Source organism: Sorex fumeus, unplaced genomic scaffold (assembly GCF_029834395.1).
Source record: "Sorex fumeus unplaced genomic scaffold, SorFum_2.1 ptg000050l, whole genome shotgun sequence".
In the NCBI taxonomy this organism is placed as follows: domain Eukaryota; kingdom Metazoa; phylum Chordata; class Mammalia; order Eulipotyphla; family Soricidae; genus Sorex; species Sorex fumeus.
Genome location: NW_026606107.1, coordinates 15,401,345 through 15,473,433, shown reverse-complemented (window position 1 = coordinate 15,473,433; position 72,089 = coordinate 15,401,345). Strand labels below are relative to the sequence as shown.

Sequence of the window (72,089 nt, the reverse complement as noted above, 5' to 3'; positions counted from 1 at the left end):
TACTAGGAAAAATAAAGTCATGAAATTTGTTTATAAATGAATTAATTTTGAGAGTATTTCGCTGAATGAAATTAATCAGAAGTAGAGGAACAGACATGGAATGATTCCACTATTGTGGGATATAAGAATCATAGTATGAGCTTAATATCAAAGGTCAGTAGAAATGAGAAACAGGAGGACTGGTCTAAGGTTGGAAACTTGCCAGAATTGTGAGGAGGGAAGGTAGTTCAGATAGAAAAAGGACCAGTATGATAATGATAGCGGAAAATGATCACTCTGGATAAGAACTGAGTGCTGAAAGTACGTAAAGGGATATACATGATAACCTTTCGGTACTTGTGTTGCAAACCAAATGCTGAAAAGGAAAGACAGAGAGAGAGAAATAGAGAGAGAGAAGAAAAGTACTGACTATACAGGCAGGCTGGTGGTGTGTGGCAGGAAGGAAACTGGGGACACTGTGCATTGTACACTGTGGTGGGAAATGTACATGAGTGAAGGGATGGGTGTAGGAACATTGTATGACTGAAAATCAATTGTGAACTACTTTATAGCTGTTGTATTCCAAAGTGATTCAATTTTCAAAAGGCAACATTGTGGGAGAACTGATTTACACAATTAAATTTGGTGTGGGTGATGAGGGAAGGGTGTTTGGGTAATTGGGGAAAGAAGATGGGTACACTGTTGATGGGTGTTTTTTGTAATTGTGTCTATGAGTAACCATTAATATTAGTATTGTAAACAAAACTATAAATAAATAAATAACATGTGTAAGAAGACAAAAAGAAACGCCATTTACTTATGCTATTAAAAATAAATGGTGGGATGAGGGGGATGCGGGGTGGGAGAGATACTGGGATCCGTGGTGGTGGGAAATGGGTACTGGCTGAGGGATGGGTATTTGATCATTGTATAATTGAAACCCAAGCACAAAAATTTGTAAATCTACAACCTCATGGTGTCTCACTAATAAAAATTTTAAAAAATAAATAAATAAATAAATAAAATGTTAACAAAGCTTAAAGGAAAAATAAATAAATAAATGTAAATAAAGTATATTTGAAGTTAATTTTAAGAAGCTTATCATTATCCTTATTATCCATAGCATATATGTTAAGCACATTCCTACCATCATGCAATGTGTTTCTGTCTTTTGTATAAGAACATATATTATTATTTTTCAGAAAGTCTGTGTCCTGGGAATTTATGCTTTCACCTATAGATTATTCTGCGGGAAAAGTTCTTAGACTCTAAGTGACTCTATGTGATTCCTTTACCTGTTAATTTTCTGGGGGGAAATAAAGACCTTCAACTCTAAATGATAAATGGGAAGGATAAAGTATTTTTGGATGGAGGTTCATTTTATTTAACATTATGTATGTATCACACCATTCTACTCTGCCCTGTATTTTTTCACTTAATGAATTAACTGTGTATGATATATATTCCTTTATATCTGATTCTTTTTTATTCATTTGCTTATTTTGTGATTCTATCTTTCCGTTTGGCTCTTGTTATATTATTTATATTTTCTGGTATTTATCTGTTTGTGGTTATTTTATTTGACATGCTTAGATTCCTGGTTATGGGTACTATCACTGATTGGAGAATTTCTCTATCTCTGATTGGATAAATTCTTAATTTTTTAAACAAATACTCCTTCCTTTTTCTTCCATCCCCTTCTGGAACTTCAGTCATGCAAAAGTTTTTGTTCTTAGTGAAGTTCCATAAACATCTTATATAAGTTTATTTTCTTAAACTTTTGTCTACTTTCTCCTTAACCTAAGATATTTGACATTTGGTTTCTTCCATTTTGCTCTTGTTTTCCACTAATGCATTTTAAATTCAAATTGATATCTGCTTAATTATTTGTTTTCCATAGGTGTCAATATTCAAGTTTTTTCCATTTATTTCCTTTTTTAAGCAAGTTCATTTACTTTTGTGTCTTGGAAGTCTTCACAGCCAAGTGTGAAAAGTCCTAAGTGGTTTGGGTGCTTCTCAGACTTTTGTCTTTATACAATGTTGCAAGTGAATCCCTCCTCTTTATTGTGTGTATTACTGTGTGTGAATGATGATAAAGGTCTGAATTCTATTTCTCTTTGATGGTGAATGGAGGTTCAAAACCTTGGTGACTGTGGCTTTCGGGTTTTGCTTATCTGGGTGTCTGCTGAGATTTTTCAGTTTTAAATGCCCTGCAGCAATTAAAACACCATAGTCTACCTGACCAGGACTTTGACCCAGGATTCACAGTTACAAGATGCTGCCTGACAGTGGCTGTGGTATTAATGTCAGCAGGACTGAGCAGTATCTTTTGGTTAGCAGATATGGTGCCCAAGAGCGACTGTAGCCCTAGGTGACTTGCATTACTCCCAAAACATTTGCTTTTGCCAATATCGGACATAAACTGCTGTGCCAGAGCCAAGGTGACCTGACAATATCCTGTGGTGTATTTTTGCAGTTTTTAAGAAGACCTACAGTACCAAGTCTTAGTGAGGTCTAGACTGCACCAAATGTTCCAAATTACAGGTGTATCACGCTGCCTTTGCCTGGTAAATACCAAGCTTTTATCCAGTGTTTACACAGACTTAGAAGTGACTAAGCTCTAGGATGGTCAGGCCTAGAAATATGTTGTGGAATATTCTGGTAGGAACAGTTAGTAATGGGTGCCCCCATGATAACTGGCTGTTTTTTCAGATTTCTGCCTATAGAATTTCTTTGGAACTGCTTTCCAACATTTGGATGAAGGATGGGTGAAGCTGAATCAGTTGGCTGAACTTAAGAGCCACTGAGTTCCCTAGTGTTCAGTCCTTACTTTGGCATAGTTAAAACTCACCTCAAAAATTGTACCTCAGGGCCACGAGTTGCCCCTCACGAGCAGCTCTCCGGCACGGCCATTTCTCCAGAAGCACAAGGACTTAATGCAGAGCCCGGCAGCTTACGGCAGAAAAGTTAATGGACTATGCATTAATCCATGCCACCATGCCTACTCGGGAGGGAAAGGGTGTTGTTTCCTTCCACCTTTTCCCCCTGAACAGCAAGATAGCGGCCGCCTTGGAGCTTTTTGGAAAGCCAGGTATGAGCCAGTGGTGACAGGGCAACTGAAACCTCATGGGAAGGGGGGCGTTCCCGGCACGTCCTTCACGCCCTATCAAGGCCATGAGTTGCCCCCCATGAGCGGTCTCCAGCACGGCCATGGCTCCAGAGACACAGAAACCAATCTCATAATTATCTGGCTCTCAGTAGAAATACTTCCAGGCTTAATAAGTAAAATATCAGAAATCCAACATCACACAGCTGCTATTGCGGCCACACGACATCATTTATTTCTTGTAACCAGCTGTAGAAAACAAATTATTTCACAATGCCTTTTCAGCAGGTCTGATTTGAGGGTGCAAACTCTAAATAATAATGGTACATCTTTTGTCGAAACAATGAATCTAATCAAAGTAGATAGAGTGTTAATTAGAATTCATCTGCCTCACAGGCATTGGGAGGGGCGGGATGGGGGGTATATTGGAGGTTTTGGTGGTGAAAAATAAGTACTTGTTAAGGGAAATGTGTTTGATCATTGCATGACCAAGACTTAAACCTGAAAGCTTCATAACTTTTTCCACAGTGATTCAATAAATAAATAAATAAATAAATAATTGTACCCCAGGATTTTTTTCTGTTTATAAAATGGATCAAAGATGACATGTTCCAACAATGTTGCAAGAAGCCAGTGAGGAGAAGACTGAACTTGGGTATTAGCATTTTAACAGATATTTTACTTTAAATTAACATTTATGAAAATAAAATCTATTCAAAGTTGGAGGAGAAGTCACTGTGGTCATATGCATTATTCTTAGGGTTAAAGCTCTTTAGGGTTTTTTTACATGAATTTTACATGAATAAAACATATAGGATAAATTTCTGTTTATAATGTTCATATTGTTCTATTTTACACTCAATCAACACTTTTTATACATAAATACTTATATGTGCATCTGTATGCACACAGTCTAAATTTTAGTGAAAAACACTTTATTTTAATTTTTTCTCATATCAATTAAAGGTTTATTATGAAACTATATAGATTGAAACAATTCAAGCTTTTAATCATAGTGAAGAGAGCACTTATACATCATCAAATGTAATCACTGTCTTTACCACTTTAACTCCCCTGGTGTTCACAGACTCTTTATGATGTCATGACTCAACATTATCAGTTTAAACTTACAGTGTTAAAAACCTGGCAACATATAGGTAGGAGAAATGTCTCTTCCAAGAATGTAAGTCCTCTTTTTAATTAGATGTTGCTGTTTTAATGATTAGGATGTCCTGTTTATAAATGTATATATTAGTGTAAATAATATTTATCTTGTGATAACTAATTATAGGTTGAAACTGTATTTAGTTGTCATTTAATTCCCATTGATATTTTAGGTGTTTATCTTTGAGATTCAGCATGCTCAAACTTAGAAAAATACTAGTGTGTCCTGGATTGTTTTGTCTCTGTGATCCTTGGTTACTTACAACCACATCTTTTAGTAAGAAAGGAAATCATGTGTGATAAAGCACTTTATCCTGTGAAGCAAGATAAAATGTAACAACTCTTAATTATATGTTTGTGGAATGTCTAATTTTGTAGTAAGGAAAATTAGAGCAGACTATTGCTCTGATAATAATGAAGATTTAGCATTATTTCTGATGAATGAAATTGAAATGATTTTATCTTTATAGTGCAATAGAATGATAAAATATTATTCATGGAATAAATCAAAAGTTCTTTTTCTGCAGGCTTTCATAGCTGAATCTTTCAGTATAAATCAGTAGAAATTCAGTCTCCTTTGATAAATATTGCTGAAAGTGATAGAAAAAATTAAGATAATATCAACAATGTATTTTTTATTGTAAGCACTGTGGTTTATAATACTGTTAATGTAAGAGTCTCATGCATTATGCAATTCCTCACCACACTCATTCCAAATTCCCTCCGCCATTTGCCTAGTGTTCCTCCCATATGCACCTTAATCCCCCATCTTCCCTCCCTCATGGCTTCCTGCTGAAGAACAAGTTCTCACTTTCTACTGCTTTCGAGTATGTTATAGGACTACTGTTTCTTTGTATATTGCATATGAAAGAAGTCACTCTGTGTCTGTCTCTCTCCCTCTTACTGAATTCACTAGCATGATATCTTCCAGAACCATCCATGCAGCAGAAAATTTCATGACTTCTTTTCTTACTGCTGAGTAGTATTCTGTTGTGTATGTACCATAGTTTCTTTAAACTTAAACCATGTTCTCTTATAGGTAGCAGCTGATATCCATTTACAATAGGTTGGTACATATAGGATTGTTTTAATAAAACTGTTTTAACCAACAAATATGGAATTTTTTATGGTTCAAACTAGTACCAAAATCTTGTAAAATTAACTGGTTAATTTTATTTTATTAATTTGGTTCATTTTAATTAATTTTTATTAAATATTTTTCTTAATTTTAAATTAATTTTAAAATTAATTTTATTTTATTAATTGGGTTAATTTTAATTAACCCAAATATTACTCAGTATAAGCATATCTATATTGGTGTTATAAAAGCTCTTGATAAATCAGCACAATTAACTATCTGCATTGCCCATACCCTCCCCAATGTCCTTTAAACATTTACAACCCAAATCCCCTATTACTCTACACTGGCACTTTGCAAATGGTACATAGTTGAAAAATATAATCACAGTAATTGGATTTTATCAAATTAATTTTATCAATCTGAAGCAACTTTTAATGATATCTGACAATGATATTAAACTTCCCTCCTCTGTTCAAGGTTTTGCTCCTATTGAAGATGATAATTTAACAGTTTCCTTCATTCTTAAATGTACAATGCCTTCACCCCAGTAGGGAAACTGAACAAACTAGTCTGACATCTTTCAGCACTACTATTTTCCACTTCTATTATTACAGACCATATCTTCCCCATGTACAAATGAGTCTAATTCCCCTTTACTGGGTGTCTTAACTCCACATAATTGCCATAACAAGCACAAAGTTTCTCTAAGAAGTAGAAGCTTTTCTCATAAGTCTAAAGTGGGCAATTCAAAACCCAGAAATCAGGCAGAGAGATAGTACAGCGGGTAGGGCACTTGCCTTGCGCACTGGCGATCAGGGTTTGATCCCTGGTATCCCATATGGTTCTCCAAGTACCACCAGGAGTAATTCCTGAGTGCAGAACAAGGAGTAACCCCTGAGCATCGCTGGTTTAGACCCAAAAAGAAACAACAACAACAACAACAACAATAATAATAATCACTTGATCACTTGATCCCCCGTTATTCTTCAATTTACTCGAGCGGGTGCCAGTAAACGTCTCCATTCATCCCTGTTGCATGCTAGCATAGCCCAACGGCATCTGTTCTAGGAATATGCAGAGCCTCAAACCAATCATTCAGGGTCTTGACAAAGAAGTCTGACCATCTTGTAGGTGGGCATCCACGCGATCTTTTGACATCCCGTGGAATCCAGTCAGTAATGGCTCTAGTCCAGCAGTTGTCTGTAAACCTCATTACGTGTCCAGACCATCTGATTTTTGATGCCTTGGCAAATGAGACAGCGTCCCTGATTCTTGAGCATTGTCGAAGATCAGAACTCTGGATTCTATCTCTCATTTGAGTGAATCGTGATATTCCAAGCATAGTTCTTTCGATTCCTCTTTGAGAGACCCGAATAGCGTTCTCATCCTGTTCTCGTAGGGCCCAGGTCTCTGAGGCATATGTTAATACAGGAAGAACAGTGGAATCGAAGAGATGTGCTCGTAGCTGGAGGTTCTTTGTCCTCTTAGTTATTTCTTCAACGCTCTTGAAGGCATTCCAAGCTGCTCTCTTTCTCCTGCGCAACTCAGGTGCCAGGTCATTCATCATGTTGATTTCTCGACCTAGGTATATATAACTGTTGCATTTGGAGATGGTGGTTCCGTTGAGAGCGAATGGAGCGTCAGGAACAAGGCTGTTTCTCATAAACATTGTCTTCGTAAGATTCAGCTGTAGTCCGACCTTTCCACCTTCAGGTGTTCACCGACAATGCAATAATAATAATAAATAAAAATAAAACCCACAGAAATCAGCAGAAAGGGTGATTTTGGAGTTTCTAAAAGAAAATTTATATGACTTGTGTAACTTCTGGAAGTTTATGACAAACGATGGCATTACTTGACTGCAAAAATCTCTAATTTATTTTTCTTTATTAAGTGTTACCACTTTGCAGTAACAGTGATCAAGCATTTATGTGATTTTCTTTTTTCTTTTTAAATTTATATTATACTTTATTTTATTTTTAATTTTTTTAGTTGAATCAGAGTGAGACTCACAGATGCAAAGCTTTCATGATCAGGTTTCAGTTATATTGATTAGGAGTACAGGTAGTAGTCTTCTTCAAAGATTTGGTGGAACTCACCAGTGAACCCATCTTTACAAGGAATTTTTTTGCTCTTGGGAATGTTTTAGGGCTTTGGTTTTTTGTTTTTGTTTTGTTTTGTTTTATACTTGGGGCCACATCTGATGGTGCTCAAGGATAACTCCTGGCAGACTCAGGGGACTATATGAGTTGCTGGGTATTGAACCTGAATCAGCCACTTGTAAGAATAGCAACTACCTGCTGTACTATCTCTTCAGCTCAGTGATATTTTTCTTTATTAAAATACTGTGGTTTACAAAGTTGTTCATAATACAGTCGTTCTGGGAGTTGAATGTTCCAACATCAATCCCACCACCATTTCCCTCATTTTCCCAAACACTCCCCAAACCTGCTCCTTTAGCAGGCACACATTTATTTTATACTGCTTGTTACAACTAAATGGCTAATGGAATTATCAAAACACTTCTGTAAAAGAAAGCCTGTGAAAATCGTTATATCACACTACTTGGTAGTTAAGTCCTTATGTGAGGGTTTACTAAGTTGTTAGTTGCTAATTCAGCTTTCTTTGTTATTGTGCTTGTTTGTTGAGTTTAGTTGGCTTCTATGTTACTTTCCCATTGAATTCTGTGTTCTCCTAACTGGTATGAAAGTATTTTGGAAATTGGAGGTATTGTGTGGCTGTGTGTGCAGCCATATACACTCCAGAAACTCTTGGATTTCTAGAACTGAGCCGATAAGTTTACATGACAGCAGGCATGGGATGTGGGTTTGGTTGCTGATTCTTCTGGACTCTTGGAAGATGGTGGTAATTTGTTCAATTCTATTCTAAGAATACCAAAAATTCTCAGCCTGAAAACTGGTGATTTTTACTGTTTGTTATCTCTGCAAAGTTTAATATTGAGGCAATGGGGTTGGGCCGTTGACAGCGGACACTGTGGGATGTGGGTGCAGTTGCCAGAACTTCAGCAGGGTGGGTACTTGGCCTGTCCTACTCCATAGAGTGCCCTTGAATTTCCAGTAAGGAGACTTGTGTATCATAAACTTTATTGGCTTGGCCTGCATCTCCTTGTAAATTTACTCATACACCTTTTGAGCAGAGTCAATGCATTAGTGAATTTGGCTGCAGAAGCGGGATGTGTACAGCTGCTGGGGCTTACAGAATAAAGGAAGTTGAGGGTACTCTTCCTGCCCCGTTCCAAGAAGATCCCAGAGCTCTCAGCCTGAAAACTGGTGTACCTGGAATTTTTGTGGTGTGGTGTCTCTGTTGAATTTAATTGGAAGTCAGTGGGGCTGGAGCATTGTCGTGGCAGCCGAGACCTGTGATTTTCAATTACTCTTTCAATTTTAAGGTTCTGTTCAAATTTTTTCTGTTTAATCTTCCTCCTTATTTAATATTGTAAGATTGTATGAGTTTAAGAATTAATCAACTTCTTAAAGTTCTCCAGCTTAGTTTGCATATAGTTATTTATGAAAACTTCTTCAGATATTTTGTGTTTATTAGGTACTGTTGTAACTTTCATCTCTACTGAAGTAATCTTGAGCATTTCCTATTTTGTTACCTTTTTAGTCTAGATTGGGGTCTGCCCATCATAGTTAACCTTTTGGAAAACCAGTTTTAGTATCAGTGACCTTTTGCATTTTTTTACTGCTGTATAAATGATTTTTGCTTTTATTTTTGTTTACTTTATTCTACATCTTGCATGTTGTTTGCTGCTCATATTCTTGTTACTTGAGTTTTGTTGTTGGATTATTTATGAGATTTAATTGTTTCCTGATGTAAGTTTATGTTACTATGAACTTCCTTCTTATTCTGATTTGACTGTCTTATGTGGGTTTGGAGAGTTTCTTGTTTGGATAAAGGAATCTATTTATTCTTTTTTTTTACTTTGACCGAATAGTTATTTAACATTATGTTGTTAAGTTTCCAAACATTTTATAATTTCCACCATTCTTTGTATGGTTAATTTCTACCTTCTTGGCATTGTGGTTTAGAAGACACTATGATTCTTATCAATTTCATAATTCAGTGGATACTCAAAGAGTCTACAGCACATGACCTTTACTAGAGAATATTATACATGAACTGTAGAAGAATATATATTTAACATGATGGGAGTTGATGACATATACATATCTATTATTCTCAGTTCTTTCATTTTCTCCTTTAGATTTCCTGTTTCCTTATAGATGTTCTGTCTGGGTCAACTTTTCCTGAAAAGAGTGAGATATTAAAGTCTGCCACCACTTTTGTGCAACCACAGATGCAGCTCCTCAGTTCTAATGGCATTTGGTTTGTAAAATTTGAACTGAGCTTTTGCTAAATTTGCTGGCCTTCATTTGATTCATATACTGATAACAGTAAAGTCGCCTTGGTCTGTTGATCCCCTAACAAGTATGCAATATCAATCTCTGTTATGTTCTTTAACTGGAATGTTATTTAGTCTCATAAAAGCATGACTATACTTATTTAATTGAATCTACCATTAATATCTATAACTGTTTTCCAATCTCTAATTTTGAGCCTGTTTTTAACATGAGAACTCCATTGTAAGCAGGAGAACTTTAGTTTTGTGTTATTATCCTTCCCGTCATACATTGTCATTTGTTAGGAGAGTTTAAAAAGTTAAAAAATGATATTTAGAAAATTTATTAATATCAAGGTGTTTTTTGTCACTTTATGTAAGTATTTTGGTTTTTCTTGTGCTTAGTTTAAACAGAAATTTATTCAGTAGTCCTTGCATTTCTGGTTTTGATGCAACAAAAGCTTTTTTGTTGGTGCACCAAAGCTTAATTTTGAGAACTTTTTATCACTTCCTCAAACTGAGTGATATTCTTATAGGGAGTAGAAAATTATTATCAGGATGTTGCTATTTTAAAGTATTTTGATATGATCATTTCATTCAATGCATAGTATTCCATTGTGTATATGTATTATACCTTCTTATCCCAATTGTTTGTTCTTGGGTACTCCTGTTGTTTTTCCAGATTTTGACTAATGTGAATATTTCTGCAATGAACACTGGGGTACATATGTCTTTTCTGAATTGAGTTTTGGACCTTTAGGTTATATTCCCAGGAGTGCATCTGGTGGGTCATGTGGAAGCTCAATTCCTTGTTTTTCAAGGAACGTCCATATTGTTTTCTAAAACGTCTAGACCCGGGTGGGATGGGAGGGATGGGTGTGGGAGGGATACTGGGATCCATGGTGGTGCAAAATGGGCACTGGTGGAGGGATGGGTATTTGATCATTGTATAATCGAAACCCAAGCCCAAAAATTTGTAAATCTACAACTGTACCTCATGGGGTTTCACTAATAAAAATTTTTTTAAAAATTTTTTAAAAAGTCTAGACCCGATGACATGCTGAGTGAAATGAGTCAGAGAGACAAACATATTTGTAGGATATTAAGGAACATTCTCTTAGAATAATAATGCCCAACTACAATAGAAACGAAAGAACAGGAGAACTAATCTTTTGTAGGAAGCTTGTCACAGTGGAGGGAGGAGGGTTATGACAAGGAAGGGACCAGTAGGACAATGATAAAGGAAAGTTGTCAATTTGGATGAGAACTGGGTGCTGAAATGAGGTAAAGTGATACGCATGATATGCTTTCAGTAACAGTATTGCAAAACCACAGTGTTTTAACAGAAAAAAAGGGAAAGTGATTGACATAGAGTCAGGAAGAGATGGGAGGTGGGAAGGAAACTAGGGACCTTGGTGGACAGAAGGGCACACTGGTGAAAGGATTCGTGTTGGAATACTGTATGCCTGAAACTCAATCATGAATGACTTTGTTAGTTCATGACACTTTGAGTGTAGTATTCTATTATTGCTTCTAATGCTAAGTTTGATAAATAATATGTGAATCTTAAATTGTTTCCCTTCTATGTTTTCCTATTCTCTCTTGCTACTTTACAGGGTCCATATATCACTAGGTATTTGCCATTTTGATTACTATGTTTACTGCTCTGGTTATATTTGTTTCATTTTTTTTGCTCATTGTTTTCTACTGGATCAGTCGATCTCCTTCCTCAGACTTGAAACTTCTTTTCTTTTGTCTCTTCTTTGTCTTTCTTTTGTTATCTCTATTTTCTCTACTACTTCAATTACTCTATTTCACACCTGGTCCATTTTATCAGTTATTTGAAACTTAATTTTTTATTACTAAAAAATGTAGTGCTCCATCTTTTTTATTAATGATGCTGTGTGCATTGTTAAAGATCACTGATTAAGTTTTAATATAATCAGTATAGTTATGGAGTCTTGATATTATATTCTTTAGTTCCTTTATTTTTTATAATAACTATTTCTATTTTTTTTATTTTATTTTATTGATTGTATCTACCAATGATTTGTTCAATTTAGCCAAAATTGAGAGTATTGTTCTACTGAAATCTTCAGGAAGTGTTGAAAATTATGAAGCAGTTGAAGATTTACTGGGCTTCTGTCAATATCCATTGATACATTGAAACAGCTTAATTTGTTCAATTTTTATTATTCTTGGTGTTTCATAGGTGCTAACAGTGGATCTACATGTTTCAGGACAATTGAGTAGTGATCCTGTGTTCACTCACTTTACCTGGATAGTTTTTATGACTAGTTTTCTGGCAGCCATAGTTGCTATGTGATGATTTATCAGTAGAACCAATAGGACAAAGTGCAGGATTTCTATCCAGGCAAGATCTGGGACCAGAATCCCTTCAGTGAATCGCTATAGGATCTACTGGTGGAATTGGAGTCCTACTTTTAAGACTATTGCTATGATAAGCAATGGGGCAGGATCATGGGCGTTTAGTTGCATCGGTCGTGATAGGGAATAGTAAAGCTAAATCACCAAACCACAGAGTCAATAATATTGAAATCACAAGACCCAAATTTTAATGAACAAACATAAAAGGTGCCTTCAAGATGGCAGACTGCGGCTGGAGCAGGGCCCGGGCGGGGTTGAGTAAGAGTGGAAACCTGGGAACACTGCTGGAGGAAATTTGACATTGGTGGAAGGATCAGTGATAGAACATTGTCAAAAACCAACTATGAATAATTTTGTTACTGACAGTTCTTTAACAAAATAAAATTTGGGGAAATGATTGTTGATATTATCAGTTATTGGGGGTGTTGGGGCTGAAAGTGAAAGACTAGGGACAGGCCAGAGATATTCATAGGATGCGCGCCTCATTTGCTGATGTTAAGGGGTAGTGGATGGGCACATATGTTCCAGGGAATTCAAATTCTTCCATAAATACCATGTGCTCAAAATTGTAAAATCTTATAAAATGAACTACTTATATCACTTAAAAATCTATTTGCTTAATTATAAAATTTAACTGTCTGATGACAGATTTATCTTTTTCTTTATGAATAGCACATATTTGTAACTTCTCTGTTACATTATTTTATGCCCATAAAATTTTGGATGTTTAATTACCCTCTATTTTTTTCTTTCAAGCAGGATGTTTATTGCTTGCATAACATTTTCAAATCATACATCATATAGACTTCTAATGTATATGACATTGATTTACTCCTCTAACAGATTATGGCATCTCTTCTATATAAGTTCTTTAATATTCCTGAATTCTGTTGAGACAGACGAGTAGAACTCTGATATATACCTAACCTCTTCTTCAGTAAGAAAACTTTTTCCAGTCATATTCTTGTTCATTTCCTTCCAATCATACTATAACTAGTGAGCCTCCATTTTTTTTACCTTTTAATATCTGGACAAAGTGATAATAATATGAATTATAAATTCTGACTTATCATTTAATATTTTCACTTTTGTCATATTATTGTCCCACAAACAAATAATGGTCAACTTTTAGTGCAATGCTCAAAAGCATACAAACTACGTATTAAGTTTTCACTGAAAAGTTGTACCTTCACATAATATACACTTCACATAATAGTACTATGGCTCCAGCCTCATGATTCCTATTTTTATGTTATTTTGTTCAATTTCAAATGCCAAATCAATATTAAACAATCTCACTAATCATTCTATAATAGTATTATTAAATCTATATTGAATTTGATAAAAAATCAACTAAGAATTTTGGTTTCTATTTTCTTTTTTTTTTAGATTGTTATTAGTGAAACCCCATGAGGTACAGTTGTAGATTTACAAATTTTTGTGCTTGGGTTTCAGTTATACAATGATCGAATACCCATCCCTCCACCAGTGCCCATTCTACAACACCACTGATCCCAATATCCCTCCCACCCCCCGTACCCCCTATCTCACCCTGCTTCTGTGGCATCCTACCCTGCCTCTGTGGCAGGGCATTCCCCTTTGTTCTCTCTCTCCTTTTGGGTGCTGTGGTTTGCAAGAGAGGCATTGAGTGGCAATCATATGAGTATCAATCAATGAGAGTAGTCAATCAATGAGTATCATTGAGTATCAATGAGTATCAATGAGAGTAGTCAATCAATGAGTATCAATCAATGAGTATCAATCAATGAGTATCAATCAATGAGAGTAGTCTAAAGTCTACTCTCAGCACGCATCTCCCATCCTGGTTTCTATTTTCAAAGAAATCTGTATATTATTTTATTTTCTATTAGTGTTCAGTTTAGATTTTATTATCTTTATTATGCTCTATTATAATTATTACCTTATTATATTATTTGGAAAAATATTTAAATAATTATTACCTTGTAGGTATATGGAAGAACTGAACAATGAAAATATCTGTGCCTTGCATTCCCTAAGTCAGTAAGTATTTAATTATAAAACGTGTATGTTTGTGTATGTGTATGTAGCTTTCTATTTCCCTTTTCCAACTTCCATGTATTCCTTGTAAGTAGTTTTCCAGTTAAATTCTCAAATCAATTGACTTTTTCCTTCTTCCTTTGCTATCAACAGTTATTTTTTCTTTCTACATAGAATGAATGTAAAACTGGTTTCAATTTGCTGTTCAATCAATTTTCTTCTTGAAATAGATATATTTACTCACATTTTCTAATATGGGATTTTAATAATAGGCTGTATATATAAAAATTTGTATTTTTATCCCCTAAATATTCATACACAGTAATTTTCTTATGGTATTTATTGTATTGTCCAATGTATTTTTAAATTTTCATTGTGATTCATTTCGGGAGGATGATTTGGATTCCCTGGTGGTGTTTAGGGGCTAACCCTACCTTATTGTTAAGGGTTCATTCATGATGGTGCTGAGGAACAATATGTAGTGCTGAGAATTAAACCAGGTTCAGGTGCATTTAAGGGAAACACCTTAATTCCTGTTTTACCTCTCCTGCTCTTGACGTTTATATACCATATAATTTATTTATTTATAAATATCTAGGTAGTTTTAAATATTTCTGTTTTTGATTTTTAGATGAATTCCACAGTAGTCAGCAAAAATATTCCATATTAACTTAATATTGAATAATAATGGACACATGATTTATATCAGTCTATGATTATGTATACTTCAAAAGACTGTGCACTGTGTAATATTTTGTATTAATTATATATTTATTTTCTGTTTTATAGTCACATTAATCAAAATTTCTATATCACTGCTGGAAAAATTTTATCCTTTGTTTTATTTTTCATTTAGATAACTAATAAAATTCAACAGCAATTGTGATTTTGAGTATTATTACTTTGAATTTTATAATCTTTTGTTTTAGGTAGTTTAAAGCTTTTGCAATAAACATATATATACATATCATTATTATATATTATTATACTAGAATATTCATCATTATTATAATTTGTCCCAGACTTTTTAGCTAGGTAAGTCTGACAATTTTATGCCATCATTACCATGTCATTCATAAATATTTATGCAGTTATCATTTTATTTATTTTTATTTTTTTGCTAAGTTTTCATTTTTTTAAATTTTTATTAGTGAAACACCATGAGGTACAGTTGCAGACTTACAATTTTTTGTGCTTGGGTTTCAATTATACAATGATCAAATACCCATCCCTCCACCAGTGCCCATTTTCCACCACCATGGGTCCCAGTATCCCTCCAAACCCCCAATCCCCCATCCCACCCTGCCTCTGTGGCAGGGCATTCCCTTTTGTTCTCTCTCTCCTTTTGGGTGTTGTGGTTTGCAAAAGAGGCATTGAGTGGCAATCATATTTGGTCTATAGTAAATATGATTCTTTTAGCATGCTTCTCCCATCCTGGGAAGATCCTCCCAACACCATTTATTTGGTGCTCCCTTCTCTATCTGAGCTCCCTTTTCCCCTAGCATGTGTGGCTGACCTCCAAGCCATGGAGCAAACCTCCTGGTACTGATCTCATCCACTCTTGGGTGTTAGTCTCCTATTTTGTTACTTTATGTTCCCCAGATGAATGCAATATTTCTATGTCTATCCCTCCCTTTCTGACTCATTTCACTTAGCATGATACTTTCCATGTAGTACCACTTTATGTAAATTTCATGACTTCATCGTTTCTAACACCTACATAGTACTCCGTTTTGTAGATGTACCAAAGTTTCTTTAACTAGTCATCTGTTTTCATAGAAATTAGAAATTGAGCTCCCATTTTGCCCAGCAATACCACTCCTGGGAATATATCCCAGAGAGGCAGTTATCATTTTAATTAAAATATGCTATGCCTCTCTGTATTGAAGGTGTGTCAAACATGATTTTATGTGCCAAGTTTTGAATTATAATCCAATGTTATCAACTGCTGACTTCTAAATGTTTTATCTAATTCATATTTTATTTTCTAAACTAAAATCCAATATAGATTGAGCATCTTAAATTTTTTAGTTGTACTGAACAATATATTAACTCTAAATATATTAGGCTTTAAATTATATAACAGCTCTTTAGAATGTATTTTATTTCAGTTACATTGAACATTTTTATATTTTGTTTATTTATTTTTATTAATAATATACTTTATTAAAACAATGTATTTTACAAAGCTGTTCATAATACAGTTGTTATGAGGTTTTGATATCCAAAGACCAGAGTCACCAAACTGAACTTCCCTCCAGCTTTCTTCTTTTTCCAAATCATCCCCCAAGCCAGCAGGTGCACAATAATTTATTTTTATACTGCTGGTAACAACTAAACAACTGAAGGAATTATTAAAAATACTTCAGTAAGAGAAAATATGTGAAAATTGTTAAGTCTCACCACAGGATTGTTATGTAAGCTGTTGGTTGCTATTTGCCTCTGTGTTACTGATTTTGTTTGCTTCGTTTAGTAGGCTTCTATTGTATTACTTTCCAATCTAATTCGGTGTTTTCCTACTGAAATTTCAGTATTAAGGAATTTTTAGGTGTCCTGTAGCCATGTATGTGACCACACAGTTAGGAGACATCAGGAACTATGATCTGGGTAAATAAATTGACAGGATGGCAACCATGGGATATAGTTGTGGCTGCTGGGGCTCCAGGATGTATGGGAGAGTGGAAAGAAACTTCCTAGCCCCAGAATTTTCAGCCTGGACATTGAGGTACCTGAAATTTTTTGCAGTTTGATTACTGTAGAGAGTATTAGTTGAAGCAGTGTTGTATTTGGTTTTAAATACAGTATTTTACACTTTCTTTACCCCATGTTTTAGTATTTTCTCTTTTATATTGTTTTTCACTAGTAAATATTTTATTGCACCTGTCCTCTTGACCTCATTACTTATAGATTATTTTACTTTTGTAGACATTTTATTCAATTTTACGAAGAATTAATATTTTAGCCTATCATATACAATTTAATCCCCTTAAAATGTAGTGCCTTTATCTCATGCATTTTAGTTGGGGGGTCCACATATGGCAGTGCTCAGGTTTTATTCCTCTGAGCTCAGGAATCACTCAGGAATCACCATATGTGGTAACAGGGATCAAACAAAGGTTGATCCTAGTTTCCCTGTGTAATCACTCTTTCCACATGTATTTTAATCTAAAGAGATTAGTATTATTTGTACTACTTCTATATTCATATATTTCTTAGTGCTTTATATGGCTATGAAGTTTTTCCATTTGTATGTATAAGTATGTTTTTATATGTTCACTTTTGAACATATTTTTCTGTTGAATTAATAAATTATGTGGTTCATTTTTTCTTTAGACTTTAAATGTATATATTCACATTGTTATCTGGTTTTTATCACTTTCACCCCTTTATATAAAGATAGAAATTAAAATCAATAGCATGCCAATAAAAGATCATTGCAGTTATTTAAAATATAAATTGAAGTTTAAAATGTGCTGTAAAATAGTGAAAACTACTCAAATATGTAACTATCTGAAATACCAATAACTTCAGAGGAAATACACATTTATTATAAGTAGCTATATTAAGATACTTGGCTATTTGGGCCTTTTTCACTGTTTCTTGAAAGCTTAGTCCAGTATTCATGAAAGCGAGGTGTAATACATTGGGATGTTGGAATAAATATAGTTTGTGTTTATATTTCATTTCATATTTTAAATTTCTCTACCCTATCTTCTTATTTATAAATGATATTATTTCAGTGTAATGTTATTTAAACTTTGGCATAGTAATATGTGCTCTAAAGGGAGATAGAAAATTAACATTGGCCAGTAGGAATGAACCCCGAAATAATGAATTTGTAGTCACATTCCCCAAACAGGAAAGTAGGGATCTATTCAGCTTTTCAAACTTTCACACTGTCAAACTACATAGTATCTTCTAGTTATACCTTTAATGAATGTGACTTCAATAGCAACTAATAGTAACCAATAGAGTATTGGTTATTTCTTTTTGAAAAAAGAAGCACAATTTCAGAAATCTATGAAGATTTTTTTCTTGCTTAATTTCATTCAGATCGGTGGTTCTTACCCATAATTGAGTGTGCAAATTAATCAAAGCTTTAAATTAATTGGTTAGTAAAATCAATTTCAATACATGGGTCTAGGAGGAGTTTTCAGACATCTTTTATTTTTAAATTTTCCAAATTAAGTCTGATATTTACCTTCAGTTGAAAACTACTCATTGTTCCAAATTATTGTCACAGTTCTTTGGTAGTTATTAAATTATTGACATTGATGAAATATTTTGGTTATAGAACTTTACATAGGAAATAAAAAAAATCAACAACAATATAAATAGATTTAACAATTCTGAGTTTAGACCCCTGATTTATTTCTGTTTATGCTGCTCTTTGGACAAACTGGCAGGTTACCGAATGTAGCCTGCCCACAGGGCAGAGTCTGGCAAACTCCCCGTGGCGTACCCAATATGCCAAATACCAGTAACAACGATGGGTCTCATTCTCCTAAAGAGCCTTGAATATAATCTCAGGGCTAGGATGAAGGAGCCGGTACTGGGGCCTGCTCGAGGCAATCGACGACTAACAGGATGATTTGTGATTGTGATTGTGTGATTGAGTTTGGATATTATTTATTAAATTGATGGTTTGTCACGCAAAGAAATCAATTTCTCGGACTTCGGTGAGGAAGATACACATAGGAAGCTGCAAAATTGCAATTCAAAAATTTAAATAGTATTGTGGAAGAATGACAAATCAATAATTTTTTTTCAAAAGGAAAAAAATTAAGTCTTACAGTATATGTATATATAAGTACAACCATGATTACTAAATCACAGAGAGTATGCATTAGTAGAAATAGTTTCACTAACAGAGGAAGCAACATTTTTAAGACAAAGTATCATTGTGTATTGTCAGCAGATACTATGAATATTGTAAAATTAAATACATTCCTAATAAAATATTACATACTAAATTCCACTGTTTGTAGGACCAGTTAAAAATCCTATATGCAGGGACTGAAGAGATAGCACAGCGGGTAGGGCGTTTGCCTTGTACGCGGACGACCCGGGTTCAATTCCCAGCATCCCATATGGTCCCCTGAGCACCGTCAGGAGTAACTCCTGAGTGCAGAGCCAGGAGTAACCCCTGTGCATTGCCAGTTGTGACCCAAAAAAGCAAAAAAAATCCTATAAACATTTTTCTGCTTATCCCAGACATATCTAGTGTTTTGATTCACATTAAGAAAATGTTTTGGGTGTTTTTTTCTAATGAATTTAGAATAAATACAGGATTTTTATTTGTTTAGACTTTTTCACCAGAAGGCTATTGAGATACTGGTTTAAGTTATTGTTTTATATAAGTAAGATATTTTATATAACTTAAAATTTATCTGTTGGTTTTATTTAAAATATTGGTTCACTTTTTTAGATTTATTATAAAAATAGATCTTATTCATCTATAATTTGATTAGAAAAAGGATTTCTCTGAATTAGACATTCTGATATAACAGATTTCAAAAAGGGAAAATTTTTCAGTGTTTTTATAGAGAATAAATTATGTTAGCTTATTATCATTAGTGTCATTGTTATTTATAGTGAAAACTAAGTTAAGTATTTTTTTTAATTAACAGACAAAATGTAAACATCAGAAAATATGACAATTCTATACCAAGTAAGAATTTAATCTCTGCATTAAAATATTATATAAGTTATCATTCTCCTGACTCTGAAAGAGCCTCCAATCGTTGGGAAAGATGAGTAAGGGAAGGCTGCTAAAAACTCAGAGCTAGAACGAATAGAGACGTTACTGGCAACCGCTCAAGTAAATTGACGAACAACCGGATGACAGTGATACAGTGATACAGTGATATTTGAAAAATATTTTAAGAAGAAAAGTCTAGAATGTTTCATTAAATTTTATAAAACCTAAAACGTAAATGTACTTTTTTTTATTTAGAGAAATAAATACTTGTGTATATGTCTATGTTCATACATATGTGTCCTGTGGATAGTAGTGGAAGTATACAGGCACTTTGTTCACAGTTGTGCTATTGTATCTTTGAATCCCTAAAACATTGGTATTTATCCTTTTTTGTTTTTGTTTAACACCTGGCTCTTCAAGGGTCTTAACTTAGCAATCAATCCTGGCAGGGCTTAGGGAGGAAACTATATAGGGTACTGGATGACCCCAGGTTGTCTGCTTGCAAGACAAGTGCCCTGCCCAATATACTATCGCTCTGGCACTGATATTTGCACTAATCTAGGCCAAAATCATACAATAAATTAAATATTTATTAAGAACCACAAAAATATTTGTTTTGAAAAGCATTTGAACTAGTCATCTTTAAGGGAAATATTTCAGATTTTCTATTTAAGATAAAATCTTTACTTATATAAATTTCACTAGTGTTTAAAGCTGACAACTTCAGACTTTTTTCTCTCTGGATAACCCTGTTTTCTTTCTTGAACAACTGTCATTCTCTTTCTTCCCTCACATCTGTTTAAATTTCTTTTAATAAAACTATTTTTGCCACACTAAAAATGATATAAATAAAAAATAAAATTCACAACTTCAAAGCCACATGCAAGGCAAATGGCTTAAACCCTGTATTGTTTCTCTGACTTAAATAATATTAATTTAAACACAATTCTGTGCTTAAAAGGAAATTAGTGTTTTCTTTCCTTAACCTCTATGAAAATAAATGCCAAACTCCAGAGGATATGCAATATTTTGAGGTATAATTTAGTTTTATTTTAACAATATATATTTACTCAATATTTCAGAGCTGTTGAGAAATATTTGTATAATATTGGTTGTTGTCCTTTCTCTTTTTAGTCAGTGAATCAAGGAGAAAATTGTGGAATCAAGTATACTTTGCTTTGACATTTCCCAAATTATCTCAGCCAGGTATAAAAAAAAGAACAAGACCTACAGAATTAGAAAACACAGTTCCTGTAAGTACTGAAAATGCCATTTGTAAATAAATGTAAGATGATTAAGCTATAAAAAACATAAAATAGCCAAACTAAATTAGAATCTTACTAATTAGTAGAAGCAAATATTTCATTATTACAGTCTAGTTTATTTGGTTTGTTTTTTAATTTATGATTTTGTTATAAAAAGTTATTCACCCTCACACCAATCAAAGTTCCCAAGACACTCCACAATAGTCCTTATGCTGCTTCTAATATTTCTCTTAATTTTCCCTACCTTTTCACATTGTTTAGCAATCTGAGTTTTGCAATCAAAGTTAAAGGTTTGTTAACATTTCATACTGTTTATATCCTTGTTTGGAAGCAAAATTTGTATATCTGTAGATTCCTGCATTATATATTTTTATGACAGAACTCAATTTCAAATTAATGGGTTCTTTTCAGAGGCATTATGTACCCAATAAGTTATTAAAAATGAAAATCCTAATAGTGCAACTGATAGAATCTCTCAGAAAATATTTACTAGCTGCAAAACATTTAAAAGTTTTTACCATGTTACCTAATCACTTAATCACTTATCACTTAATCACTTAATCCCCGTTATTCATCGATTTATTCGAGCGGGTGCCAGTAACGTCTCCATTCATCCCGGTTGCGTGCTAGCGTAGCCCAATGGTATCTGTTCGTTTTAGGAACATGTAGAGCCTCAAACCGATCATTTAGGGTCTTGACAAAGAAGTCTGACCATCTTATAGGTGGGCGTCCACGTGATCTTTTGATATCTCGTGGAATCCAATCAGTAATGGCTCTAGTCCAGCGGTTGTCTGTAAACCTCATTACGTGTCCAGACCATCTGATTTTTGATGTCTTGGCAAATGAGACAGCGTCCCTGATTCTTGAGCGTTGACGAAGATCAGAACTCCGGATTCTATCTCTCATTTGAGTGAATCGTGATATTCCAAGCATAGTTCTTTCGATTCCTCTTTGAGAGACCCGAATAGCGTTCTCATCCTGTTTTCGTAGGGTCCAGGTCTCTGAGGCATATGTTAATGCAGGAAGAATAGTGGAATCAAAGAGATGTGCTCGTAGCTGGAGGTTCTTTGTCCTTTTAGTTATTTCTTCAATGCTCTTGAAGGCATTCCTAAGTCACACTAAAATAATAATAAAAATTAAAAATAAAAGTACTTTAAATTTTGAGTGGGCTGGAGTGATAGCACAGCAATAGGGCATTTGCCTTGCACGCAGCCGGCCCGGCTGAGCTGGGTTCAATTCCTCCACCCCTCTCGGAAAGCCCGACAAGCTACCGAGAGTATCTCACCCACACGACAAAGCCTGGCAAGCTCCCCGTGGTGTATTCAATATGAGAAACACAGTAACAACAAGTCTCCTGATGGAGACATTAGTGGGCCACTAGAGCAAATCGATGAACAAAAGGAGGACAGTGCTAAACTTAGAGTAAGAACCAATCAATATTGATGAGATTCAGAGCCTTGCTACTTTCACTTTTTTGTGAAACAGGATAATTTTATTGAATAAAATTTCCTTAGAAAGTCATGAGATAGTATGGCACTTAAGTGTTCTACTGCTTTTGTAACGTGGAGTTATGTGTTATGCTATCGACTATCAAATCTAGCTCCATAAGTCTTGTTACAACTCGCTCGATTTGCTCGAGCGTGCCCAGTAACGTCTCCATTGGAGACTTTGTTGTTACTGTGTTTGGCATATCTAATACGTCAGGGGGAGCTTGCCAGGCTCTGCCGTGCAGACGAGATACTCTCGGTAGCTTGCCGGGCTCTCCTAGAGGGGCGGAGGAATTGAACTCGGGCTGGCCATGTTGGCTGCGTGCAAGGCAAACGCCCTACCGCTGTGCTATCGCTCCAGCCCAACATAACAAGAAAAATGTTTTAAAAGTATCAAAAGTATTTATTCAAAGGAAATTTTTTACATCAGTATCCATCCAATGTTTCTGCTTTTCTTGATACTCCTTTAATTCTACATTACCATTTGATGAATGGTCGATACACCCACTGGATAGTTGAAGAAATGTAAGAAACAAATGGAAACTCAGTCTATGCAAATTTGAAAAACTGGGTTATACTTAAAAATTGTACTAATACAAATTGCAGTAGATCAAATTTTTGTTTCATTTTATGTTTCTTTCTCTTGTAGTGTATAATAGATTTGCAGTCTCTTGATTTTATCAGATATTTTTAATGTGTGAGTTGAAATCATTATGGTCTAAGATATTGCAAGAATTATTATAACACTGCTTGAGAATATTTTCTTATTTCTTTATCCATTTAGGGGTATATGGTATGAAAAATCTTCCCGCAAATATCTACATATTAGAATCTAACGGGAAATCACTTTCAATTAAGAATATGGGCCCTTAAGTATCATGTATTGTTGAAGGTGTATTTCATTATCAATCATTTAGGAAGCCCAAAGGTTTATCTTAAAGTTATCTTGTTTTCAACATGGAGCTGAAATATACATATGTGAAATATTGAAAATTAAGTAAGTGTTTAAAAACTAAATATCCCTAATGGAAAATTTACATATTCCACTATTTAAATATTAAATATTAGCTAGACTATTTTCAGGATTCAATATTAATTATATAATTCATTGATAAGGTTTGAATAATTCTAAAAATCTTTTTAGAGAAATGAAAAAATCAAATTAGAAGAAATTTGGAAGCCAGCTCAAATATGGATAAGGCATGTTTTAAGAAAAACAATCCAAAGACCATCTTTTTATTTAATTGTTAGGAGACAGGCTCTATTTAGAAATATTTATACTCCCATAGTTCATCCTGAAAAGAACCAATCAAAAATGTTCAAAGGTAGCAAAAAAGTTACTTTGAAGAAAGATTTCAATAAAAGTACAAGCCTTCTTGAGTCAACTCCAGAACCTATAAAATCAGTAAATGATGAAAAACCAAAAATACAAACTAAATCAGATAAACCTCCATCAATAACAACACTTGAAATTGAACAATCCAAGACATCAAAGTCCAAATCAGAAACAAATTTAGAATTCAAAGAATTGGATGTAGTCTCAATAAAGGATCTCAATAACTACCTAGAAGATCCAAAAAATTCCAAGGAAATGGATACTAAAATAATGTGTACAAAGGATTCTAAGAGCTCAACGAACAATCCTGATGCCCAATCAAATAATTGCTCAAAATGTAGTTTGAACTTAAATTTGATAAGTTTTGAGGATCATTGTGATAAGTCCATGACTGTTGACTTGTGGTTAAAGAATTGCTCACAGAATAATTCAAAGAAACCTTCAAAGAAAGATGCAAAGAAGAATGAAAAAAAGAGCTCTGATGCTGAATCTGTAGCTTCAAAGGATGCAAAAAAGGATGCAAAGAAAGACAAGAAACTTTCCAAGAAAGAGAGCAAGAAGAAGAATGCAAAGAATGACGCTGGATCTACTGATGCTGAATCTGTAGACTCGAAGGACGCAAAGAAAGATGCAAAGAAAGAAAAGAAACTGTCCAAGAAAGAGAGCAAGAAGAAGGTTGCAAAGGACACTGGATCCACTGATGCAGAATCTGGAGAATCAAAAGATGCAAAGAAAGATGCAAAGAAAAGTAAGAAACTTTCCAAGAAAGAAAGCAAGAAGGGTGCAAAGAAGGACACTGGATCTACTGATGCTGAATCTCTAGATTCAAAAGATACAAAGAAAGATGCAAAGAAAGATAAGAAACCTTCCATAAAAAATAAGACGGATTCAAAGAAGGATGCCAGCTCTACTGATGCTGAATCTCAGACTGACTTGGAGGGGGAAAAAAGTAAGAAAGAGTCCAAGATAGTTAAGAAAGACCAAAAGAAAGATGCGAAAAAGGACACTAAGAAGGACACTGCATCTACTGATGCTGATTCTGAATCTGAGTGGAATTTGAAAAAAGAAAAAAAGGATGAGAAGACGGAGAAAATAGCATCAAAGAAAGGTGAGAAGAAACCTGCAATTAAGAGTGAAGCAACTGCTGAAACTGAATCTGATCGGGAAGCAAAGAAAGATAAGGATTTAAAGAAAACAACTAAGGAGGATGAAAGCAAAGTTTCAGCAACTATGGGTGTCAAATCTGATCAGGTTTCCAAGACCTCTCCACAAAGGTCTGACATGGTCAAAAGTTTAGAAAATGAATCAGAAGCGTTTCTATATACTCCTGCCTCTAAAAAAGAAGTTGGATCAGACACATCTACAGTTTCAAAGGAATCACAAGAACTAAAGAAAGACTCCAAACCGGTAGTTCAAAAGACATCTTCCGACACAAGTGAAAAAACTACGGTTCCATGTATGATTCCTTTATTCAGTGAAAGACCACGAGTACCTCCTTGTGAGCCTGTCCAACCATTACCTAAGGTCAAACGTCTCTGCCCCTGCAAGATGCCGCCTCCAGCTGCCAAACCAAGATATGCTCCTCTGGTATGTATACTCTTCTTTTGTTTTGGGAAAAGTAGGCTGATGATGACATGTTTTAAAGGTTTGATTATATATTTTATCTAAGAAATTGTTCATTTGTTTAATATTGGTAAATTTCTACTCACATATGGAAAAAAGTATTTTAAAAGAGTTTTAAAATAAATGTCAAAAATTGAGGATATTATATGACTGAAACTTAATCATGATCAACTTTATAACTGTATATCTCATGGTAATTCAATAAAAATTAATTTTAAAAAGTTGAGTTTAGCATTTAGGCTGAATAAGTGAGAACTATCTTGCATTTAAGAAAACAGTAAAATTATCTGCAAAGTGAAACACATTAAAAAGTGTTTAACATTTATCTGCATAAAAAATAACAAAAATTTAAATTGAATAAAACTTTTGTGTGCTATATTTAAAATTTGAACATTTACTGATAAGGCTTTGGATATATTAAAAAGTTTAATAAATCTATACAATCGGTTTGAAATAGAATTCATACGTGCAAAAGTGTATGCTATCCATATATAAACAAAATTTTATGAGCTGTTATTTATCGCTGTCTTATTATTAATGTTTTTCCTCTCCAAAGACTTGTGTCTTCTACTAATCTGGTGGGATTCTCCCTAAATATTTTTGTAGAAAACTGCATAGCATTCTACTGTGTATACATGCCAGAACTTTAATTTCAATGAAGTAAAACCAGTTTTTATTGAAAGAAATTCAGAGATGTGTGAGGGTAGATAAGTGTTGAGGCGAGAAGACAGGTATTTAGCAGGTACTGGGGAGGAGACATGGAAACAGAGAATGGCTTTAGGGAGAAGATTATACAAAATTTCTCCAAATTGTCTTGGTATGGAGCGCTGCATAAAATAAAGTTAATCTGAGTATTGTCATATTGTCATATATTGTCATAATATGTTATATTATGTCATATAATATTGTCATATTATGGAAAGCCTTGCACTCCCGATAGTCCTTTTATATTATCATCACAACCTTTAGATTGCTTCTTTGTAAATTCATCTTGGGTTACATATTTGATTGTTTCTGTTACCTGGATATTATGTTGAATACGGAAATGAACATAGGTGTGTATTTCCCTTCCCAAGATAATATTTTAGCGTGGAAGGGAAGTAGACATGATGATGTGGAATTACTCTGTACTGTGAGAATTCTGATCTTACTTTTTGGAGGAATATCCATGTAGTTTTCCAGAAAGGCTGAAATATACAATATTGTCACCAACAGTGTATGATGGCATCTTCCTCTCAAAATCTCATCTGGTTCCAGTCTTTATAATATATTTCACTCTCACCAGTGTGAGATTATTTCTAGTTTATACTTGCCCAATAAAAGTGACTGTGAGCAGTTTTCATATGCATGCTACATATCCTGGTGTCTTCTTTGGGAAAAGTCTCTTCAAATCCTCTTTCTCATATTTGATGGTGCAACTGCATTATTTTGTTGTTAAGTTTTGGACTTTATTGTAAACTATGGACAATAGCCCTTTGTCTAATATATTTTTGCATGTTTTCTCCAATTCAATAATCATTTTATTTGAGCTAACATATTTTTAAAAAATTAATGTAGCCTTATTTACTTATTTTCATTCTATCATATTTGTTTCTGGAGTCAAACCACTGAAGACACCTTTGAGGTCCATTTCCTGGAATATTTTGCCTATATTTTCCTAAGTTTATTTTGTGAATTCTGGCCAAATCTTGACAAAGTTAATCCAGTTTGAATTAACTTTTGTAAATAATGTGATGTGAGACTTCATATTTTTAAATGTGGTTATCCCACTTTTCTCAAAACTAATTTTTAATTTTTATTAGTGAAACACAATGAGGTAAAGTTGTAGATTTACAATTTTTTGTGCTTGGGTTTCGATTATACAATGATCAAATACCCATCGCTCCACCAGTGCCCATTTTCCACCACCATGGAAAATATCCCTCCCATCCCCATCCCCCCCATGCCACCCTGCCTCTGTGGCAGGGAATTCCCTTTTGTTCTCTCTCTCCTTTGGGTGTTGTGGTCTGCAAAAGAGGCATTGAGTGGCAAACATGTTCAGTCCATAGTCTACTTTCAACATGCATCTCCCCTCCTGGGAGGATCCTCCAAACACCCTTTATTTGGTGTTCCCTTCTCTATCTGAGCTGCCCTTTCCCTAGAATGCCCGGCTGGCCTCTAAGCTAAGGAGTAATCCTCTTTGTGTTGATCTCAGCTATTCTTGGGTATTAATCTCATATTTTGTTACTTTATATCCCCCAAATGTATGCAATATTTTTATGTCTAATCCTCCCTTTCTGACTCATTTCGCTTAGCATGATACATTCCATGTGGTACCACTTGTATGTAAAATTCATGACTTCATCTTTTCTAATAGCTACATAGTACTCCATTGTGTAGATGTACCAAAGTTTCTTTAACCAGTCATCTGTTCTTGGGCACTCAGGTTTCTTCTAGGTTCTGGCTATTGTAAAGAGTGCTGCAATGAAAAAACAAGTGCAGATGTCTCTTCGACTATACATTTCTGCCTTTCTGGGATATATACCCAGGAGTGGTATTGCTGGGTCAAATGGGAGCTCAATTTCTAATTTTTTGAGAATGGTCCATATGTTTTCCAAAAGGTCTGAACCAGTCGGCATTCCCAGAAACAGTGAAGGAGTGACCCTTCCTTGCCACATCCGTGACAGCATTGGTTGCTTTTGTTCTTTTGAATGTGGGCCAGTCTCTGAGATGTGAGATGGTATCTCATTGTATTTTCATCTGCATCTCCCTGATGATTAATGATGTAGAGCATTTTCTCATGTGCTTTTTGCCATTCGGATTTCTTCTTTGAGAAAGATGCTGTTGATTTCATTGCCCCATTTTTTGATGGGGTTGGATGTTTTCTTGTGGAGTTCAACCAGTACTTTGTATATCCTTGATATCAATCTCTTGTCAGATGTGTATTCGGCGAATATCCTTTCCCATTCTGTAGACTCTCTTTGTATTTTGGTCACTGTCTCTTTAGAGGTGCAGAAGCTTCTTAGTTTAAGATAGTCCAATTTATCTATCTCTGTTTTCACGTGCTCGGCCAGTGGTGTGGCATCTTTGAAAATACCGTTAGCTTCAATGTCATGGAGGGTTTTGCCAACTTTGTCTTCAAGGTACCTTATGATGTCTGGTCTGATGTTGAGTTCTTTAATCCATTTTGATCTTATTTTTGTACATGGTGTTAGGCAGAGTTCTGAGTCAATTTTTTTGCATGTAGCCATCCAGTGATGTCAGCACAATTTGTTAAAGAGGCTTTCATTACTCCACTTCACATTTCTTGCACCTTTATCAAAGATTAGATGACCATATGATTGAGGGGAGATGTCAGTGTGTTCAACCCTGTTTCATTGGTCTGCAGTTCTGCCTTTGTTCCAGTACCATGCAGTTTTAATTATTACTGTTATGTAGTAGAGTTTGGAGTTAGGGAGGTATATTCCTTCCATTTTCTTTTCCCAAGAATTGTTTTAGCTATTCGTGAAGGCTTATTGTTGCATATAAATTTCACGAGTGTTTGCTACATTTCTTTGAAGAATGTGATGGGTATCCTTATAGGGATTTCATTGAATTTATACAATGCTTTTGATAGTATTGCCATTTTGACAATGTTAAGTCTCTCAACCCATGAGCAGGGGATATCTTTCCATTTCCTCATGTCCTCTTTTATTTCCTGAAATAGCGTTTTGTAGTTTTGTTTGTACAGGTCCTTTACTTCCTTAGTTAAGCTGATTCCTAGGTATTTTATTTTCTGGGGCACAATTGTGAACGGGATTGTTTTTTTCATGTTGCTTTCTTCTCTCTCACTGTTTGCGTATAGGAAAGCCATGGACTTTTGGGTATTAATTTTATAGCCTGCAACTTTACTATACAAGTCTATTGTTTCTAAGAGTTTTTTGGTGGAGGTTATTGGGTTCTCTAAGTATAGTATCATATCATCTGCGAATAGTGAGAGCTTGATTTCTTCCTTTCCTACCTGAATACACTTAATATCTTTTTCTTGCCTAATCGCTATTGCAAGTACTTCCAGTACTATATTGAACAGCAGTGGGGAGAGTGGGCATCTTTGTCTCGTCCCTGATCTTAGAGGGAATGCTCTCAGTTTTTCCCCATTGAATATGATGATTGCTGTAGGCTTGTTTTAGATGGTTTTAACTATGTTGAGGAAAGTCCCCTCTATACCCATTTTGGCTAGGGTTTTCATCATAAAGAGGTGCTGGATCTTGTCAAATTCTTTCTCTGCATCTATTGATATGATCATATGCTTTTTATCTTTTCTTTTGTTGATATGATGCATTATGTTGATTGATTTCCAAATGTTAAACCATCCTTGCATCCTTGGAATGAATCCAACTTGAACATGGTGTATGATCTTTTTGATGAGTTGTTGGATTCTATTTGCTAGTAGTTTATTGAGGATTTTTGCATCTGTGTTCATGAGAGATATTGGCCTGTAATTCTCTTTCTTTGTGGTTTCTCAGTGTGCTTTTGGTATCAGTGTGATATGTGCTTTGTAGAAACTGCTCAGAAGTGTTTTTGATATTTCAATTTTGTGGGAAAAGTTAAAAGAGGATTGGGAGTAAGTTCTCTTTAAAGATTTGGAAGAATTCACTAGTGAATCTATCCAGGCCAGGACTTTTGTGCTTGGGGAGACTATTTATTACCATTTCAATTGCCTTGATGGTGACAGGTCTGTTCAGGTATTCCAGGTATTTTTGGTTCAGCTTTGGGGGCCTGTAGGACTCTAGGAATTTATCCATTTCCTCGAGGTTTTGAAGTTCCCTGGCATAAAGCTTCTCAAATTACTGCCTGAGGATCCTGTCAATTTCTGTAGTTTCTGTTGTTAATGACCCCCTTTTCATTTCTGATTCGGTTTATTCAGGTTTTCTCTCTCCCTTTCTTTGTGAGTTTTGCTAGAGGCTTATTGATCTTGTTAATTTTCTCGAAGAACCAGCTCATGGTTTCATTGATCTTTCGGATTGTTTTTTGGGTTTCCATCTCGTTGATCTTTGCTCTGAGTTTTATTATTTCCTTCCTCCTGTTCGGGTTGTGCTCCTTTTGTTGGTCCTTCTCCAAGCTCTTAAGCTTGAGGTTAGGTTATTTATGGGTGCTCCCTCCCCCTTTCTGAGGAATGCTTGTAGAGCTATAAACTTTCCTCTTAACACAGCTTTTTCTATGTCCCATAAGTTTTGGTAACTCGTGTTCTCATTTTCATTCATTTCTAGGAATCTTTTGATTTCCTCTTTGATTTCCTTTCTAAGCCACTCGTTGTTCAATAGCACACTGTTTAATTTCCAGGTGTTTGATTTAGTTTTCTGTTTTTGTGTGTGATTTACTTCTAATTTCAGCGCACTATGGTCTGAGAAGATTGTTGATACAATCTCTATCTTCTTAATTTTTTGGAGTTATGTTTTGTGGCTCAGCATGTGGTCTATCTTGGAGAATGTTCCATGCACGCTTTAGAAGAATGTGTATTCAGCTTTTTGAGGATGAAGTGTCCTGTATATATCTACTAAGTCCCTTTCTTCCATTGTTTCCCTCAGATGAAGTATGTTCTTGCTAAGCTTGAGTCTGGTTGATCTATCAAGAGGTGACAAGGCGGTGTTGAAGTCTCCCACTAGTATTGTGTTGCTATTGATGTCTTTTTCTAAATCTATTAGTACTTGTTTTAAGTACTTTGCTAGTCTCTCATTAGGTGCATATACATTTATTTTTGTAAGTTCTTCCTGTTGTACAGATCCTTTGATCAATAAGAAATGGCCTTCACTGTCTCTTGTGACCTTCTTCCCTCTGAAATCGATGTGGTCTGATATTAATGTGGCTACCCCAGCTTTTTTATGGGAGCTGTTTGCCTGTAGGATTGCTTTCCAGCCTTTGACTCTCAGTCTGTGTTTGGTTTGACTATTGAGATGTGTTTCTTGGAGGCAGCAGAATGTTGGGTTCAATTTTCTAATCCATCCTGCGACTCTGTGATTTTTAATTGGTGCGTTTAGCCCATTGACACTGAGAGAGATTATTTTTATGGGATTTTTCCCATTGTTCTGTTGGAATTTGGTGTATTTGAGGGGCCTATCTTGCCTTAAAGTAGCCCATTTAGTAGTTCTTGTAACCATGGTTTTGAGTCTATGAAGTTCCCGAGCTGTTGTTTGTCTGTGAAACTGTGTGTTGTTCCTTCTGTTATGAATGAGAGTCTCGCTGGGTAAAGTATTTTTGGAGAGGCATTTATTTCATTGAGTTTTTTCACTATGTTCCACCACTGTTTCCGGGCCATGAGTGCTTCATCAGAAAAATCAGCTGTGAATTTTAAGGATACTCCTTTTAAGAGATTTCTTTCTTCGATCTTGCTGCTTTCAGAATTTTGTCCCTGTCTAAGGTTTTGGTCATTTTGATCAGGATGTGTCTTGGGGTATTTTTATTCGGATTTCTTCTAGCTGGTACCCTTCTGGCCTCCTGAAGGTGGTTGCATATTTTCTTCAGCTCTGGAAACGTTGTAAAAATGATGTCTTTGAAAGTTTCTTCTTCATCTTCTTCCTGTCCCTCAGGGACTCCAATAATTCTTATGTTACCCCTCTTGGCTTCATCACGATGTTCTCTTGCCATCTGTTCCCGAATTGTGAGTCTCTTTTCCATTTTCTTCTCTTTTCTTGAGAGTCTCTGAACTTCATCTTTGAGCTCACTGATTCTGTTCCCAGCAGCTGTTACTCTGTTGCTGAGGCCTTCCACTGAGTTTTTCAATTCACCTACCAGGTGTTTTAGGTCTGACCTTTCTGTTTGCATTTTCCTCATTTCTGCCTTCAAATCCTCTTGTCCTTTATTGGCATTGTTTTCCATTGTTTCTTTTAGTTCCCTAAGCATCCTAAGTATCTCACCTCTGAATTCCTTGTCAGAGAGGTTGTCTAACACTACAGTACTGTTGGTGTCTTCTGGGCTAGCCTCTTCAATAAGAAAGTTTGGTGGGCTTTTGCGTTGCTTTACCATTGTGACCAGTATGGTTTAGTCCTTCACGTTCACTGTTACTATTCTGCTTGATATGCAGTGTGAGTTCAGATAGGCTTATGAGTTAATGGCTACTGTGTTTCTAGTAGCTGAGCTAACCTAGAGAAGGTTCCATCTAAGAGGGTAGCTTATGGTTCCTATGGCATATGTTGTGGGAGAATATTTCCGGAAAGGGTCCTTGCGCTGGGCGCCGGACTGTACCTGGTTGAATGAGGAGAGAGTACCCGGAGACGTTCAGCTTTGTTGCCGAGAGATGGGCTTCAGTTCCCGTCCAGCGCAGATAAAGGGAGAAAACCGGCTGTTCTAGGGGATCGAGCTAGCTGTGAATGCCCAGAGAGAGTCCCAAGCCCTGGGGGCAGGCTGTCCCTGTTTGAATGAGGAGAGAGTACCTGGAGACGTTCAGCTTTGTTGCCGAGAGATGGGCCTCAGTTCCCGCCCCATGCAGATCAAGTTCTCAAGACTATTTTTAAGAAGAATTATACTACTCTACTTAAAGTAGTTAGCACATTTTTATTTATTAATTTTATGTAAATATAAGAGTTTATCTCTTGAATAATAGTCTTTTACATTACTTTGAGTATTTTATTTCCATATCAGTGATGACTATAGCTTTATATTAAAATTTAAAATCAGAAAATACAATAATTGACATATTTTTTAAAAATTCCTGTATCTATTAAGAGTTTTATGATTCCATAAAAATTTTAATAGAGATTTTTCTGAATCCTTGATTTTATAATAATCCTTTGATTTATAATAATACTTTTATTTTAAAAAGTTTGCAGTAAGTCTGTATAATTTTTGTGTAGGATGGTCATTTTATTTTATTTTATGTTAAAAAATTGTATCGAATTACTGTGAGATAGATCCTAACAGAGCTGTTAAATAGGTTTCATTCATACATTGTTCCAATGCCCGTCCAACCACCAGTGTACATTTCCCAGTCCCAGTGTCCCCAGCATTCCTCCCATCACCCCCAACTCCCAACCCCTGCCTCTATAGGCAGGTGCTTTTCTTCTCTGTCTCTGTCTCTATCTCTCTCTCTCTCTCTCTTGCTCCCGCTCTCTTTCTCTCTTCCTTTTCTTCCTTTTAGGCATTATGGTTTGCAATATAGATACTGAAAGGTTATAGAATGATCATATTAACAATGATTTTTCTTCCAATACTTGAACAATGATTTTTTATCCAATATTTTCCCATATTCTGGTATCCTTTGCAGTTTCTTTTTAAAGAGATGTATAATTTTTGGTATGTCTTTCACATAATATGCTCAGTTAATACCTAAGTACTTAATATTTGCAGACACTCTTTTTAGTGAAGCTGTCTCCTTAAAGAAGAAGGTAGCTTGAAAAAATAGCATGAAAAAATACCACAAACATTTGTGCATTTATTTTGAAGTCTGCTACCACATTGTAGTGATTTATTTTCCTGAGTGTTTTGGAGGATTCATTATGATTATTCATGTATACTATTAAATATTGTTATTTTAGTATATTTTATAGTTTGAATACTTATATTAATTTTTGGACTTCATAAACTATTTTTAATAGCAGTAGAGAAAGTGGACATCTTTATGTTATGCTTCATCTCAGCAGGAAGAAGTCTACATTTTTTGTCATGAGTATGATTATGCTTACTGTATTTGTCATTAATATCTTGATATAAGTTTCTTTTATCACTATTGTGTTGAGGGACTTTTATTATGAATAGATGCTGAATCTTGTAGAATTATTTCTTCATCAACTGATATGATCATATTATACCTTTCTTTTCTTTAGCTAATATTGTAAAGCTAATGGCAAAGAAGAATTTTGATAGAGTTTCTATTGGATGGAGTTTGCTAGAAAGTTTTTGAAGACCCTTTCTTTGTTATTCCTCAGATAAATAAATCTGAAATTGTCTTCTTAATAACATCTCTGATTTTGATGTTTCGGTAATATGTGTGCTAGGTCCCTTTTGAGATTTTGGAAGAGCTCACTAATTGGGTCATGGCTTTTGTTCTTGAAGAAATTTTTAAAGTTTTATAGAGATTATATTGTTTTCAATACTATTAATGATTTTTTAGACCCTATAACCATCACCAGCGTAACTCATTTCCCTCCTCCAAGGAACCTAACACTCCTCCTAATCTCCTACTCAACTCAATTGTACGGATATTTGAACTTTTGTTACTACTTTGTTTTGTATCTTTAAATGCAACACATGAGAACATTCTGTATCTATTCATTCACTGATTACTTACTTCCTCAATATCACAATTCACAAATCACAAATCATCCTGTTATTCGTCGATTGCCTCGAGCAGGCCCCAGTAACGTCTTCTTCATCCTTCTCACTTATCACTTAACTTCCCGTTAGTTGTCGATTTGCTCGAGCGGGCGCCAGTAACGTCTCCATTTGTCCCTGTGCGTGCTAGTATAGACCAATGGCATCTGTTCGCTCCGGGAACATGAAGACCCTCAAACTGATCGTTCATAATCTTGACGAAGAAGTCTGACCATCTGGTAGGTGGGCGGCTACGCAGTCTTTTGACATCCCATGGAATCCAGTCGGTAACAGCTCTAGTCCAGCGGTAGTCTTTAAATCTCATTACGTGACCAGCCCATCTGATTTTTGACACCTTGGCAAATGAGACAGCTTCCCTGATTCTTGAGCCTTGTCGAAGATCAGAACTCCGGATTCTTTCTCTCATTTGAGTGAAAAGTGATATTCCAAGCATAGCTCTTTCTATTCCTCTTTGGGAGACCTGAATAGCATTCTCATCTTGTTTGCGTAGGGCCCAGGTCTCTGAGGCATATGTTAATGCAGGAAGAATAGTGGAATCAAAGAGATGTGCCCGGAGCCGGAGGTTCTTCGTCCTCTTAGCTATTTCTTCGATGTTCTTGAAGGCGTTCCAAGCCACTCTCTTCTTCCTGCGCAGCTCGGGTGCCAGGTCATTTGTCATGTTGACTTCTCGACCTAGGTACACAAAGCTGTTGCATTCAGAGATGGTCGTTCCGTTGAGAGCGAATGGGGCATCAGGAACGGGGCTCTTTCTCATAAACATTGTCTTCATAAGATTCAGCTGTAGTCCTACCTTTCCACACTCACGGTCAAAGTCGGTCAGCATTTGTGACGCTTGGCTGATGTTTGGTGTTATTAAAACAATGTCATCTGTAAAGCGGAGGTGGTGTAGTTGCCGAACATCTATCTTCACTCCCATTTCTTCCCATTCCAGTCATTGCATGATGTTCTCGAGGGTGGCACTGAAGAGTTTCGGTGAAATGATATCACCCTGCCAAGCCCCTCTCTTGACATCAACGATTACTACTTTGTAGAATGGTGAGATCCTGGTAGTGAATCCGCAATACAGCTCACGGAGGATCCTGCTGTATTGGGCTTGAATGCCCTGATTGGCTAGGGCTTCAATGACCGCTTCCGTCTCAACAGAATCAAAGGCCTTCTTTAAATCAATGAACGTTAAACAGAGCGGCATCTTGAACTCCCGAGAAACCTCAATGAGCTTGGTTATCGTGTGGATATGATCAATGGTGCTGAATCCTTTGCGGAACCCGGCTTGCTCGCATGGTTGTCCTTCATCTAGTGTTCTGCCAATCCTATTTAGGATGACTCGAGTGAACAACTTGTAGATGACAGACAATAGGCAGATCGGGCGATAGTTGCCAATGTCATGGATGTCTCCCTTCTTGAACAGTAGTACGGTCCTGCTGGTTTTCCATTGGGACGGAACCTTGCATTCAGACAGGTAGCGAGTGAAGAGCCGAGCCAGTGTATTGATGAGTACTGACGGCAGGTTCTTCAGGTGTTCGGGTCTGACCTTGTCTGGGCCGGGTGCTGTTTGTTTCTTTACCGATGAAATGGCGTGTCGGATTTCGGAAGGGAGAACGTTGGGAACGACATATCCATCCTGTGGAATTTGGTATGTCAGCAAGTGGACATGATATTGAAGAGATTTGAGTAGAAGTCATGGATAATCTTCTCCATTGCCATTCTGGAGGATGTGATGGATCCATCAGGATGTCGGAGGGCAGTCATCTTGGTCTTGTAGTTGGCGAAGGACAGGTGGGCGTTACAAATACTTTTCCCGGCTTCTGCCGCATCTACCAGTACTTCTGCTCTTCTCTCTTTGAGGTCTTCCTTGATCGCATCTCTGCACTGCTTTGCGAGCTCGGACATTTGCTTGCGGTTGCCTGAGGCATGCGCCAAAGCACGTTGGCGAATAAGCTCAAGAGTTTTCAAAGACAGGCGTTTTTTTGTGGCTATCTCTTTCTTGGCGTTCCTTGCACATTCATGGAGGTGCTGAACCTGTCGATCGTATTCCTCATCAATGTTGTCAACAATGACATCTTCCCATGTTGCTGCAATAATGCCAAAGAGCTCCCAGTTGGTGGTCGTTCTGGGAGTTCTCTTTTTGAACTTTGCAGCCCTTTCTCCCCGCTCTGTGAAGTAAAATTTTGCACAAAGGAGACGGTGGTCCGATCCCGTTCGAAATTTTGGGACAACAGCGACATCGGTCAGGCAAAACCGTCGAGACCTTCATCCTAGCCCTGAGATTATATTCAAGGCTCTTTAGGAGAATGAGACCCATCATTGTTACTGGTATTTGACATATTCGGTACGCCACGGGGAGTTTGCCAGACTCTGCCATGTGGGCAGGCTACATTCGGTAACCTGCCAGTTTGTCCAAAATAGGAATGAGATAATAAGATGCCATAATAAGATGTAATCCTCAATATGATATGCTTTAATTCCATCTTTGTTGCTGATAATTGCATTTTTTTCTTTTTTAGAGCTATATAGCATCCCATCGTGTATATGAACCACACTTCTTGATCCATTCATCTATATTTGAGGATTTGAGATGTTACCATAATTTGTCTGTTGTGCTAAGTAAAACAATGGACACAGATGTGCATATATCTTTCAGATTACAGTTTTTGTGTTCTGAGTATAGTTGCAAATATGTGGTATTGCTGGTTCATATGGAATTTCTGTTCCTATATTTTATGTGAAATGTTCATAATGCTATTCATAAAGGCCGAGCCAGATGTCACTCCCATCAACATTGGGTGAACGTTCCTTTATCACCACAGTCCTATCCACACTTGCCTTTTAATATATTTTTTGGTAAGTTCTCATTTTCACAGGAATGAAATATTATCTCAATTTTGTTTTGATTTGTATTTCCCTAATTCTGGTGATGATGAGCATTTATATATGCCTATTGGCCATCCATATGTCTTCTTTGGTGGAGGATATTTTTAAATTACTGCTTCAGTTTCCTTGTGATTGGTCTGTTTAGGCTTTCTATTTTCTCTTGATTTAATCTAGAGGCTATACTCTAATATTCATATTTTAGATTCTCTAGCTTCATGGCATAAACTTGTTAATTATAACCTCTTATGATCTTTTGTGTTTCTGAAGTATATGTTGTAAACTTTTATCTCTGAATTTATTTATTTATTTTTTCTTCGAATCCAGATAAGGTTATGCTGATCATTTTTATTAAAAAATTCTAACTCCTGGTTTCATTTATTTTTATATTGTTTTCTTCATTTATATGTTTGTAATTTCTGCTCTTATCTTTGTTTTGATTTTTTCCTCATTTTATTATTTCCTTAATTATACTTACTTTGAAATTCATTCGTTTCTATTTTCATGTATCTAAAACTGTGAAGTTAGGCAATATTTATAGATTTTCCTTCTTTCTAGATGTAAGCTTCTATTTCTGTGATCCTTCCCTTAGTTCCACTTTCCTGTGCCTCATAAACTTTTATAGTTTGTATTTTTCATTCCCATTCATTTTCAGGTGATTGTTTATTTCTTCTTTAATTCAATTGCAATTTTATGGCATGCTTTCAGTCTCCAAATATTGTAATTTTTTCCAAATTTCTTTTTATCCTCTTTTTTATCCCAAATTTTATTTTATTGAAGTGTTGTGAGTTACAAAATTATTCATAGTATGGTTTTTGACATACATTGTTCCAACACTGTACCTGCCACCAGTATCAAATTGCCTCCAACAGTGTTTTCAGATTACCTCTCTTATTCCCTCAGGCACATTTTAAGTTTTGTTATTAAAGTTTGGGTTTCTTGATTTCAATATTGTTGAATCTGTGGTTTGGATAATTAGTTCTATCATTCCTTAACATCACCCAAAAATGAGTGCCCTTGAGCCCTGCCCATGCTGCTTCTCATTTATCTCTTGTACTTTTCTCTTTTACTGTATTTCTTTTCTTCTGTTCCTATATTCCAGGGCCAAGGTGATCTAGGCATCCATTTTAAACAATTTAAATTCCTCATCCAGTTACTATAAAGACAATACATAAGCGTGTATCATTCTTCTGACTTAGTTTATTTAAGAAGATATTTCCCAGTTCCATCTATGTTGCAGCAAATTACACGAGTTCATTATTCCTTACATCTTAGTAGTATTCCATTGTGTATATATACCACATACCCATGATACACTTATCTGTTGTTAGGCATCTAGGTTAATTCCAAACATTAGAAATTGTAATGACTTGTTCTATAAATAATGGTGTGTATGTGTCCTTTTAACTGAATTTTTGTCTGTCCTGGTAGCAAATACACAAAAGTGAAATTTCTGGGTGAATTTTAAGATTTCTGAGAAAACCTTCATATTTTATTCCATAGATGTTGAACCAATCAACTTCCCTACTGGTAGTGGATAGTCATTCATTTTTCACCACATCCCCGACAACACAGATTGTTGCCAGTATTTTATGTGCCATTTTCACTGACATGAGATGGTATCTCATTGCTCTCTTGATTTGTGTTTCCCTAATAAGTGATGGTGAGCATTTTTCATGTGCCTATTGGTCATTTATTGGTCTTCTTCAGGAAAGTCCTTGTTGATGTCATCCTTTTATTTTGACGGGGTTTTGGTGTCATTTTCTGCTGATCTCTGTGAGTACTTCTATATCCTGAAAATCAGCTCTTTATTTGATGTAATGACCACAAATATTTTCTCTCATACGGTAATATATATTTTAGCTTTAGCCCATGATTCATTTTCCATGATGAAACTCTTTAACTTGATGTAGTTCCATTGGTTTATTTTTTATTCTGTCACCTTTGACATTGGCATTGTTTTATAGAATACAACTTTGAGTTCTAGAAATCTGAGTGTTCTGCCTATATTTCACTCAATGTATTTTAGATCTGATCTGAGATAAATGTCTTTGATCCACCTTGAATTGACTTATGTATATGGTGTGAGATATGGATGCAGTTTCAATTCTGTTACGTGTGTTTATCACCAATTTTATTTATCTTCATTTCAATACCATGCTGTTTTGATCAGTAAGCCTTTATAGTATAGTTTCAAGTTAGGTAATGAGATACTCCATAGTTTTTTTTATTTTAGGTATTATTTTGGATATTTGGTGTTCTTTAATAATTCAATAAAATTTTTATTGTGAATTGTTCTACACCCTTGAAAAACATGTTCTGAATTTGGATACTGATATCATTGATCTGGTTTAGGCAGAATGATCATTTTGACAGTATCAATTCTTACAATCCAAGAGTGTGGAATATTTTTCCATTTTCTAAGGTCTCCTATTTCTTAATTGTTTTCAAGTTTGTCATGGTATATATCTTCCACCTCTTTTGTTAAGTTGATTCCTAGGTATTTGATGTTCTTTGACAATATTTATTTCTCCTATGGTTCATTATTTGTATAATAAGAATGAAACCGATTGTTGTGTACTGATTTTGTAGCCAGAAAGTTTGCTATCTTGGTTTATTGCGTCTAGAATATTTTTGTGAGCATCAAGTGGATAAATTTTGTTTCCTTATCTATTCAGCCACTCTGTGTCTTTTGATGGGAAAGTTCAGCTCATTTATATTCAGAGAAATTGTTTATATAAAGGGCGTGTTGCCATTCTACCCTGTAAAGTTGTTGCTTATACAAATGGCTGTATGATAATATAAATAGTCTTTCAATATTTCCATTTAGGAAATTTAGACAGTTATAGAAAATGATGTCAGCACATTTTTGTCTGAGAATGTTTTTTTTTTATTAGTGAAACTCCATGAGGTACAGTTGTAGATTTACAAATTTTTGTGCTTGGGTTTTGATTAAACAATGATCAAGTACACATCCCTCCAAAAGAGCCCATTTTCCACCAGCATGGATCCCAGTATCCCTCCCACACCCATCCCCCCATCCCACCCAGCCTCTGTGGCAGGGCATTCCCTTTTGTTCTCTCTCTCCTTTTGGGTGTTGTGGTCTGCAAAAGAGGCATTCAGTGGCAATCATGTTCAGACCATAGTCTACTTTCAACATGTATCTCCCCTCCTGGGAGGATTCTCCAAACACCCTTTACTTGGTGTTCCCTTCTCTATCTGAGCTGCCCTTTCCCCTAGAGTGTCCGGCTGGCCTCTAAGCCATGGAGTAATCCTCCTGGTACTGATCTCGGCTATTCTTGGTTATTAATCTCCTATTTTGTTACTTTATGTCCCCCAGATGAATGAAATATTTTTATGTCTAATCCTCCCTTTCTGACTCATTTCGCTTAGCATGATACTTTCCATGTGGTACCACTTGTATGTAAAATTCATGACTTCATCTTTTCTAACAGCTACATAGTACTCCATTGTGTAGATGTACCAAAGTTTCTTTAGCCAGTCATCTGTTCCTGGACACTCAGGTTTTTTCCAGATTCTGGCTATTGTAAAGAGTGCTGCAATGAACAAACAAGGGTAGATGTCACTTTGACTATACATTTTTGCCTCTCTGGGATATATTCCCAGGAGTGGTATTGCTGGGTCAAATGGGAGCTCAATTTCTAATTTCTTTAGAATGGTCCATACTGTTTTCCAAAGGGGCTGAACAAGTCTGTATTCCCACCAATAGTGAAGGACTGTCCCTTTCTCGCCACATCCACGCCAGCATCGGTTGCTTTTGTTCTTTTGGATGTGGCCAGTCTCTGAGGTGTGAGATGGTATCTCATTGTGGTTTTGATCTGAATCTCCCTGATGATTAATGATGTAGAGCATTTTCTCATGTGCATTTTTGCCATTTGGATTTCTTTTTTGAGAAAGTTTCTGTTCATTTCATTGCCCATTACTTGATGGGGTTGGATGTTTTCTTCTTGTGGAGTTCAACCAGTACTTTGTATATCCTTGATATCATCCCGTTGTCAGATGTGTATTCGGAAAATATCCTTTCCCATTCTGTACATTGTCTTTATATTTTGTTCACTGTTTCTTTGGAGGTGCAGAAGCTTCTTAGTTTAAGATAGTCCCATTTATCTATCTCTGTTTTCACTTACTCGGCCAGTGGTGTGACATCTTTGAAGATACCATTAGCTTCAACGTCATGGAGGGTTTTGCCAACTTTGTCTTCAATGTACCTTATGGTTTCCGGTCTGATGTTAAGGTCTTTACTCCATTTTGACCTTACTTCTGTACATGGTGTTAGGCAGAGTACTGAGCCAATTTTTTGCATATAGCCGTCCAGTTTTGCAAGCACCATTTGTTAAAGAGACTTTTCTTACTCCACTTCACATTTCTTGCACGTTTATCAAAGATTAGATGATCATATGATTGAGGGGAGATTTCATTGTACTCAACCTGTTCTATTGGTCTGCAACTCTGCCTTTGTTCCAGTACCATGATGTTTTAATTATTACTGCTTTGCAGTAGAGTTTGAAGTTAGGGAGGTTGATTTCTCCCACTTTATTTTTCCCAAGAATTGCTTTAGCTATTCGTGGTGGCTTATTGTTCCATATGAATTTCAGGAATGCTTGCTCCAATTCTTTGAAGAATATCATGGGTGTCCTTATAGGGATTGCATTGAATTTGTACAGTGCTTTGGGACGTATTGCCATTTTGACAATATTAACTCTCCCGACCCATGAGCAGGGGATATCTTTCCATTTCCTCATGTCCTCTTTTATTTCCTGAAGTAGCATTTTGTAGTTTATTTTTGTACAGGTCCTTTACTTCCTTAGTTAAGCTGATTCCTAGGTACTTGATTTTCTGTGCCACAATTGTGAACGGGATTGTTTTTTTCATGTAGCTTTCTTCTCTCTCACTGTTTGCCTATAGGAAAGCCATGGACTTTTGGCTATTGATTTTATAGCCAGAAACTTTACAAGTCTATTGTTTCTAGGAGTTTCTTGGTGGAGGTTATAGGGTTCTCTAAGTATAATATCATATCATCTGCTAATAGTGAGAGCTTGATTTCTTCCTTTCCTACCTGAATGCCCTTAATATCTTTTTCTTGCCTAATTTCTATTGCAAGGACTTCCAGTACTATATTGAACAGCAGTGGAGAGAGTGGGAATCCTTGTCTCATCCCTGATCTTAAAGGGAAGCCTACCAGTTTTTCCCCATTGAAGATGATGCTTGCTGTAGGCTTGTGGTAGATGGCTTTAACTATGTTGAGGGAAGTCCCCTCTATACCCATTTTGGCTAGGGTTTTCATCATAAAGGGGTGCTGGATCATGTCAAATGTTTTCTCTGCATCTATTGATATGATCACACGCTTTTTATCTTTTCTTTTGTTGATATGATGCATTATGTTGATTGATTTCCGAATGTTAAACCATCCTTGCATCCCTGGGATGAATCCTACTTGGTCATGGTGTAGGATCTTTTTGATTAGACGTTGGATTCTATTTTCTAGTAGGTTGTTGAGGATCTTTGCATCTGTGTTCATCAGGGGTATCGGCCTGTAATTCTCTTTCTTTGTGGTATATCTGTCTGCTTTTGGTATAAGGGTAATATTTGCTTCCTAGAATCTGTTTGCAAGTGTTTTTGATATTTCAATTTTGTGGAAAAGCTTAAAAAGTATTGGGTGTAAGTCCTCTTTAAAGATTTGGAAATCCATCCAGGCCAGGACTTTTGTGCTTGGGGAGACTTTTTATTACCATTTCAATTTCCTTGATGGTGATAGGTCTGTTCAGGTATTCCAGGTCTTCTTGCTTCAGCCTTGGGAGTCTGTAGGAGTCTAGGAATTTATCCATTTCCTCGAGGTTTTGATGTTCCGTGGCATAAAGTTTCTCAAATTACTCCCTGAGGATCCTGTCAATTTCTGTAGTTTCTGTTGTAATGACCCCCTTTTCATTTCTGATTCGGTTTATTCAGGTTTTCTCTCTCCCTTCCTTTCTGAGTTTTGCTAGAGGCTTATCGATCTTGTTAATTTTCTCGAAGAACCAGCTCTTGGTTTCATTGATCTTTCGGATTGTTTTTTGGGTTTCCATCTCGTTAATCTCTGCTCTGAGTTTTATTATTTCCTTCCTCCTGTTCGGGTTGTGCTCCTTTTTTTTGGTCCTTCTCCAAGCTCTTAAGCTTGAGGTTAGGTTATTTATGTGTGCTCGCTCCCCCTTTCTGAGGAATGCTTGTAGAGCTATAAACTTTCCTCTTAACACAGCTTTTTCTGTGTCCCATAAGTTTTGGTAACTCGTGTCCTCATTTTCATTCATTTCTAGGAATCTTTTGATTTCCTCTTTGATTTCATTTCTAAGCCACTCATTGTTCCATAGTTGCCTGAGAAAGTTTTATCCTTCCCTCATGTCTAAATGAGAGTCTTGCAGGGTAGTGAACTCCAGGTTGAAAATTTTTTCAGTAATTGCTATATGCCATTCCTTTATTGTTGCTCCTGTTGCGTATTTTGCCTTTTTCCATCATATCTAGCAATACTAAGGAACTACTCCTGGAAGTTCTTGGGGGATAATATAGGATACCAAGGACCAAACCTCGGTCAGCTGCATGGAAGACAAATGCCCTATCCACAGTACTATTGTTCTTGCCCCTCCTGTACCATTTCTTATGAAAAATATGTTGTGACTCTTATGTTGTTTTCCTTATTTAACGTTTCTCCTCTCTAGTAGCTTTTAGAATTCTGTTTCTCTCTTTGGATTTTGATTACTGTATGTATTGGCGTTGTTCTGTTTGGATTTATTTTGACTGGCTTTCTCCTCACATCCTAAATCTGTGCATCAGCTTCCATCCAGAGAGAAAGAAGATCTTCCCCTATCGCATGTTCCTTTCCTTCTGGTATTCCTATAATTTGGAGATTGTTCCTCTTCCTTTTATCCATTAAGTAGCTTAAATTCTCTTCCATTCTAGTGATTTTCTTTTACCATTTCCCTATCAAAACTGGTTTGTCTTCCAGTTTTCCCATATAATTCTCTACCTGTGCAATTCTGCTACTAAGACTTGCCATTGTGTTCTGTAGCTCCTTCATTTTTCACCCACTGTATCAGTTATTTAAGTTGGTCAAATTTCTCATTTAATGATTGCTTCATTTCACTGGCCATTACTTGCTTAATTTTGCTTGCTAATGTAATGTGTGTTGATTTTAGGTCTTCTTTGACCAGGTTTGAGAGTTTTAATGCAATTGAGGAGTTGCTTGGGTTTTCATCTCTATCTAAAACACGGTTGGTTTCCTCAGTTTGCCCATTGTTCTTTGAATCTTATGTGGGTTAATTTTTGGAGTTGTAGATTCCCAGTTACTTAAGAATTGATATGTTCAGGTGTTTATACCAGAGAGCTTCTGATAATACCTCTGTTCAGATTATTTCCTTTGTCATGTAGTGCTATTAGCGTATGACAAGGAGGTTTTGAACTATTAACTTCATTTAGCTGACTGAGATATATGACTGATAGGCCAGTGAAGTATAGTTTTTGCATCCACTGGCTTCAAAAGGAAGGTATGTTCAGTAATAATCTTGTGTGGACGCAGAACATCCACACTGTTTTTTTTTCTTTTTTATTAGTGAAACACCATGAGGTACAGTTGTAGATTTACAAATTTTTGTGCTTGGATCTTGGTCATACCACGATCAAATACCCATCCCTCCACCAGTGCCCATTTTCCACCACCAGGATAATATCCCTCCCCCCCCATCCTCCCATCCCCCCATCCCCCCCCTGCCACTGTGGCAGGGCATTCCCCCCTGTTCTCTCTCTCCTCCTGGGCGCTGTGATCAGCCAAAGAGGCATTGAGTGGCGAACATGTTCAGTCCAGTCTACTTTCAACTTGCATCTCCCCTCCTGGGAGGATCCTCCAAACACCCTCCACTTGGTGTTCCCCTTTCTATCTGAATTGTCCTTTCCCCTAGAATACCCAGCTGGCCTCTAAGTTATGGAGTAATTCTCCTGGCATCCACACAGTTTTTAGTTTAGAGAATTATAGCTGATTTCAGATGATGCAACTCCAGAATCTAGGGGTTGGGGTTAGTTGAAGAGGAAGCACTCAGGTTCCTGGACCCAAGGTCTTCAGAATAGCAGGTCTGCTGACCTCTCCCTGTCACCCTGGCCATGGTGACAGGGAGACGATGGACAGAGTACCTGTTCCTGGAAACTGAGAACAGACAATTCTGGCTCCCTGTTCTAGGGGTTGAGGTTGGAGAGAGGATTCTCTCAAAACCCTGGGTCCAAGTCTTTCAATCGTGAGACTGGCAATATTAAGTGCTAATTATTAAGTATTAATTTCTTTCTAGGATTGATTTCTATATTTATAATCACGTGGTCTGAAATTATACCTCATACACTTTTATTTTTAACTTTGTGAATATTCAAGTCATCACTAAATACTTATGAATGTGTATTTGGCTCCAGGGGTATGAGGTGTCATAAATAAAACTCTTAAACCTATGATTCCAGATATTTATTTTGGACTCTTATTTCTATTTCTATATATTCTCTCTTTATCTGTCCAATGACAACAGTGGTGTTTTAAGGTCTCCCACTATTAATATGTTACCATTGATTTATCTATGAAAACTCGGCACGTTGCATCTTTTAAATGTATAACACTATTAGTTAAGAGTTTATGTAATAAAGTTCATTTAAAAACATTTATAATGAGTAGTTCAATTGTGTAACAGAAACAGTCTTCAAAAATAAAAATCACTAATCCCTCACTCAGAATTAATGTCAAAATATTTATAGTTTTAAATAATGCAAATTGTTTTTCTTTCTGATTTTATTTTTGTGTGACCTCCCAAACTACTCAGAGATCCTTAGGGTCACTTCTAGTGATAATTTTCCTTATTCTCTGTACCTGAAATTTCAGTATGCAAGCTTGAATCTGATGTCACTGTGGCCTAGTAGATGAGCCCCTGAGCCATGACAAGAGGTTTTGGGGACTATTAAGGCAAAAACTTTGATGCTGTTGGTGGGTATACAGTGCTAGAGTTTGAATTTGGGAAATTCCATACACAAGGAACAAAATCTCATTTTTAAAATTTAATTTTTGAGGTAGCACTATTTATAAACCTGTAAATTATGATATGCCACTGGGCTTGTATTCTTTCATTTTATCTTCATCAATATTAACCTGATTTTGGAATAATGCTCCATAAACGTGCCAGACATATTTAGGATATTTACCCCAGTCATCACTTTAAAAGAAAAGTTATTTTCTCATATTTCCATAGTTAAGTTTTTTGTTCTAGGGCAGTATGTACAGAAGAATCCTTGTCCAATAGCTGAATCTTCTTAGGTATATTAACATTTATTTTATAAATATCTATCCCCTTACTTTTATTCATATTATGTTGATGAGTTAAATTCTCCAGATTTATCAGTCCCAAATAATATGGCTTTGTCTTCATTATTATATTTTTGTGGCCTATTATTTCCATGAAAAATATATGAACTCTCCAACTTTCTTTAATTTCTGTGATCGTTTTCCTTCTGAGCTGGAACTACTATTTCTCTACATCCATTTCTAGCATTTCTTCCCACATCCAACTTCAAGTCATTTTCTATTGTTTACCAATTAGACAGCCTCTCTCCTCTCTCCTCTATGTACTCACACTGAAAGTAATCCTTTTTTATTTATATTAACATTTTTGTTAGTTATTTTCATATATGTATCTTTAGACTACTTTCTGAATCATACTTTTGTATGCTTTCCTTTATATTCAGCCAATTTCTAAGTTTCAGTGGACATTAAAAACATATTTGACGTCAGTATCATTCCTAAATCATAGGGTATTGTAATTTGGGTCAAATTAACAGCAAATAATCATAATAATAACACCAAATAACCTCTCATAGCAAATTGGTTTTAAGTAAAAATGAGAAGTAATATAATAAAAGTATTTCTAAGTGCTAAATCACCCTACAAATATAAGAATGTGATTAATATAATTATTTCCAGTATGCCTTTATCATATTCATCTCCATTTTTATGTGATAGGCTTTTCCTTCTGTACATTTTCCAAAGCTCATATTCATATAAAACCATAATAACACTTATAATATCTCCTAAAATGTCAATTTTAGAGATACTAATACAACGATAAAAATTGCAAAGTCCCATACTTGCTTGACATCAATCCTCACCCCACCAACTTCTTTTCTGTAGAATTTTCTACCTTCCACCATGTAAATTATTGTGTGTATCCTCTGGTAAAATGTAACTTCAGTGAAGATAAAGGTCTTTGTTTTATAAATATTCTTGCTATCACTTAATATTTAACAACATAATATATTTAATAATTAGCAAGATGTAAAAAGGCTACTAAAAATTTTAGGGCCGTGGGCATATTGGTGATGTTGGAGTGAAGTAATTTTGTACATTGATACCATAAATGCTAGCACTATTGTAGCTACTTAAGCAATAACAAATACAAAATTTAAGGAGCAGGTAGATATTTAATAGCATATATTTTAATATATCAATTTTTAAATTATTACATCAATTGATTCATTCAACAAAGGTACAGAAGCAATATTTGAGCTGAATCATCAAAGATGAGCAAGATTTTTATAGAACGAAAATGTACAAGTTTCCATTCAAGAAACACCTATGTAGCTAATAGCAGAATCAATATATGGAATTGCATCATATGATGGAGAATGAGTATACTAATGAAAAATGATTGAAATTTTGTCTAAAATAGAAATTTTACAATTAAACTAAGTGTACAAAATTAACTGATTGTTAAATGTATATCATTTAGTATAAAATGTAGAACAGTATATATTATTTTAAAAGTAATTATAGGACCTAGATAATTAGAGGAAATTTATATGTTAAGAGAAAGCTAGTAATAAAATAATACAAAGCTGCATGTTTTCTTAAATGGGTATTAAAATATAAATGTGAGAACGTTTGTATTGGTGGTGTAATTTGAAATGATGAAATAATTTTCAATACTTTTTTATATTACACTAAAAGTTTAATCAATTTAAATAGTTATTAGGACTTTTAACCATAATGTGACATCATTTATATTTTGTTCCTATAATTATGGTGGTTGAACTAGGATTCAATACTTCTTGTCTTTCAAAGGATATTAGGGTCACCCCGGAAAATCATTGAACCTGCACTCTCCTAATGCCATCTCATATTTGGACTTGGTAGGTCTGGGATAGACTATAAGAATATTCATTTTAAATATATATAGTGAAAGTTATATTTCTCTTACCTTCTTTCTAGCACATTATTGTTTGTGGTGTGGTCCTTAAGAAACTATAAAATATCCAAAATTAATACATTTTTGCTTTTTATTTTATCCTTCAGCCTGAAGCAAAATGGATTCATAAGCTGCTTTAAGGAGCAAGCAACCAACGAGCACTTGGTTTCACAGAACAGCCTTACCACTGTAACCACTGGCTACTCTCAAATGAGCATTTCTGTTTCTGTGGAACTGTAATAAAACACGTAATACATGAAAACAAGTAACTGACATTTTGTACAAATATTTTTATGGATATAATTTTATTTATTAAGTACTTAGACTAATAAAATAAAAATATTGTAGCGTTTTATCATCTGTTCTGAAGTTTTAATTTAGAAGCTACTTCTGAATTTAGGTTGAAACATAGCAGTTTTTCTTTGGATGATGCTCATATTTTGTTAAATATATTTTATTTAGCATCAAAAAAAATAAACATGCACACATTGATTTTAATGAGACAAACATGAAAGATAAATTTAAATGAAGTAGAACTTGAAGTAATAAATTAATACATCAATTGAAAAGTAGAAAACGTTATATCTTTAAAATAGATTAACTATATTTACAACAGAGAAACTATGTGTAGATTGTGTAGATAGTATTTTCTACCTCACATATACATATACAGGGAGGTCTTTATGCAGTTGTTTGCCTTTAGACCTTTTCCCACTTTAGTATATTATTTAGTGACACAATTTATGTGTCCTGGAAAAAGTGAAATCTTCACTTTATCAATTAATTATGGTAATAGTGGTTTCTATAAATGTGATATTTGTCATCTATTACATACATATATAAGGTACTTACAAATTACTGTAGCACTTTACGAGTTTATAAAACCATAAAAAATTTATTTTGTTGTGACTAGGGTACTTAAACCTGATTCTCATTTGATCTCTGGCACAGTATTGCCCTGTGAGCATTGCAGCGTGTAATCCTAAAATTTCCTGCCTAGGGTTGGCCCTTGCTGTCCTCAGTACCATACCAGCACAACATCCTTGAACCTTAGCATGTGGCCATCCAAATGATTACCCAGGAACCAAGTGAAGTGTTTGCCAGGCTTCCTAAACACTGCTTAGAAGGGTCTTACACTCAAAAAATGCGTAAAAGATATGTGTGTTTTGTGAAAATACAAATTTGATATTATATGCCACAATTATTATGTTGAAAAAACATTGAAGCACATCAAATCTACAATTGCTTTCTCTTATCCTGTAGGAGAATCCTCCTGCATGGGATTAATTTACAACAATGAGATACTCAGAGTATTCATATCTCACGTGAGCGAGGAGAGTGGACGTCTGCGTTTATTCATCTTATGCCAAATTAATAGAACCAAAAATTGCCATACCATTAAGTATGTAATTGGTTTAATAGATAATATTTCACTGGCCATGGAAAGTCATGTAAATAAAGAAGAATAAATATGTAGTAAGATAAAAATATATAAAATATTATTTTAAGTAAGTGCATACAATATTTGCATACATGAGTTTCATAACAGATGTGTACCAGTGTCTGTATAAAGTAACCTAGGATAACAAAACTATATAAATATAATTACATATTAGTGAGAGGTTGGATTGGGAGAAATTAATAGATTAGGATCAGGGAAGAAATTGAACTAGTATTCTCCCCAAACAATTGGCAAATAAAAGCTAAATTTTCACCCTCTACCTTAAGTTATGTTCTAACTATCTCTCCTGGATCATTTGAGAGTCTTCATAAATCATCAAAGACATAATGAGACTTAAGAAATGAGAGAAATATTGGTAAAGTTTAAAAGAGAAAGGAAATGGAATAGTTGGAGAGAACCTTCAGACTATGATGAAATTCTGACTGCAGTGGAAACAGAAATTAAAGAAATGAAAGCTGGTAACAAAAGGCTAAAAATATATTGCAGTTTATAGAAAGTCTCAATCAAAACAATGAAAAGACCGCAGCAAAAACTGGCTTTTAAAACCACAACACCCGAAAGGAAAGAGAGCAAAAGGGAATGCCCTGCCACAAAGGCGGGACTGGTGGGGTGGGGAGGGCTACTGGGATCGTTGGTGGTGGAGAATGGGCACTGGTGGAGGGATTGGTACTCGATCATTGTATAACTGAAACCCAAGCAGAAAAATTTTAAGTCTACAACTGTACCTCATGGTGTTTCACTAATAAAAACAAAATTAGCTTTTAGAAAAATCTATGTTGCTAAGAAATATCCTAACTTTAGTACCCTAATGGTGCTCAACCATTTCCTAGAAGTGAAAATATTACTCTAGGTCAAGTACTTTAGAAATACTTGGAAGTTCTTATGTGACTTAACTTCGAGTACTTAACTTCGAGTATATTATAGAATATATTATAGAATATATTATAGAATAGCAATGTTCCATGACTTTCACTACCTATATCCAATTCTTTGCTCATGTTCTCTTACCCAAAGTTTAAAGATTTTTTTCCGGGGGGGATGTTTAATAAAGGCCATAATGGAAAAACATTGCAGTTGACCAGAGGGCCAAAATTGTATGGCCTCCTACATTGTCCATTCTAAATAACCCTCATTCTCAGATACTGCTTCTATAAGTCATGATGCCTTTCCGGCATTTATGATCCCAGTATTAGTTCCTGAAATGTCTGGTCTTTGAATAATGTTGCCGTTGACAAACTCCATTCACTTTAAAGAACAAAGAAATGTTCATGTGGATTGTGTTGCACTGTGTATATTTCTTCTTACATTGTGGGAAACAACTCTACCTTCTCTTGGTTATCAAGCTAAATTATTTAGTCCAAACTCTGTGACTCAAAAATCAATCTCATAAGAGAGCCATAAGCTACAGATATGTCTTCAGTCCCATGCCAGGCTGAGTCTCATCTGGGGCAACCCAGAGTGGGGCTCTAGCACTGCCATGCTAATAGTCAATCTCTACAGGCTCGGATGAGCCTTACCCATGAGGAAATCTGCTGAAAAACACAGGTACGTGGATTTTGTGACCAAACTCTCCAGGCTCAGAGTCGGGGATGGGAGAACTCCCCACATCTCCCTGTTTTTCCTGGAGATTCACAGTAATACACATGTACTACCTCTGGTGTTATATAATCTCATTAACAGCCATGATCCAGAGACTCACAAATAAAAACCAGAAGAGAGTCACAAACTGCAGAGATTACTCTGGACCCCAAAGTCACCATTAAGTTAAAAAATTAACCCCAGTTTTATCACCCTATTTATAATTTTAGAATTCCTTAGGCTCGGGTTGGCATTATTGGCCAAACTCTCATACACTACGCTACTGATGTACCAAGAGTAGCACACCACACTTGATGGGGTGTAAGTAGAAGGCAACCGATCTTGATAATATTTTTCCACAGATGCTCAACCTCTAACAACATGATAGTAATCTCTTGTACAAGAGTATAATGATGCCAGTGTGAGATACAAAACTCTTACACACTTTCCTCTAAGGAAAAATTTTTAGGTAATTTTTAGCGGATAATTCATCGCTGTATCACTGTCACTGTTGTTCATTGATTTCCTGAAGCAGTCACCAGAAATGTCTCCATTCGTCTAAGCCCTGAGATTTTAGCAAGTGCCACATTAGAGGCTCTTTCAGGGTCAGGGGAATGAGACAATCATTGTTACTGGGTTTTGGCATATCGAATATGCCACGGGGAGCTTCCCAGACTCTGCCGTTCAGGCAGGATACTCTCGGTACCCTTTCAGGTTCTCTGAGAATGAGAACTAGACAGTAGCTCCCACATGTTTCCAGGAGCTTGGTTTTATAGTCTCTGGGTCTTGATGTGATTACATGGTGCCAGGGATAGTTGGTGGGTGTAAAGCCTAGCTACTGGAAGATGGCAGGTCTGGGTGGAGGACCCCCAGTCCCGGTCCAAGCAGCTTGGAGATATCAGCCCTGGGTTCTGCACACCTGGGTTCCTCTGCCAGTTCGTTCATGCGTGAGGCTCGCCCAAGTGTGTGGAGAGTGGTCTTAAGAATGGCTGTGGCTGGGTTCTGGAGGTCTTCAGCTGCAGGGAGGGAAACTCAGCCCACTCCCATCCATGGGACCCCAGTGAAGAGGATAATTCATATCAAGGAATAAAAATCAAGGGTTGTGAGAATATTCAAAATAATGGTGGTGGGCAGATGTAATGATGGTGCGATTGATATTAGAATATTGAATGTAATAACTTTATTGTGAACAACTATAAAAATAAAATTTAAAAAATTGTCACTGTCACTGTCCTCCCATTGTTCATCGATTTGCTCGAGCGGACCCAGTAACATTGTGAGACTTGTTACTGTGTTTGGCATATCAAATATATCACGGGTAGCTTGCCAGGATTTGCTGTGCTGGTGAGATACTCTCGGTAGCTTGCCAGGCTCCCTCAGAGGGGCGGAAGAATCAAACTCAGGTCGGCTATGTTTGCTGCTTGCAAGGCAAATGCCCTACCCATTGTGCTATCACTCCAGCCTTTAAAAAATTGAAATAACGGGGTATGGTGCCGCCAGCTGGTCAATCTGTACCTGTGAGGCGAGTGCATCAGCAGCCTGATGGCACCTTCAGACTTCCAATAACCCCATATTGCTGTTGTGCCTTTGGCCAGACCCCAAAATCTTGGTGCAAAATTTACCAAGAAAGTAAATGGCTAAAAGGTATGTGGAAGACACACCCACAAACCACCTCAGGCTCAGCTATATAATTGGAGTCATGGCCTCTTTGGTTCCTGATCAAACTGCTTAACGGCCATGATCCCAGAGACTCAGAAACAAATCTCGAAATCCAATGGCTTTTGGCAGAAATGCGTCCAGTCCCTGCAGTAGATTACCGGTGCGGGGCCACCCCAGGTGGGAATAGGTTTCATGCCTTGGCCTGTTCCCCTTGGTGGCCCAGAGGCCGCCATCCTCCAGAGGCCACTGGACAATCAGGTTTGGGCCCGCAGTGTTGAGACACATGGGGCCTCACGGAATGGGGGTAGAGCTGGCCCTTACCTCCCCATACCAACAAGAACCCAAGTCACCCACAAACTGCCTCTCTGGTTCCTGATCAAGCTGCTTAACAGCCATGATCCCAAAGACTAGGAAACAAATCTCAAAGCCCAGTGACTTTTGGCAGAAATGCGCCCGGATCCCACAGTAAGTTACCGTCGCTGGGCCACCCCAGGGGGGAAAGGGTGCTGTCCCTCCGCCTGCTCCCCCTTGGCGGCTCAGTGGCCGCCATCCTCCAGAGGCCATTGGACAGTCAGGTTTGAGCCCTCAGTGAGGAGATATGTGGGGCCTCACGGGATGGGGGTGGAGCCAGCCCTTTCCTCCCCGTCCCAATGAGACCTGAGTCTCCACCCATGAATGGCCTTTCTGGATCCTGATCAAGCTGCTTAAGAGTCATGATCCCAGAGACTCAGGAACAAATCTTGGAACCCAGTTGGTTTTGGCAGAAATCTCTACAGATTTAATTGTTAAAATTTCAAATAAACAGCTCTAGGTTTTATTGGAAAAGAACTGGCGGTTATTTTATAATATGAACTTCTGTAGCATTGCAGGGACATAGACATTTCTTCAATTGTTTTAAAAATCAAATATTGGCTAAAATATAGTACTGTGTAAAAGAATAATAACTTTTTGGGTAAGAAAATTCTTATTTTTCGGGTTAAGTATCATCTAACCACAATTTTGAAATCAAGAAAGCCACTTTTATATGTATCTCCATTGTTCCTTCAGAGTTAAGAGTCTTGTATTAACTACCCAATCTTTATGATCATTTCAATAATCACAAATTCCTTGCTTTTGTATTTAAGATTACCACCTGGTCTCTGGTATATTAGATTCTCAACATTCCCATGGATATTATCAGGTACACGGTAGCACTGTAGCACTGTCCTCCCGTTGTTCATCGATTTGCTCGAGGGGGCCCAGTAACATCTCCATTTTGAGACTTGTTGTTACTGTGTTTGGCATATAGAATACGTCCCGGGTAGCTTGCCAGGCTTTGCCGGGTGGGCAAGATACTCTCAGTAGCTTGCCAGGCTCTCCAAGAGGGGCGGTGGAATCCAACCTGGGCTTACCAGGTTGGTTGCATGCAAGGCAAACACACTACCTGCTGTGCAGTCGCTCCAGCCCTTGTCACATTTGTCACTATCAGGTACACATTTGTGTCAAACCCTGATATCACCTCTGACAGAGAAATAGTCAATACTGAAATATTTTATCATTATTAGTGCCTTTCTCATGAGTACATTACTGATATCCCTGGAATGTGTGATATTACTTGATTCCTCCCAAAGAATAATGAGCTCTGTGTTATCTTCTATTCTCATATAATGTAAATATTTTGGTATGGGCCAGAGGTAGTGCAGTAAGTATGGTGCTTGCCTTGAGCACAACTGGCTTGGGTTTGGTTCCTAGAACCCTATATGGAACCCTGAGCACCGAAAAGAGTGATCTTTAAAAGCACAGCAGGAGTAAGGCCTGAGTTCTGCCAGGTGTGACCCCAAAACAAACAAAAAAATCCTAGTGCATAACATATCTAGGTAAATTTTTCCAGTTTTAATAAGACAATGAAAGTATCGCATACATTTTATATGTGCATTAAATTCGATATACATAACCATTGCACAATGATTACCACAAGTTAATTAGAACACTAATCATCTCATTTTTGTGAAAAATTTATATTCTCAACAAATTTTAAGATATCATTTAATATTATTAACTACAGTCACCATCTTATACATTAGGCCAAACAAAAAACAAACAAACAAACAAACACTGTCCTCCCGTTGTTCATCGATTTGCTCGAGGGGGCCCAGTAACATCTCCATTTTGAGACTTGTTATTACTGTGTTTGGCATATTGAATGCGCCATGGGTAGCTTGCCAGGCTTTGCCGGGTGGGCAAGATACTCTCAGTAGCTTGCCAGGCTCTCCAAGAGGGGCGGTGGAATCCAACCTGGGCTTACCAGGTTGGTTGCATGCAAGGCAAACACACTACCTGCTGTGCAGTCGCTCCAGCCCTTGTCACATTTGTCACTATCAGGTACACATTTGTGTCAAACCCTGATATCACCTCTGACAGAGAAATAGTCAATACTGAAATATTTTATCATTATTAGTGCCTTTCTCATGAGTACATTACTGATATCCCTGGAATGTGTGATATTACTTGATTCCTCCCAAAGAATAATGAGCTCTGTGTTATCTTCTATTCTCATATAATGTAAATATTTTGGTATGGGCCAGAGGTAGTGCAGTAAGTATGGTGCTTGCCTTGAGCACAACTGGCTTGGGTTTGGTTCCTAGAACCCTATATGGAACCCTGAGCACCGAAAAGAGTGATCTTTAAAAGCACAGCAGGAGTAAGGCCTGAGTTCTGCCAGGTGTGACCCCAAAACAAACAAAAAAATCCTAGTGCATAACATATCTAGGTAAATTTTTCCAGTTTTAATAAGACAATGAAAGTATCGCATACATTTTATATGTGCATTAAATTCGATATACATAACCATTGCACAATGATTACCACAAGTTAATTAGAACACTAATCATCTCATTTTTGTGAAAAATTTATATTCTCAACAAATTTTAAGATATCATTTAATATTATTAACTACAGTCACCATCTTATACATTAGGCCAAACAAAAAACAAACAAACAAACAAACACTGTCCTCCCGTTGTTCATCGATTTGCTCGAGGGGGCCCAGTAACATCTCCATTTTGAGACTTGTTATTACTGTGTTTGGCATATTGAATGCGCCATGGGTAGCTTGCCAGGCTTTGCCGCGTGGGTAAGATACTCTCGGTAGCTTGCCGGGTTCTCCGAGAGGGGTGGAGGAATCAAACCTGGCTCAGCCGGGCTGGCTGCGTGAAAGGCAAATGCCCTACCTCTGTATTATTGCTTCATCCTATAACTGAAGTTTATAGAGTTTTACCACTGTATCACTATTCCTCTATATAATAGCCATTGGTAACTACTAATTCATTTTTTATATTTGTGAGTTTGGCAATTTTGAGGGATGAGCATATAATCAAGCAATCTTTGCCTTTCTTTTACTTTTAGTCCTTAAATATTTTGGACACTTAGTCCTAAATATAAGGTTCTCGGTTTCATTCAATTTGTACCCAAATTGTCGAATACCCCTCCGATTAAGACTGAATAATAATTCCATGTTTCTATTTTCATATCACATTTCCTTAATGCATTGGCCAACTGACAAAATTTTTTCAGCTCTTTGCTATTGCAAATAATGTAACAATGAAAAAAAAAGTACACGTAACTTTATGCCACAGATAATTGAGATAATCCTGTGTCCTTTCTCTGGCTTACTTTATTTAATATATCTTCCAACCCCATCCAGTTTTGAGAAAATTGCATGATTCCATTGTTCCTGCAGATGCTAACAAACTAAGTACTGCAATAAATAGTGTTGTGCATATTTCCTTTTGAATGAATGGTTTTGTAGGTTTCATAACCTGGGGTAAATACCCAAAAGCAGAATTGCTGGGTCATGTGGCAGTTCAGTTCTAAATTTACTGAGAACTCTTCATACTGTTTTTCACAGGGGTTGAAGCAGACAACATATCCACCAGCAGTGGATGAGAGTTGATCTCATTTATTTGTGAGAAAAATTGGACAAAGGAATGTGATGCTTTAAAAGGGGGTGCCTAGATAACCCCTTGATCAGATAGGTAAGAATGCAGACAAAGAAGGGAAAGAACACTAATGCAGCAAGGAAGAAAATGAGAAAGGAAGCAATGAAGAATAATATCAGTGGCCTCAGATAAACGGATAATGTCGGGGAGTGGTACAGCTCATGCAAACCATAGATTAAAAACTGAAAATACAAGATACAAACTACAACCACCCAACTTCATAATATGTGCCTGTCAAGGTGGTAGGCTAGGCAGAGAGGAGGTACCATGGGAACAGTGGTGGAGGGAAGTTTACTTACTGCTAGTAGGATTGATGCTAGAATGTCATGTGCCTAAAACACAACTGTCAATGACTTTCTGAATAATGGGTTGTTTGAATAAAAGATTAAATTAAAAGAAAATTTCCCAATTCACATACTTTTGTATTTACACACTCTACCTTACTCTAAATGTGGAGCTCCTTTCCCTTCTTTATAGTGCACACCATTGTAAATGTCACCTGTATCCCAACTTGAGTAAGTTTATTTTTCTTTTTTCTTTTTTTAAAATTTTTATTAGTGAAACACCATGAGGTACAGTTGTAGACTTACAAATTTTTGTGCTTGGGTTTCAGTTATACAATGATCCAGTACCCATTCCCTCCACCAGTGCCCATTCTCCATCATTTACTTTTTTTTTAAATTTTGGTTAGTGAAACACCATGAGTTACAGTTGTAGATTTACAAATTTTTGTACTTGGGTTTCAATTGTATAATGGTCAAACACTCATCCCTCCACCAGTGCCCATTTTCCACCACCACAGGTTCCAGTATCCCTCCCACCCCCCCATCCCCCCATCCCACCCTGCCTCTGTGTCAGGGTATTCCCGTTTGTTCTCTCTCTCCTTTTGGGTGTTGTGGCTTGCAAAAGAGGCATTGAGTGGTAATCATGTTTTCTCTATAGTCTACTTTCAGCTCTTTTTCTTTTTTCAATGGGTTTATCTCATTTCTCTCTTATGTTTCTTAAATTAAAAGGTAGCTCACTTTAGAAAAAAGATACATATTATTTTTACATAAGTATGAGTCATAACACCATAAGACTTGATCACTTGATCCCCCATTATTCATCGATTTACTCAAGCGGGTGCCAGTAACGTCTCCATTCATCCCATTTGCATGCTAGCATAGCCCAATGGCATCTGTTCGTTCTAGGAACATGCAGAGCCTCAAACCGATCATTCAGGGTCTTGACGAAGAAGTCTGACCATCTTGTAGGTGGGCGTCCACGTGATCTTTTGACCTCACGTGGAATCCAGTCAGTAATGGCTCTAGTCCAGCAGTTGTCTGTAAACCTCATTACGTGTCCAGACCATCTGATTTTTGATGCCTTGGCAAATGAGATAGCGTTTCTGATTTTTGAGCGTTGACGGAGATCAGAACTCCGGATTCTATCTCTCATTTGAGTGAATCGTGATATTCCAAGCAAAGCTCTTTCGATTCCTCTTTGAGAGACCCGAATAGCGTTCTCATCCTGTTTTCGTAGCGCCCAGGTCTCTGAGGCATATGTTAATGCAGGAAGAACAGTGGAATCGAAGAGGTGTGCTCATAGCTGGAGGTTCTTTGTCCTCTTAGTTATTTCTTCAACACTCTTGAAGGCATTCCAAGCCGCTCTCTTCCTCCTGCGCAACTCAGGTGCCAGGTCATTCATCATGTTGATTTCTCGACCTAGGTATATATAACGGTTGCATTCAGAGATGGTGGTTCCATTGAGAGCGAATGGAGCGTCAGGAACAAGGTTGTTTCTCATAAACATTGTCTTGTAAGATTCAGCTGTAGTCTGACCTTTCCACACTCACTGTCGAAGTCGGTCAGCATTTGTGCCATTTGGCTGATGTTTGGTGTTATTAGAACGATGTCATCAGCAAAGCGGAGGTGGTGTAGTTGCCGACCATCTATCTTCACTCCCATTCTTTCCCATTCCAGTCATTGCATGATGTTCTCGAGGGTGGCACTGAAGAGTTTTGTAGAAATGGTATCACCCTGCCGAACCCCTCTCTTGAGATGGATGATTACTTCTTTTAGAATGGTGAGATCCTGGTAGTGAATCCGTAATAGAGCTCATGAAGGATCCTGATGTATTGAGTTTGTACGCCCTGATTGGCTAAGGCTTCTATGACCGTTTCCATTTCAACAAAATCAAAGGCCTTCTTTAAATCAATGAATGTTAGACAGAGCGGCATCTTGAACTACTGAGAAACCTCAATGAGCTTAGTAATTATGTGGATATGGTCGATGGTACTGAACACCAAAAGACAGAATTCTAAATACCATGGACAATATTGAATTTTTTTCTCAAAAATTTTGAAATTCTTTTTCTTAAGTTTAAGAAGTATGCACTGTCTTAACTGTAGCACTGTCCTCCCATTGTTCATTGATTTGCTCGAATTGGCACCAGTAACGCCTCCACTGTGAGACTTGTTACTGTTTTTCGTATATCGAATACAGCACAGGGAGCTTTCCAGGCTCTGCCATGCAGACATGATACTCTCGGTAGCTTGTTGGGTCCTAAGAGAGGGATGGAGGAATCAAACATGGGTCGGCCATGTGCAAGGCAAACACCCTATCTGCTGTGCTATTGCTCCAGCCCACTAGGACAAGGTATGATTTTTTAAAAAAATAAATAGAGGGAATTGGGACAAGGCAAATGTCGTTCTTGACTTCAGAAGCAGAGAATTTTCTATATTAATATTTCCAAAATTTTATTCTATGAAAGCACCGTGCTTTACAAAGTTATTCATAGTTGGGTTTTAGACATATAATATTCAATCACCAATCCAGACACCAGTTTTATCTTTCCTCTAACAGTGTTCACAGCTCCCACTCTCTCAAACTGCCATCTAGATGAGCACCTTTTTAAGTTTTGTTATGAAAGTCTGGGTCTTATGATTTCAATGTTGTTGAGTGTGTGGGACGTATATTTTGCTGTATCACTTTTTAGGACCACCAATGTGCATTGGCCCTTGCCCCATGTTGGTTCTCATCTGTCTCTTCTCCCCCTCCACTTATTGTCTTTCCTTCTCCTCCCTATACTTTGGGATCAAGAGTTACGTAAGTATTCACCCTTTGAAACATTGCATTTGTTTACATATTTACTCTAAATACTACATATTTGTGGCATCATCCTGTGTTTATCTTTCTTCTGGCTTACTTCAGTTAACATGGTGTCTTCAAATTCTGTCCATTTTACAACAAATTGCATAGTTTTTTCATTCTTTACTGATGTGTAGTATGCCATTGAGTATATAATCATATGTTCAATCACTGATCTGTTCTTGGACATCAAGGTTGATTTCAAATATTAGCAATAGTACTGAGTGCTGCAATAAATAATGTTGTGTATGCATCCTTTTGAATCAGTGTTTTTCTGTCTTTGGGTAAATAACTGAAAGGTCATGTGGCAGCTCAATTATAAGTTTGTTAAGAACCATCCATACTGTTTTCCATAGGGTATGAACCAGACAATGTTACAATAGTAGTGGATGGCGTTTCGTTTTTCACCACATCCCCACCAACAGAGAGTGTTCCCATTATTTTTGTTATGTGCCACTTTTACTGGTGTGAGATGGTATCTCATTTTCTGAATTTAGATTTCCCAAATAATAAGTGATGACGAGCATTTTTTGTTCATGTGCCTGTTGGCTATCTGTCAGGATTCCTCTGAGAAGTCCCTGTTCATTTTCTTTTCACATTTTTATAGGATTTTGGATTTTTTTGTTTATCTTTGTGAGTACTTCATATATCCTAGATTTAATACTTTATCTGGTGTGTTGGGCTGGAGCGATAGCACAGCGGGTAGGGCGTTCGCCTTACAAGCGGCCAACATGGCCGACCCGAGTTCGATTCCTCCGCCCCTCTCGGAGAGCCCGGCAAGCTACCGAGAGTATTCGATATGCCAGACACAGTAACAACAAAGTCTCCAATGGAGACGTTACTGGGCCCGCTCGAGCAAATCGACAATCAACGGGAGGGCCTTTACCTTTTTACCTTTACCTCTCTGGTGTGTTAACTACAAATATTTTCTATCATTCAGTTAGCTGTCTTTTAGTTTTAGTTTGTGTTTCCTTAGCCATTCAGAAACTTTAATTTTGGTAAATTTTTTATTCTGTTGAGTCTGCAAGCAGCGTTGTTTTATTGAAAACATTTTTTGAAGTCCAGAGTTTTGAGTATTCTACCTATATTTTCCTCAATGTATTTTATATATTCCTATCTGATGTCAAGACCTTTTATCCACTTTGAATTCACTTTTTTGTAGGATCTGAGATATGGATCCAGTTTTCATTTCTTACATGTGATTATACAGTCTTGCCAGCACCAATTTTTGGAGATGTTGTTTTCACTCCATTTAACGCTCTTAGTTCCTTTGTCAAATAATAGCTACACTTATATGTGTGGTTTTGTCCTTGGATATTCTATGCTGATCCATTAGTCAGTGTCTATCCTTATTCTAATACCATGCTATTTTGTCATTATAGCTTTCAAGTAAGATAATGAAATACTCCCAAGTTTTTTTATTTTTATGTATGATTTTTCTATTCGAATAGAGATTTCATTGAACCTATAGAATCGTTGAGGAAGGATGGTCATTTTGAGAATATTGATTCTTACAATTCAAGAGAATGGAGTATTTTTCCATTTTCTAAGGCTTTCTTCTATTTGTTGTTTTAAAGTTCTTGTGATATAAATTTCTTACCACTTTCATTAAATTCATTCATAGGCATTTAATGTTATTTTAATAAATACTAACTTGAGTGGGATTAATTACTTAATTTATTTCTCATCTGACTATTTGTATATAAGAATGCAAACTGGTTTTTGTCTATTAACTTTATAGCTGGCCACTTTGTTATATTGGTTTATTGTTTCTAGCAGGTTTTGTATGTAGACTCTTTGATTTTTTATAAATGTCATGTCATCTACAAATAAAGGTAATTTGACTTCTCTTCAATTTTGACTCCTTTAATTATATTTTCTTGCCTGATTGCTTTTGCACAATGTTGAATACGAGTGGAAATAGTACACATCCTTGCCTTCTACTTGATATCAATAGGAATGATTAAGTTTTTCACCATTAGGAATAATGTTTACTGTGGGCTGGAGCGATAGCACAGCGGCAAGGCGTTTGCCTTGCATGTGGCCAACCCAGGTTCGATTCCTCCGCCCCTCTAAGAGAGCCTGTCAAGCTACTGAGAGTATCTCACCCACACAGCAAAGCCTGGCAAGCTCCCCGTGACATATTCGATATGCCAATAACAGCAACAACAAATCTCACAATTTGTTGTGAGATATTACTGGTACCCGCTTGAGCAAATCGATGAAGAATGGGAAGACAGTGCTACAGTGCTACAGTGCATATTCCAAACAATGGCCCCAGTTCACATAACTCTCACCTCTAACACAGATGTAGATCTGAGCCTGCCCCTTGCCCAGTCTGAAATCCATCTGAAAACCATACGAATATAAGACCAGGGACATGATACTGCCGCCCTGAGTCATCAGACAATTACCTTATGCTAGGCACTGACACTTGCCCACATCAGTTTAACCTCTAACCCAGATGTATGCACTATGGATCTGGGCCTGCCATTCCTCAGCATGAAAATCCACACAGCCTCACTGTCAATATCGCATTTAATGACACGTTAAATATATATCTTCATTTATATATATATTTATATATTCTTATATATTTATATATAACATTATCGGGTCAAATGGGGGGTCGCATTCCCATTTTGCAGACTGTACAATGACTATAATGTCCATTACTCAAGTGAGAAACTATGTGATTATTGGAGAAGGGGAATATTCAAACAACATTGCTTGATAAAGAAAATAACCTGAGAAGCAGGTGCAGTATTTGTAGCTACCTGGTATTAGCAACTTAACATATCTGTTCTCAAGTAACTTGGAATCAAATGTAGAATACTGGAAGAGGAAATAAATTGCGGTAAAAAAGGGGTGAATACATAGATCACCCTTGACCCCAGTGTTTAAACAGGAGAAGGACAGAGAGAAAAATAAATCCACAGGAGGGAGAGAACAGGAAGTACTGGGTGAATAGGCATTGGGATTTCAGTTAAATGAGTAATAAGCATGAGTGGTATAGCCATATATCAAATAACTGGGATTCTAAAACTTTACCACTAACACCCACAAAATTCAAAGAAAACTGGGGAAATTAAGTGTAGATAACACTAGGTTGTGTTTGCTGTTCCCACAGGGAGCTTAAGGTCTATTGAGCCACTCCTACAACAGTGCAACGCAGGTACAACTAATAATCCTATATTTCTTTTCTCTTTCCTTTATGTCATTTGTATGGTTTATTTAGCAATGTCCTTTTGGAATAGACACAGGAAGACAATTGATGCTATGCTATCTAACATGAGAGTTCATTTACTCCAAAATAATATTTACTCCCGGTCATCATTATTTACTTGACTGAAGCCTCAGTTGCCCTTAGTTCCTATTACTCCAAGAACAGGGTGCCGACAAGTTGGGATAGATCCAGGACAAGTTACGAGCTATCATGGCATTGAAATGGATCAGGCTAAGCACCATAATACTTAACTATAAGTTAAGAGCACGGCCATGGACAAACTGTCATGACCCAAAAAGAGGTAACTGAATAATGTCCCTACTGGGGTTAGGAAGACTAACCTAACCTGAGGACTGTGATCTGGAATACATAGTGAGATGCCCCAAGGAAGAACCAAACTTTAAACTTGATATATCTCTTTCTGTACTCATACAAAATGACAGTGCTATAAATATAAGAAATAAATTTACCACGACTATTTAAGTGGATTAAAAGCCCAGGAGAGAAGAAAACAACGCACCTGGATGGAATCCCGCCCTTGAGTGGATCTCCTAGTAATCTGGAGTAATATCCTTGAATGAGATTTTGTCCTTGAGTTAATCTCCTGGAGGAGTGGCTTTACCTCTCTTTGTTGAGTTGTTAATGTTCAACTCCCGGCTTTGTATCCCCACCCTATGTGGTTTCTATATTAACTATGCTGTAAGGGGCTGTGGTGGTCAGAAGCTTGGTCAGAAGAAGAGAGAAAGAAGATTTAAAAAGTTTAGGGGGTCAGTAGAGAGAGATAATGGCATAAGAACTATGGTGATAGAAGACAACGGCAGAGAAATATAGAGGCAGGAGACTGAAGAAGACAATGGCAGCAGGCTACTGAGACTGGAGAGAAGAGACAGAGACTAGAGTCCAAGAGACCAGAGGAGAGCCTACAGAGACAAGAGTCAGAGACTAGAGAGACAGAAAAGAGCACAACGGCACACATAGAAGCAGAGCACAAAAGAAGAAGATAGAGTGCACAACAACGAAGAGAAGACAAGAAGACGAGGAAGAAAATTGAAACTTTGGAGATTTTGAGGTCCACGAGATGAGGGTAATGGAACTCTGATGACCGAGACTATAGCCGTAACGACTACGACCATGCTGTAAAGGGAGAGATTGGACGACACGGGGGAGTCTGCCAATCACCCACCCTTCCCCCACCATCCAGATTCCTGGGGAGGATGCTCTCACTATACAGAATGCTGCCTCCATGTCCTGCCTGCTCCCCGCTTGCACGCAGGCCTGCCTTCGCAACGATCCACTGTTCTTATTTATTAGGTATTGTTCCTTGCGTGTTGAGTGAAAACTCAATACTAAAGAAATCAGCTGCCCCAAGAACAGATGACTGGTTAAAGAAACTTTGGTACATCTACACAATGGAATACTATGTAGCTGTTAGAAAAGATGAAGTCATGAAATTTACATACAAGTGGTACAATATGGAAAGTATCATGCTAAGTGAAATGAGTCAGAAAGGGAGGGATAGACATAGAAAGATTGCATTCATCTGGGGGATATAAAGTAACAAAGTATGAGATTAATACCCAAGAATAGCTGAGATCAGCACCAGGAGGATTACTCCATAACTTAGAGGCCAGCCGGGTATCCTAGAGGAAAGGGCAGTTCAGATAGAGAAGGGAGCACCAAATAAAGGATGTTTGGAGGATCCTCCCAGGAGGCGAGATGCATGTCGAAAGTAGACTATGGACTGAACATGTTTGCCACTCAATGCCTCTTTTGCAGACCACAACACCCAAAAGGAGAGAGAGAACACAGGGGATTGCCCTGCCACAGAGACAGGGGGGATGGGGGGATGGGGGTGGGAGGGATATTATCCATGGTGGTGGAAAATGGGCACTGGTGGAGGGATGGGTATTTGATCATTGTATAATTGAAACCAAAGCACAAAAAATTGTAAATCTACAACTTTAAAAAAAATAAAATAAAATAAAGGGGAAAAAAATAAAAAAAATAAAAAATAAAAAATAAAAAGCACTTGAAAAAAAAAAAGAAATCAGCTGCAGTTCCTGGAGATAAAAACCCAGGCAGGTCCCCAAGTCTATGGAAAAGCTCAAGCCTAGTCAAAGAAGATCTAAAATCAACACTCACTGTACTGGCAAGAGAAATTAAGTAAGCACTCATCAGTGAAATTAAGCAGTCACTAGGTGAGACATTCAAGCAACTCAAAGAAGAATATTTTAAAAGGAGAGAGATTGTATACAAATGGAAATGTAAGAGCTAAAAAACACACTATCAATCCATAGTAACAGAATCTCATAGGAGGGATCCTTATAGTTGAATTTGAAGACAAAATACAGGCCAGCAGTTATAAAGACTTTGAAAACAAAGTGAAACAAAAATGGAAGGAAATATAATACTTAAAAACTAAAGACAGGAAGAATAACCTCTGAATTATAGGAATATCAGAAGGTGAAGAAAAAAGAAAAGGGGCCAGCAAGCAGAGCCAGGAAACCTGGAGACACCCCCCCCCCCACACACACACACACATACACACACGCACACACACACACAAATCTTACAAGTGCGAGAGAAGCAAACTGTACTTCAAGCCCTGCACAGACACCAAAGAGGCCCCTCCCAACACAGGTACAGCAGTGTTGGTGAGCATGACACCCCAGGCAGTTATTTCTCTCTTTTCCAGTGCTTTGGACTCTTATCTCAGGGTCCATTACCTATTTCTGATGAGGACAGCCTGGTTATACAAAACACATTAAACCAATAATCCACTGGGCTATTCCAATCAAAATACTCCCAAAGTTCATTAAATAACTGTGAACACAAGAATCTGAACAAGCCTAAGGTTAAAGAGCACATCCACTGAAGTGCACTAGAGACCTTACATAAGGCACAGAGGAGCACCAAAGAGTTAGAATTCTTAAAGGAGAAAAAAAGTGACTACCATAAACCTACTCCATCTAGAAACCTCCATCACTAAGAGAGGGGTGGCTCACTAATAGTGAACTGGAGGGACCCACCAGTTACCACAGCAACATGAAGAAACTGCACAGATCCCCCCACGCAGAGTGGATGAAGAAAAGATTTCTGAAAACTCAACACGGAATACCCACAAATACAATCTCTCCAATAAAAGATTCAGAGATGAAATGTTGAGAATGTTCAATGTGCTTAAACAAACGATGGAACAGGCATACAATAAATTAAAGGAGGATATGAAAGAAACAGAGGAACTGACAGCCAATAAAATATAGGGAAAATGAGACAGAAATAAGAAATCTACAAACAGAAGTATCACTAATAAAGAGTTCGATAGATGAAATTAAAATCTCAGTGAGTGCCCTCAACAGTAGAATGACAACAGCCAAAGACAGAATCAGTGAGCTTGAAGATGAGAGGCAGAAAGCATACAGGGAACAACATCCAAAGAGAAAAGACCTCAGAATAGCTCTAGGGAGAATCAGTGACTTAGGGGATGAACTCAAGAGGAACAATATAAGACTCATCGAGTACTGGAAGGACAGGAAGAAAACCTCAATGAAGTAGCAACAGTTAAATATATCATTGATGAGAAGTGCCCAGAACTGGAAAATGCAAGAATCCAGATCCATGAATCCTGAAGGGCACCAGCTAAAAGAGACCCCAATAAAAAGACCCAATAAAAAGACGCCATAATCAGAATGACGAATACCACAGATAGAGACACAATAATGCAAGCAGTAAGGTCAAAAAGTAAATCACATACAAAGGGGCACCCCTTAGACTTCCAACAGACTTATCAGAGGAAACCGTCTGAACCTGAAGATATAGTGGGATATAATGCAAAAATTCAATGGAATAAAAGTCTCACCAAGAATACTTTATCTGACTAAATCTCACTCAAACTTGAAGGAAATATACACTATTTCATGGACAAAGAAGAGATCAGGAACTTAAGAGGCTCAAAACCAACCTTAAAAGAAGGACTAAAGGGGCTACTATAAGACAAAACAAACCCCGACAAGCACAACAAACTTCTACAGAAAGATGGCACAAAACCCCATAACAATAATCTCTCTAAATGTCAATGGTCTAAATGCACCAATTAAGAGACACGGAGTGGCAAAATGGATTTAAAAAATGAATCCAACACTCTGCTCCCGACAAGAAATACATCTGAACAGTCAGAGCAAATACAGACTCAAAGTAAAAGGATGGAAAACAATTCTACAAGCAAACGGCTCCCTCAAAAAAGCCATGGTGGCCGTATGAGTATGAAGCAACAAACATTTCAGTTTGAAAAATATCAGAAGGGACAGCGAAGGCCATTTTTAATAATCAAGGTATATGTACATCAAGAAAAATGATACACCTAAAGAAATATACACCCAATGGGATGCGAGCAAAATACTTAAAACAACTGCTAATAGACTTCAAGAAGGACATTGGTAACAACACAATAGTAGTTGGAGACTTCAACACCACTTACCATCTATTAATATATCAAAAAGACTAAAACTCAGCAAGGAAGTACTGACTTTGAAGGAAAAGATGGAAGAGAGAGAGGGCTAATAGATTCATCAGGATTTTTCATCACCCCAAAAAACGAATACCTTCTTTCCAAGTGCACATGGAGCATTTTTCCAAGATAGACTACGTGCCGGTACACAAACCATACCTCAATAGAGTCAGGAATTTAGAAATTGTACCAACTATCTCTTCAGACCATGATGCATTGAAGATAGAAGTTAATCACACACAGAAACGGAAAAAAAAAAAAACACCTGGAAATTAAACATCTCAGTGCTGAACGAGTGTGTCAGGAAGGAAATCAAGGAAGAAATCAAAAGAATCCTGGAAATAAATGAGAATAAAGACTTGAGTTAGACCTTGTCAGACCTTGTGTGACACAGCTAAAGCAGTGGTAAAGGGAAAATTTATAGCTATGTAAACATGTCACAGGAAAGAGGAAAGAGCCTACAATAAATAACTTGACATCACAGCTTAAGATCTTAGAAAATGTCCAACAAAAAGAGCCCAAACCAGGCAGGTGGAAAGAAATAACAAAAATTAGAGCAGAAATTAACAACATGGAAACCAAAAAAAGCAATCCAAAAGATCAATGAAACCAAAAGCTGGTTCTTTGTAAAATTTTTTTTAAAAAAGATAGATTAACCTCTAGCCAGACTCACAAAGAGAGAACCCTAGTAAACCGAATCAGAAATTAAAAGAGGAACATCACAACAGAAACCAAAGAAATTCAAAAGATCATCAAAGATTACTTTGAAAATCCGTATGCCACGAAAGAAGAGTACCAAGAAGAAATGAATAAATTCCTGAATTCCTATAATCTACCAAAGTTGAACCAAGAAGATCTGGAAAACCTGATTAGGCCTATTAATATCAAGGAAATTGAAACAGTAATCAAAAGTCTTCCCAAAAACAAAAGCCAACATTCAGATGAATTGCCTAGTGAATTCTGCCACACATTTAAAGAGGACCTATTGCCAGAACTTTTCAAGTTTTTTCAGCAATTTGATGAAACTGAAACTCTCACAAACAGTCCCTATGTGACACATATTACTGTAATACAAAGAGCAGACAGAGACACAAGAAAAAAAAAAAGCACAAGCCAATATCCCTGATGAACATGGATGGAAAGATGCTCAACAAAATATAAATAAATAGAATCCAAAGACTCATCAAAAACATCATATACCTTGACTCAGTGGGATTTATACCAAGGATGCAAGTATCTTTAACATTCAAAAGTCAATTAACATAATCCATCATGTCAATAAAATAAAAGATAAAAACCATAACATCATATAAATAGATACAGAGAAAGCATTTGACAAGATCCAGCACCCATTTATGATGAAAACTCTCAGTAAAATTGGAATCTAAGGAACTTTCCTCAATATAGTCAAAACCACCTACCAAAAGCCCATAGCAAACAATATCCTAAATGGGGAAAATTAAAAGCCTTCCCTCTAAGATCAGGAACAAGACAAAGATGCTCACTTTTTCCACTTCTATTCAATAAAGTACTGGAAGCACTTGCCTTAGCAATTAGGCAAGAAAAAGATATTAAGGGCGTCCAGATAGGAATGGAAGAAATCAAGCTCTCACTACTTGCAGATGACATGATACTATATTTAGAGAACCCTATAGCCTCTATCAAGAACTCCTAGAAATAATGTACTTGCATAGTAAAGTTTCAGGCTATTAAATCAATACCCAAAAGTTCATGGCATTCCTATATGCAAATAATGAGAGAGAAAAAAGTAATATGAAAAAAGCAATCCTTTTCAAAATCATGCCTCAGAAAATCAAGTGCCTCAGAATCTGCTTAACTAAGGAGGTAAAGGAACTGTAAAAAGTGAACTCTAAACATTATTTCAAGAAATCAAAAGGGACATGTATAAATGGAAACATATCTCCTGCTCATGGATTGGGAGAATTAGCTTTGTTAAAATGGCAATACTCCCCAAAGTATTATACAGATTCAGTGCAATCCCTATAAGGATATCCATGACATTCTCAGAGAAATAGACCACACACTCCTGAAATTTAAGTGGAAACAATAAATACTAAGAAATAGCTAAAGCACGGTCGGTCGGTCACGGTCCTCCCGTTGTTCGTCGATTTGCTCGAGCAGGCCCAGTAACGTCTCCATCATGAGACTTGTTGTTACTGTGTTTGGCATATCGAATATGCATATCGCTGGTAGCTTGCAAGGCTCTGCCGTGCGAACGAAATACTCTCAGTAGCTTGCCGGGCTCTCCGAGAGGGGCGGAGGAATCGAACTCAAGTCGGCCTTATTGGCCGCTTGTAAGGCAAACGCCCTACCGCTGTGCTATCACTCCAGCCAGACCTAAAGCAATACCTGTGAAATAGAAGATAGGATGCATCACCTTCCCCAACCTCAAACTGTATTACAAAGTCATAATAATTTAAATAGCATGGTATTGGAACAAAGACAGATCTGCAGACCATGTAATAGGGTTAAATATCCTTAAACACACCCTCAAATATGAGATCACTTGACATCCAGTTACTCATCGATTTGCTCGAGTGGGCACCAGTAGTGTCTCCATTTATCCCTGTTGCGTGCTAGTGTAGTCCAATGGCACCTGCTAAATCAGAAACATGAAGAGCCTCAAACCGGTCGTTCAGGGTCTTGAAAAAGAAGTCAGACCATCTCATAGGTGGGTGGCCACGCGATATTTTGACATCTGGAGGAATAAAGTTGGTAATGGCTTTAGTCCAGCGGTCATCTCCAAATCGCATTATGTGTCCAGCCCATCTAATTTTCAACGCCTTGGCAAACGAGACAGTATCACTGATTCTTGATGTTGATCGAGGTCGGAACTCCGGATTCTTTCTCTCATTTGAGTGAAGCATGATATTACAAGCATAGCTCTTTCAAATCCTCTTTGGGAGACCCAAATAGCGTTCTCATCCTGTTTTGGTAGTTCCCAGGTCTCTGAGGCATATGCTAATCTAGGAAGAACAGTGGAATCAAGAGATGTGCCCAGAGCCGGAGGTTCTTCATCCTCTTAGCTATTTCTTTGAGGATCTTGAAGGTGTTCCAAACCGCTCTCTTCTTCCTGTGCAACTCAGGTGCCAGGTCATTCATCATGTTGAGTTCTCGACCTAAGTAGACATAACTATTGCACTCAGATATGTTTGTTCAGTTGAGAGAGAATGGAACATCAGGAATGAGTCTGTTTCTATATACATTGCCTTCATGATATTCAGCTGTAGTCCGACCTTTCCAGACTCATGGTCAAAGTGGGCCAGCATTTGTGATGCTTGGCTAATGTTTGGTGATATTAGAACGATGTCACCAACGAAGTGGAAGTGGTGTAGTTGCTGACCGTCTATCTTCACTCCCATTCCTTCCCATTCCAGTCATCACATGACATTCTCAAGGGTGGTACTGAAGAGTTTCAGTGAAATGGTATCACCCTGCTGAACCCCTCTATTTACTCAATGATCACTTCCCTGTAAAATGGTGAGTGAATCCTAATACAGCTCACGGAGGATCCTGATGTATTGAATTTGAATGCACGGCTTGGCAAGGGCTTTGATGACCGTTTCAGTCTCAACAGAATCAAAGGCCTTTAACTCAATGAGTGTTAGACA

At 36.8% G+C, this 72,089-nt stretch overlaps 1 protein-coding gene across 1 annotated transcript; it reads left to right on the top strand.

The window, feature by feature from the left end:
* The first annotated feature begins 16,724 nt into the window (after positions 1-16,724).
* CYLC1 (cylicin 1) lies at positions 16,725-49,160 on the top strand. The gene is made up of 6 exons (XM_056124137.1): positions 16,725-16,825; positions 19,731-19,771; positions 20,936-21,054; positions 23,698-25,476; positions 39,169-39,284; positions 49,028-49,160. Exons 1-6 carry the CDS (start codon positions 16,725-16,727, stop codon positions 49,158-49,160), a joined length of 2,289 nt encoding a protein of 762 aa, XP_055980112.1.
* Positions 49,161-72,089: the final 22,929 nt, after the last annotated feature.

Coding starts and splice junctions, on each gene's coding strand:
- CYLC1 (XM_056124137.1), top strand. CDS start 16,725: ATGGCAACCATGGGATATAGTTGTGGCTGCTGGGGCTCCAGGATGTAT. Junction 16,826..19,730: donor TTTTCAGCCTGGACATTGAG/GTACCTGAAATT, acceptor TTTAATTAACAG/ACAAAATGTAAACATCAGAA. Junction 19,772..20,935: donor ATATGACAATTCTATACCAA/GTAAGAATTTAA, acceptor TTCTCTTTTTAG/TCAGTGAATCAAGGAGAAAA.